The sequence below is a fragment of the Cupressus sempervirens genome, chromosome 3 (assembly GCF_028749045.1).
Source record: "Cupressus sempervirens isolate cs-2001-9-10 chromosome 3, ASM2874904v1, whole genome shotgun sequence".
Classification (NCBI taxonomy): Eukaryota; Viridiplantae; Streptophyta; class Pinopsida; order Cupressales; family Cupressaceae; genus Cupressus; species Cupressus sempervirens.
In genome coordinates this window covers 379,427,243-379,499,331 of record NC_143120.1, presented here as the reverse complement: position 1 = coordinate 379,499,331, position 72,089 = coordinate 379,427,243, and the positions used below count along the sequence as shown (strand labels likewise).

The following is a 72,089-nucleotide window of genomic DNA, read 5'->3' as shown; positions in this document are numbered from 1 at the left end:
GCTGACTCCTAGTCATTCTAGTTGCCTTTATATACAAGGCACTTCTGGTGTGTATTCATCTGGTATCCAATTATCTCATATCCAATCATCTAATACCCATTCTCATTTGATCACATATTGTCTCTCTTGTGCTATCTCTTGACCTTTTAGATCTTGGCATTTCATAATTGGCTTAGGCAAATTTTTACATGGTATTAGAGCTATACCAAATTCTTACATTAATTATTTCACAATCACATAACACTGTCGGATCACAAGTTATACAACTTTTCACACATGTGACTTCAAGACTTGCACACTTGCTGACATCATCATCAGACTGTACTCTGCCATTGTATAACTTTGCATACCCTGAATGTATCTTTGTTAGGAGATACAATCCAATCATCAAAAAATTCTTATCGGGTACTCTGTCTCTACGCTGCTCTATGTAAATCACATATATCTTTCATATTTCTTTGACTTATGTTACGCTCACTTAGCCTCATCATCAGGTCATAGTGTTCAACATGTCCTTAACCATGTGTCACTTAACCATCGAACCTATGTCTGCACAACCTCGTTCTCTATCTGCTACTCTTCCAATCTTCACAAAATTACTACTACATGTAAACATAAATGACAAACAAAGTCATGAATGCAACATGTCAATACTGCCACATGCTCTCCAATGCTTAGGATACTCCCCCAAAGGAATACCATCAACATTCATGCTAACAATCTTCCCCTTTGGCATTAATGGCAACATAGACGAAAAACATCTAGGTTCCAAGAATACCAAACAACGCTCTATTGCTGCTGTTGTTCTCATATTTTCAAATCCTCTAGAACACTACTTTGTTCTGCATCTTTTTAGGATTGGCATCAGTTGTTCACACACTAAACAATTCTCAGCTTCTCCCCCATACATCATAACCCTTCATGCTTACATGAATCTTTCTAAATTTCCTTAATAAAGTAGAAATATTGTCACACTTCTCTCCCCCATATTTCATACTTCTCTCCCACATATTCTAGGAAATGTTTTTCATTAATTTTCTCCCCCATTGACATCAATGACAAATGACTCATTATGCCAATCATTCGTTCCAAATCTTCAACCATCTCAAGTGTCCAAAGACATTTTTTAAGACCAATCACCAAGATTCCTTAATGACTCTGCTCATCACAGATACTCCCCCATATAGGAAGCATCAACATTCAGTCCAGTCAAGTAATAGTGCTATGTACCACTAGATTGATGAAACTTCTATATCATCTACTCTGAACTAGGCAAAGGCATAACCCCAAGCATACCTCTCAAGTATTCAAATGTATCTTTAGGCAAGGGCTTTCTAAAGATATCTCCAATCTGATCTTTAATATTGATATACTCCAACATCATCTCTTTCTCCACTACCTTCTCTCTCAAAACATGATACTTAATAGATATATGCTTAGTCTTAGAATGTAACATAGGATTCTTAGACATATTTATTATACTTGTGTTGTCACAATATATGACAATAGGTTTTGAAATTTCTATCCCAAAGTCCTTCAATAACTACTTCATCTGCATGACCTGATTACAATTATATTTTGCTACTACATACTCTACTTCAGTTGTACATTGTGAAATACAATCTTGTTTCTTTCTTAGCCAAGAAACCAATCTTCCTCCAAGAAAGAATGCTCCACCACTGGTGCTTTTTCTGTCATCCATATTGCCTGCCCAATCAACATCTGTATAGGCACATAAGGTGAAATCACTTGATCTGTCATACCATATCCCATAATCAGATTTTCCCTTCAAATATCTAACATCCTCTTTACTACTACATAATGATACTCCTTAGGATCAGCTTGAAATCTAGCTATAATTCCAACTGCATTTTCTATATCTGGTCTAGTGTAAGTCAGATATTACAAACCTCCAATCATAGATATGTACTTCTTCTGTTCAATTATAGGTGTCTCATCCATACACTTTGAAATCACAACTTGACCTTATACTTATATCTTCCACGTTGTCAAGTCGGCTCAAATACAAATTAGAATAATTAATATTCATCACCTTAGTCAGCTAGAATCAATAGATAAATCAATTAAGATTAATATGCCAAAATAAGAAAATCCTTCATTAGCCGACCCAACTCAGTAGAAACTAAATCATAAACGATTTCCTTTGTTAACCAACAAAAGCCTGGTTAACACTGCAAACTTGCAAAAATCCTTTGGTAACTGAGTGAGCTCGGTTAACACTGGTTCCATCCAATTTTCCTTCATTAACCGAGTGAGCTCAGTTAACACTCATCTTCTGCATATTTTCCTTTGACGCCCAAGTGAACTCGGTAGACACTGCCTTCTGAACTAGGCAAACACAAGAATGCTCAGTAGACACAGAAAATCGTCTTCACTACTCGAGTGAGCTCAACATTTACTGACTGATAATAATATGAAATTTCTATAACATCAAAGATAATACACAATTAATCAATTATATCCAACACAACTAAAGACATTGACAATAATATCTCACATTGTCACCACAATATCTAATTTCGCAATTGTAATCACCACTATCGTCACAATCTCCATTGAACAACTATAACAATTCTCATTGGAGTGTGTGGTCCTAGCGGGATTATTGGGTCATCCTTAAACATCACCAAATAAGGAAAAAATTAAGCTTACAAAAATAAGTCAACTTTGACTATTTAACATTCTAATCCTATAAATCTAGCTTTAGTGTGTGATGTTTAAGCCACCCGAAATTATTGTTACTTGATGAAAATTGTGATGATAATGATGATTGCCCACTGCCAATACGGTTTCATTATTGGCACTACAAAAAATAATTTCACTGCCTTTGTCATTTCTTTTCATATTCCTAGGAAAACCTCCATTCCAATTCAATTTATAAAATGTAATCGCTATCTATTTAGACCAACCATCCCACACTTTCATCCTTTTTGGGAGATTTAATCAAGACCAACTGCCCCAAACATTCCTCCTCCCTATATTTAATTTAAAACTAGTCTAGAAGAAGCTTGAATCCTCACCATCTTCACAAAGTCTAATAATCATTAATATTATACATTTTGAAACATTCCTCCTCTATAGATTTAATGAAGTAATTTGTCGTTTATGTGGAGAAATTAAAATACAAGACATGGGTCATTGAATGCTTGTCTAGTTGCACAAGGCTATAAACAATATTGTTGTTTACCATCTATCCCATCCTCAACACTTGCACTCTAGTAATTGAGATTTGAGTTAACCAGAGTATCAACTAAGAGCTAGTAGTCATCCTCTATCAAAAGTGCCCATCCTATTAGTCTTTGGTGCAGGGTATCCTCTCGACAAGTTGAATCAAAAGTCAAAATATTGAAGAAAAAAACTATTCCTCAGTTTTGTGAAAACTTAACGATTTTTTCATAGATTTCTTATTGAAAATTTCGTAAAAATCCATTTTGTTTTTATTTTATTTTAAATTCAAAGGTGCAATTTGTTGGAGGGATAACTGTGTCCCTAATCTTTTTAACTATCATCTATTTTCCCATCATTTTCATGTTCGTGTCCTCAAATTTAATTCATTCCCACATTCAATAATAGGACTCCAATATAGCTTGTGTTAGCAAGGTATTTTAGAAAAGTCACATCTTCATTGCATTTAAATCTCAATCAAGCATATCCCCTAAAAGTGATTGAGATTTATTGGTTGCAAACCAATTATTTTATTGTAAATTGGTTAGCATATAATGATACTCTTGTAATCATGAATGTATACAATTTTGTCTAGAAAATTGATTAGAACAAATATTCATTTAAAGAATGTAATAAAATGAGAGAAAATATATACTTTCTATAAGAACAAACTTTTGAATCTAGCTAAAACCTCCAAGCTTGTTCACTATTAAGATTATAAATAGTATTTTCTTTTAATTTTATTATAAATTAAAAACAAAATTAACATACATAGTTTTATTGTTTTATTTTAATTTAAAATTTTAATTTTATATTTTTAAAATTTTCATTGCTAAAACATATTTATTATCTAAGATTAAAAAATAATAATAAATTTTAAATTTTTAAATGTACATATGTATCTTTGTATAACTTATTTCTTTTATTTTATTGCTTGTGATTTTTGTTTCATTTTTTGGTCCTTGACATGAGGGCAGAAGACTAATATTTTTGGGTTGTTATATACAATTAATCCGACCTTTGAAAATTGTGCATTTTGAAAAATTTCTCATGATTATCCTATATAGATTAATATATTAAACAATATTTTGTGAATGTTCAACAATTTTTTGATTGGACATTTCTATTTTTCTCAATAGTATTCTTTAGTTTTAATAAAGAAATTTGATATAATTTTCAGCAATTCTTTCTAGCCAAGGTATTCTATATGTGTTACTACTTGAAAACTTTTGAAGATGGCAAATGTCATGAACAACTCTTTTTCAAATGTTATTTTTACTGATTAAAGCTTTGGTTTTCTTGAGTTTGCCACACTTCCACGAGACGAATGTTAAAATTATGTCTTCATATTCCATTTTCCTCTACTTATTGTGGTCAATCTTTTTCTTCCCAAATAAAATTAGGGTAATGATGAATAATACTATTTATTCCAAATTTATATGTTGCAGTCATTCCTAGATTTTTTTTTGTCCTAACAATTACCTTTCCTGAAATTAACAATGTAATGTGATTTCTTTTCTTTCGCCTTGCATTGGTTGAGCCTCAAAGCAATTTAGGGAAATATTATTTAAAAGTATTTTATGTCACTTCTATTTTTACTTCCTTTGTGTTTTCTTACAAAACGAGGGACAATTTTCTTATGTACAGAATATTTATTTTTGCAAGAGGGTTTTGTGAGGATGTCAGTGTTAGAGTAATTAGATATTTCCTAATTAACTCTAGTTTGCTTAAGCTAAACTTTAGGCATATAATAATTAATTCTTTTATTAATTATTATGATGCAACCTAGGTTAGACCTTTTTAGGGTTTCTGTCTCCTTTATAAGGATGATCTCTCTTTGTAATTATTAACACATTCACTTTTGATAATAACAATCTCTCTTTTTGCTCATCAAGAATGTCTCATCTATGGATCTAGGAATTTCAACCTCCATAACTTTTGCTTCTCTCTTTTTACGACAGGTGTTTGCATGCAGGTGATTCTTGGGAGCTATGGGGTTGAGCTTTCATAAACTTCAACATGGTATCAGAGCTCCATAACTTCATGCCCTTGTTCTGTTCTTGAGAGATTTGGTATCAGTTTTCAGATTTGTGGCTTTTAGAGGATTTTGTATTGGATTTGGGGAAGACCTATTTTTCAAAGCACCTTGAGCTCAAATTGACATCACTGTTGAGCTCAAAGCATTCAAAAACTCCCTATTTCCATATAAAATATGTCCAATTTGGATGTTGTTGAAATATAAGGCAAAAAAATATGTACGCGGGCTATTGAGTTGGGCACACAAATCGAGGCATCAATTATTTTATTTTCCAAAAAACATTTTGGAGGAATTTTTAATTGTTTTTGGTTTTTGTTTGTTCTTTTTACAAATAAAGTCTTGTGCATAAAGAGGAGATCCATGGGCAACAAGATCGAGAAATGCAGCAATGGCAGTGGTTCAAACAGCTCAGAGAGAGATGAGGAGCACACACATGCAATGCTAGTCCTAAGGAATGTGTGCCACAATGATGTTGCTACTTTGAAGAAGATGCTTGATCAGAACCCTAGTCTTGTTAGTATTTAATATTATGATGGCAGGTCCCCCCTACATGTGGTTGTCGTGATGTTGTTCAATGTTTCCTCACTCATGGCGCCAATGTTAATGCCCTAGATCATTGGGAGAATTCTCCACTTGCAAATGCAGAGGTCAATAATCATACTAATATAGTTGAACTTTTAAAATTGCATGGAGGTAAGTCATTGGGAAATCACAATAGTTGATTTGAAGCCAGAATACTTGCCCCTCCTCATCCACACAATTGTGCTTGGGAAAATTTTCCTTCAGATCTTATGCATTTTTCAGAGCAGGGTGATTGGTGCGTTGGAAAGTAAATTTGGATGCGAGCCCTCTAGTTTACCCAGTCACCTCCTACGACACCTATCCACACACGACACCCTCTGCCATGGTCAATAACATCTTCTTGTTGGATGCACATGATTTTATTTTCCCTCAGTGTTAATCCTCTTTTTGGGGACTCTGCCTCGTTTGGCATACTTGGGCATGTAGATTATACTTTAGAATCCATGTGGGCCTCCCACTTTGGGTTTTGAGCTACCATAACAACAATGCGTGTTGGAGTCTAATTCCTATGGAGCGAATTTTATTGCTTTGATTTTTAAGCCAACTGTAGCTCTCATGCATGTATTTCCTCCACAAAATGTGCCCCATGATCCTTGGTTAGTGCTAGAGTTTTAGTTGGCATGTTTGGCATGGGTGACATTTTTTCTTCTTTACATGTGCCTGGGTTATGATTTGGTCAAGCATGTTTTTGGGATCACTTTATTTATCACTCACTAGAGGCTATGTCAGCAACTTGGAGCGGATTTTTTGGCAGAGGAGCAATTATTTTTGGGGGATGCACTTTTTCAAGTGTAGGCCCCTCATGCTAATGCCAAGTACCTTGAGCCACATGGCTACAAGGCAATTTGGAGTTTATATAGCGAGACTTCTAATTTTTTTGGTTTTTTTTGCCATCGGTTATTTTTATCGACTCCAACATGTTTCCCAATGAAGTTGACTTCCATCCACCTATTTTGCCCATTGTTTTCTAGCAATAGTGATGCTTTATGGCCACCAATTTTTTTCTAGCACTGGTCCTTTGCCCGTCGAGTGTTTATGGTGGCATGATTATTTTTCCAGTAGGGGTCATTTTTTAACATTTTTTTGCCTCGATGATTATTTGACCTTCAAATTTATGCTCGTCACTTACTGACATCAGTGCCATGTCAGCATTGCATCAACATATCCTATCACCTCTTCAAGCTCTATCTGGACCTACCTTCACATTTTTGCTCATATCTCAGACATACAAACTCTGTCTTTTGCAAACAAGATATTGTCAAAAAGTTGGTTTTGAGCCCGTCACAGTGGTATAATTAGTTTTCAAATTTGATGCTTTTTTGATGGCTTTTTCTACTATCAAAGTCAAGAGTTCCTTTTTGCACTCTTGGAGACATATCTTGAGCATTTGATCTCCAATTTAGGAATTATTTATATCATTGGAAATCTCTTTCTAAGCTCTTTTTAGCGAGGTTGGTTATTTTTCCAGATTTTGCTCTAGGCACATTCTATTCATTTTTTTTGCATTTTTTCATTATGGTGGTTACCTTGGTTGTTTCATGTCCAAGGATTGATTTTGTTTCTTCAAATGATTCATCATGAATTATACTATCTATTATATTAGTCTTATGTCTCTTCTGGTCTATTTAAACATCATTTGTATGCATTCTTGCAAACACACTAAGATAAAGTGCCATACCACATCTGTATTTTTTTTATAGTTGTTTTTGCCTTGTTTTGCCTTCTGATTCAAGTATTGTCAGCTAAGGACACTCATACAAGTTATCGTATCTTGGGATTCATCGTATCTTGTGTCTTATTTTACATGCACTACTCTAATTAAAGTTCCATGGGGGGTTGATGTTTTGCCTTTGTTTTCTGTCTTCCTTTGTCTAATGAGCTTCCCTTCTATGACATTAGCCTCATGATGTGTCTAAGATTTATCACCTTAGTACGCACATATGTATTATTTTGTGCATCTTGATCGTGGTTTCTTGACATACAGTTCTTTTGGCCCACTTTTCCAGTTGCCTGTCACCTCACCCTTTTCTGCATTAAGGAGGGTTCTTCTGTCGTTTCTCATGCTTTCTTGGTTTGATGGAATGAGCTATGTATTCATTATTCTCTCCTATGTAATAGATAGATGTAGTGGATGGGTACTTATGCATTTCGATGAGATGGATTATTTACCATATAGACACTCTTTTTTTTTGTTCCTACTTTGGTTGTAACCTTCCATGTTTGATTGATCAACTCTTCAGGCTTTGGTATTTCATGTCATCTGTATCTTCAATTTCAATTGTTTGCCTTTGTGTGCCTCCTTATTCTATGCATATTATAGTCTTCTCTACCTAATCAGGTTCTATTTCAGTGAAGGTTTTGTTGCCTATTTTTGCGCCCCCACCAAAAATTTGAATTCAAATGCAAACCCCACCCAACGGCTAGTTCCCAGATTTAATATTATTTAAATGCCATGGAAATATTAAAAAATAAAACGATGAAACCTTATGTTTTGTTCTGTTGTCTTGCAACTTTTCGCACCGTCAAATCTTACCCAGATCCATGGTAGGCGCTTTCCCGCATTTTCCAAATGCACGATCTTTAAACATTGCAGGAAAGCCCCCTAGTGAAGCGTGGCAGGTGGGTCTGTGTTCTCTTGTGGGTCGCAGGGTGGACAAGGTGGCAGGATGAGCTGGCAATTCTATTAGCGCCCGCTTCCCCGCATTTTTTTTTGATAGACTTTCTGACAATGCGGGAAAGCACCTGGGCGACACATGTCCGGATGATGTCGTGGCTGATCTCACAGAAGTTTAGAAGACATAGATGTTGAGCACCATCAGATCTTCCAAGATCAACGGCTAGCATACGCTCGTAAGATGAAGTTGCAGCAAAATTAAACAATGCGGGCATGCCCCTTTGTGACACGTGTCCCATGGCATCATATGTTCTCAATCGCGCTTTCCACCGTTCGATGTGATCTGATCCATGACTGGCGCATGCCCGCAAGATGAAGATGCAATGATTTTAAGTAATGCGGGTATGCGCCCTTGCACCATGTGGAGGGAATGACGTCACGAGCCCGCCTTGTTCAAAGAATAATGCTTGAGGAACTTCCACCATTAGATCTACGAGGATCAAGGGCTGGCGCTTTCCTGCTTAATAGAAGTGGAAGGGTTTTAATTATTGCGGGTATGTGCCCTTACGTTGTGTGGCACGGTGTGACATCACAGGCCCACTTTTCTCAGAATGTAACAATAGCCCATCTTTCGTGGCGTCTGTCAGGTGAGTCAGAGTATAATGAGGGCATCTCATTGGCCCATCCAACTGACCAGGTATGTTATTCTGCAATGTCTTGATCGTCGTAGATTCAAACAAAATCAGGGGTTGGCGCTTCCCTGCAATATTAAGATGCAAGGACCTTAAGCAATGCAGGCAAGCACCTTGTTGCCGCATGTCGCTATGGGGCTAGGCTGGTTCCATGAGTCGTCAGATGTTGCCAGTTGAATGCCAGGTGGTGTCAGTTGTTGCCAGGGTCGTTGCTGAGTCGGATGCCAAGTGTCTCGTGGGCCCAAGAATTTTGAGGGGGCAAGCACAACTTTCAGAAGATCTTCTCGATCATTGATCTCGTAGAGATCAATGATCGGGGCTTTCTCGCAATATGGAAGTGTAAGGAAGTTAAACATTGCAGGGAAGCACCTAAACGACACGTGTCCCAGTGGGTTTGATGGAGGCAGTAACAGTTAGAGGCGCTGTTAGTTAATGTGACCGTTGCAGTTGAATTTGAGGAGGTGGCACAGTTAGGTAAAAGGCGTGGTCAAACTTGGGAAGACCCTGCTGAGTGGCAAAATGAAAAGAGATCATTGGTCCACGTGGCTCATCCCGGTGCCAGGGTTATGTTGACTTGCTGACCCTGCTGATTCACAGGCTAGAAACAGAGGGATTTGAGTTTTTTGCACGAATCTAATCTTATGATCAATTCCAACCACCTTCAAATGAATGCTGAACGTGGGAAAACACTCCACCATCTCTGATACGATCCATCTACCTGGTCAGAGTGATTTAATGGCATTGTTTCTGTCTTCTCAGGGCCTTGTTCCAACAAGGATAAGATATCATTGCATCTGGATTTGTACTCAGATCTAATTTTCTTCTGGATCCCCATGATTGTTCTCTATAGGACTTCGATGCAGTGGTTGGGGAGTAATTACAGTTAGAGGACATCCCAGTTATGCTTGAACTATAAAGGCAAATTTTGTAAATTTTGTAAAGGTCGGACCGTCTCTGATTTCTCTAATATTGCTCTACAATTTTCAGTGTAAATTCCCTTTGCCTTTGAACTGTATGACATTCTACCTTATCTCCTTCGGCCATTGACGTAAAGTGCAAGAACTATTTGCCTCTCATTGGTGTTTTGTGGATATCTGCAACCTGCATGACTGTATCTCTTCTAGCCTGTGAATGATGTATAAGTGAATCTTCTCTTTCCTTATGTCATTCATCTAGGTTTTTTGATCTGCATGTGGTTGTTAGATTAAAGCAAGTCTGAATGTGTATATCTTTTGGTGTCATGATGCTTCAATAGTGCATGTATGGGTAGAGATTGGTTTGAACACTCTATTTTGGTGCATCACCCCTTTAGACTAGAATAGGTAAATTTGCTTTTCATGCATTCCTTCTCCCTTTTCCTCTCCAAGAGTAGTTAGGTGCACCCTGATAGTAAGAGGAAGTCGGCCTTCTCCGGAGATTCAACCTCACAGTTCAAGTCCCACAACTTGGAGGTTGTTTCCATGTTTCACAAGGTTGTCCTTAGGTAAGACATTGGACAAGGGTGCAAACCTCTGTGACAACAGGTTCTTCAGATTAGCAATTACTTTTGATAGAGCTTTGCAACTTCTACATGCTTTAGTGGTGTTCTTCATGATCATCTTTTGTTCCTATATTCTGGGACATTCCCTAGTTTGGAGGCTTCTTCAATCCTTCACTAGTTCTTTTCAACATTATTTCCATCTCTTTTTGGAGTAGGGTTTTTTCCATGTGGTTTTCTCTATTTCTCCTCTTTTTAGAGATTTGGTTGTGCTTGAGTACCTCATCAAGCTTATTGTTGGGACCCAAATTCTACTTTCTGTAGTAGTTTCCATGTTTTTAGCTACTCCCTAAGTTTATCTTAAGGGGGGGTGTTAGAGTAATTAGATATTTCCTAATTAACTCTAGTTTGCTTAAGCTAAACTTTAGGCATATAATAAATTATTTTTATTAATTATGATGTAACCTAGGTTAAATTTTTTTAGGGTTTTGATCTCCTTTATAAGGATACTCTCTCTTTGTAATTATTAACACATTCACTTTTGATAATAGCAATCTCTCTTTTTGCTCATAAAGAATGTCTCATCTATGGATCTGGGAATTCCAACCTCCACAGCTTTTGTTTCTCGCTTTTTGTGATAGGTGTTTGCATGCAAGTGATTCTTAGGAGTTGTGGAGTTAATCTTTCATCAACTTCAATAGTTAGGTGCTTTAGTTGCTTGAGCTCTTTTCAGAAATATGAGAAAAAATGACAATTATTTAATTACCAACATATTTTCCATAGGGATTGTTTAATTTTACAATTTGTTGTAAATATATTTTCTTCTATAGTGGATTTAGATTATGTTGAAGTTGGTGAAAGATCAACCCCATAGCTCCCAAGAATCATCTGCATGCAAACACTTGTCACAGAAAAAGAGAAGCAAAAGCTATAGATGCTGGAATTCCTAGATCCATAGATGAGACATTCTTGATAAAAAAAGAGAGAATGTTATTATCAAGAGTGAATGAATAAATTACAAAGAGAGATCAATCCTTATAAAGGAGAGGAAAACCCTAATAGGTAACTAACCTAGGTTGCATAATAATAATTAATAAAAGAATTAATTATTATATGGCTCAAAGTTTAGCTTAAGTAAACTAGAGATAATAAGAGACTTAATAGTTAAATCAAAATGATTTAATTAATAAGAAAATATCTTATTATTCTAACACTCCACCTTAATATAAACTTAGAGAGTAGCTAAAAACCTAGAAAGTACTGTTGAAAGAAGAATTGGGTCCCGACAACAAGGCTTGATGAGGTACCCAAGCACAAATGAATCTATGAAAAGAGGAGAAATAGAGAAAACTACATGGGAAAAATTCTACTCCAAAAAGAAATGAAAACAATGCTAAAAAGAACTACTGAAATATTAAAGAAGCCTCCAAACTAGGGAATGTCCCAGAAGATAGGAACAAAAGATGATCATGAAGAACAACTCTGAAGCATGAAGCTGCAAACACCGCCAAACTATTGATCTAAAGAACCGCCACTATATAGAACATGATTAGGTAGAGAAAACTAAGTCTGAAGAGTTGATCAATCTAAGATGGAAGGTGTCTTCATGACCTCTGACAATAGGAATGAAAAAATGTCTATATGGCAAATGATCCATCTCACCAAAATGCATAGGTATCCAACCACTGCAATCGCCTAGTACATAGGATCAAATACTGAATACATAGCTCACTCCATCAAACCAAAAAAGCAATAAAACCAACACAACCCCCCTATAATGCTGAGAGGTAAGACATGAACACTGAAACTGAATGTAATATCTCTTGTAGAAAGAAGAATTAGGAACATCAAGAGTGCAAAAGAAGTACAAAGACTTATAGTGGCACATGTCATCAACACATCATGAGGCTAATATCATGGAAGGAACACTCACTTGACAAAGGAAGATGATGAATATGGCCAACATGAAACCCCCAAGGCACTTTATAATGTAGTGCGACTACAACAAAACACAAAGATGTGCAAGATCCCAAAATGCATTAGAGGTACACTTTATCTTATTGCATTTGTAAAAATACTACAAAAGGATGTTAACAAAGATCAAAAGAGACATAAGGCTGATACAAGAGATAGTAGAACCCATGAAAAATCATCGTAAGACACAAAATTGATCTTTGGACCTTAAACGACCAATATATCTAGCAAAATGCAAAACAAAAAAAAAAACTAAATGGGATGTGCTTGGAGTGGAATTTGGAAAATAAAATATCTCAAAATATGTCTCCCAGAGTGTCAAATAAAACTTATGACTTTGACTGCATAAACCAACAACAAAACAACATCAAAAGTCCAAATAAATTGCACCATCACGATGGGTTCTAATACTATGTTGAAGTTGATGAAAGATCAACCCCACAACTCCTAAGAATCACCTACATGCAAACACCTGTCACATAAATAGAGAAGAAAAAGCTATGGAGGCTGAAATTCCCACATCCATAGATGAGGCATTCTTGATGAGCAAAAAAGAGATTGTTATTATCAAAAGTGAATGAATAGATTACAAAGAGAGATCAATCCTTATAAAAGAGATCAAAATCGTAACAGGTAACTAACCTAGGTTTCATAATAATAATTAATAAAATAATTAATTATTATATGCATGAAGTTTAGGTTAAGCAAACTAGAGATAATAAGTGACTTAATAATTAAATCAAAATGATTTAATTTTTAAGGCAATATCTTATTACTATAACAGATTCTACCACTTTGTTGGATAAGTTATGTAGTTTCAATGAAGTCTCTTTTTGAAGGATCTCCTTAGCTAACCCAAGAAATTTATTGTTTCTTCTTCTGCAATAGAAGCTTGAGCAAGAAGAACATTAGCCACGTAGGGTATCATAAAGATTTTGTAGAGCTATATTATGGGATAGGTTTCCTCAAGACTTACAGGTTCACATTTCTTTGGCTTTGTGTCTAATTTTGACATTTTTTGCTATTGATAAGTAGGTTGTGATTTAAAAAAATAACCAACATTTAAATAATGTTTGTATTGTCTACTAATTAGTGTAATTTGAATTTGGGTTTTGTTACAAATTGTTAAACATGCTCGCCTTTGTCAAGATCTTGAAGAAGTTTGATAAGCTGGTATAAAACAAATTTTCATCAAATAAATTTTACTTGAAAATGCTTTCTTAAATTCCTCAAGGGAGAGAAATGACCAAAAAAGTTAGACCATTTGATCATAAAATATTGCTACTAATGCATATGAATGCTTGCCTCTAATCATTGGTATGTAATTTTGTGCATTATTTGTATTTATTGTTCAACTTCATGGACTTTGATGAGTATCCTATATGTTATCATGAGTCATGACCATTTGAATGTGATCTAATTGTAGAGGCAACATTTATTTTTATTGAGATCTTTGATCCTATTGTCTCTGGTACAAAATGTAGTCATACTTTTGTCATTTTTACTATGATCTACCAACCTTGATTTGTGGTCTTCGTTGATAGTCATAAAAGTTTCTATTAATATGTAGTGTCTAATAATTTTTTTTATTGTACTTGTCACCGCTATCATAGGACACATGCATTATTATTGCAAGGAGATCAAGTGATTCTTGCATAAACCAGTACTTGTATGTAGGTGACTAGAGTGCCCTAAATCCTTGTGTAGCTTCAACTTATGCATCCTAAACTTGGGCTAAATTAGCATGCATGGTTAGTATTAAAGTATGACATGTAACCATACTTAGGGTGTCACTACTATCCCACCTCTTTGTAAGTGACATAAATTGATTTATATATCCCCTCTGATAAACTCACCAAGCTCCTAACAACCAAATCCTTGACCAAGCCAATTATTCATTTAGATAATGTACCACATTCATATTATTGTATTACATTCTATGAGAATGGGATTACAATTGTCACTTTGAATAATTGTACAAGGTGTCACAAATACTAGAAAATTACACTTGATTCATAGGATATGCACTTTTATAGTTTTCTCTTTAACTAAATCAATATTATTACTTATTGGGATTGGCATTGCAACATTCAACATCAAATCATAAGCAATGAATGGTGCCCTCGAGCATTGTATTAGGACATATCAATATTCAAGTAAGAGGCGTGTGCTTATAACATTTCAAAAGAACATGTATTTCATTTGTTTTCATTCTAATGCATGAAATGAGTTTCATTGGCCTTGTTAGATCACATTGAAAACTTCTTGCATGAAACCTTTCCCATTATTGTTCAAGCTTATTTTAATGCTCCCCCCAACATCCTCATTAATGACTTGCATGTTGGATCATCTTATGACATAACACCTTAATGAAAATTTTAATTAAAAAATTACATTAATTTTTTAAAAATATTTTTATTAACAAAGTGATGAATCATCTCAATATGCATTTCAAAGTCTCTTATCTCCAACATAAGGAATTTGAAGACAATAGTTTCATACTCTAAATCTTTACTCCCAAGTAACAAATACGATGACTTGTAGTACTTTATACATTTGTTTGCAATGCATAATAAACACATGTTAATGACCTTACAAGTGCTAGTTGCACAGTTTAATGATTGGCAAACAAGGGTATATCCTATCAAATTGAGAAGATGAATAATTGGTTGCTAAGACATTTTGTGCACTTGGAATGCTCACTTCAAATAAACTATTTCAGTAGGCCTTGTCAATGGAGCATATGAGATATTTATTGCTATCGTCTATGAATGTCATAAGAAACAATTATACCTTCTATCAATTGTTATTGTCATATTTGAATATTATGTGGTTCCTCCTTGAGATATAGATGACCCATACTTTTGATCGATAATTTTGATTGCATGTGTTAGTTGTCACCAACTTCTACGTGAGATGCAATGAGATTTGAGAGATTATAAATACCAAAGTCTTACTTAAAGCTATTAGATTTCCTCAATCCATAGGAATGCTTGAAGTTTCCAGATTTGAATGTGTGAACAATTATTTCATCATCAACATTTCAAATCACACTTTTTAACCATGACATTACCTATAATCTTCGAACTATTCACTCAAATTAAAGTTATGATAAATTGGATGTTTTTGGAAGCAGATGATTGCACCAATTGTTCAAATCACACTTTGGCTTAAAACAATTTCCAAAAAAGGGTCAATACCTTTGAATCATTTTATTGAAGCGAACATTCCTTTTATATAAATAATCATGCCCTATTTTTGGAGTAACATTGGATCATTCATGAATGATATTTAGAGAAATAACACATAATGATAAATACTTATAATGGATGGCATGCTGAGATTATACATATATAATAAATAACTACTTATGATGATGAAATTTGTCTTGCTCACCTCGATGGATTGAGTCTTGATGACCTTGAAGAGTATGAATCCTTGTGTAGCTTCTACGTATGCATCCTAAACTTATTATTAAAGTTAGATGTATAACTATACTTAGGGTGTCACTACTATCCCACCTCCTTGTGAGTGACATAAATTGATTTATATATCCCCTCTGGTCAACATACCTAGCTCCTAACAACCAAAGCCTTGACCAAGCCAATGTATTATTTAGGGCCCGTTTGTTTGTCGACATTGGAATAGAAAATTAGAATGGAAAATTAGAATAGGAATAGAAATGTGGAATGAGAATGGAAAAAAACAATCCCATTCTTGTTTGGTTAACCTGGCATTTGATTGGGAATATGTTACTCCCTTGTTTGGTTGTACAAAAATGGAATAGGAATAAGGTGAAGTTTTGTATTTTTAAAAATAGATCTAATAAAAAAATGTTTTAATTTTTTTTTTAAATTTAAAAAATTAAATTAATTTTTTAATAAAAAAATTTAAGCCAAAAAAATAAAAATAAAAAATCAGATTGGGAATAGGAACGACCCATTCCAATAACAACTATTTTTTGGAATGAACGTATGCTCATTTTAGGAGAAAAATTGGAATATGTTTGCCTATTCCCTATTTCGATTTGGGGTACTAAACAGAGAATACATTTCCTATTCTTATTTTCCTATTCCTATTCCAGCAAACAAATATAACAAACCACATTCATAGTATTGTATTACATTTTATGAGAATGAGATTACAATCATCACTTTGAATAATTGTACAAGGTATCATAAATAATAGCAAATTACACTTGATTCATAGGATATGCACTTTTATAGTTTTGCTCATCTAACCAAATCAAGATTATTACTGAAGATAGGAGATTTTCACAATCCATGAAGTATGCTATTGTCTTTCTGGATCAAGATTGTGACGAAATTTTTAACCATCAATGTTTTAGATCATACTCCATGATTCATCATCAGAATGAAAGAATGTCATTCAACATCAAAACATAAACAATCGATGGTGCCCTTGACCATTGTATTAAAACATATAAATATAAATATTCAAGTGAGAGGCATGCACTTCTAACATTTGAAAAGAACACGAATTTCATTATCTTTCTTCTAATCTACGAAATGGGTTTCATTAGCGTTGTTAGATCACATTGAAAACTTCTTGTATGAAACCTTTCCTGTCAAGCTTATTTTTGCACTCCCTCCAACATCCTCACGGATAACATGTCCTCCAACATCCTCACGGATAACATGTAGTTGGATCATCCTATGACATAACGCCTTAATGAGCCTTTAAATTTTTTTTTTTTTACATTATTATATTGATCTTTTACCAACAAAGTGATGAATCATCTCATACACATTTCAAAACATTCTCTCCAACATAAGAAACTCAAAATCTTTCCTCGTGGAGTTGTAGTACTTAATACATTTGTTTGGAACTTTGGAGTACATAATAAATATATGTGAATGTCCTTATTGATGCTAATTGCTTAGTGTAATGCCGGACAAAGAAAGATGAACAACTGGTTGCTTGGACATTCGTATGCACTCGGAATGATGTTTTAGGAAGTCTTGTCAGTGGAACATCTGAAATATTTATTGCTATTGTCTTGTCTAGTTATAACTTATATTACTTGTTATTATTGTCATTTTTGAAAATTATGTTGTTGCTTCTTGAAATATAAATGTTCCACACCTTCTTCCCGGGACTATTAAGAACTCCACCCATTAATGCCATTAATCCATTCCCCATTACGCTATACTCCCGCATTAATGCCATTGCCCTTGAACTAACACCTGTCTCCACTGGCCCCATCGTATGAGTTTCAGCTCGACATCTGGAGTATGCATCGCTCATGTATTGTACGGGGTTTTACATGCGAGTAGAAGTAGCCTTTGTCTGCGCCGATCTTACACTACTTTCCTGAGGCATTGTTCTGGACGAGATTGAAGAGCGACCACTGCAGGAAACGCAAAATGTGAGAGATTTATTTGTATTTCTATGTTTCACCGTGCGCTATTTTAATTCGAACCCTTTCTTTACGATACAATTTCGCTGTTAACCCTCAATTGCCTTTTATCTGTTTCTCTGGGGAAATTTTGCTGTTAACCCTTTCTTTAATCCAAATTCTTTTCTTATGAAATGGGCGAATTTCCCTTTTAAGTGGACGTCGATTCACATGCTCTTTTAATTAGGGATTTTACTCATCTAACGGAGAAATTGTTTTGTGTTTAATCAGTATTTATTATTTGTCTCAGTTTTGAGATGCTCTTCGTTCAAAAATAAGTAGTAAATTTGTGTATAATTCTTCTTTCAAATTTAGGTTTTTTTTCAACATAGAAAGAGCCACAATTATAAACTTTTTTTTTTTGGGGCGTTGTTAGGGTTATGGTCGTGCTGCTTAGAATAGGAGCTCTGGAAGAGTACGGCTGGCGCAGCCCTCCTGAGTGGCAGGTAAGGATTTCTTGTGAATCCTTACTTAGGCTATGAAGTTTGACAGTATTTGAACAAATTGATCTCTTTTGCCATTCATAATTCGCATGATGCATTTATTCTATTTATTTTCTCAATATAGTTCATGACTCGAATCAGAGTAAATTCTATTAATGTACTTGATTTCAGAATAAGGGCGAAACAAACGAAATTTTCTTTTACCCAGGGGTCGTTAATTTCTAAAAGTTGTCAAAAATAAAATAGAATTGCTTAATATTGGAATATATATTTCATAATGTATAATATTACTGTTGCTTTTATCGTGCTGCCCAATACCATCCTCAATGGCAAGAAACCAGAAATGGCATCACTTTTTTTTAAAACAATCTTTTATCAGTAACTAAACACCTTGTTATATTTCTGACACCGGGGAAAACAACTTTCAGGAGTTAGCACAATTCTTAACCTCGTGCCTGGAGACAGATTCTAACTGACATCCAATATTTTCATTAAGGGGCTGCAAAAATCGTCTCTCGAGCTCAAGAATCTAGTAGCTCTAAAACCCCAATACTTTTAGATCTACTACTAATTTATTGTGAATAGATTTGAGGAGCAGCTATAGAGAGATTGGCTTTGGTTCATCTCATTTGAAAAAGAAATTCTGCTTTGGTAGGGTTATGTGATACTCCTAATTCTCCCCATTATTTTCTCATCGGCTTTGTTGATAGCATGCCACAGTTTGTGTAGAATCTTTAAGTAAGCCACTTCTCCATATGTTATCGGAGAGGTTAATTGTGGCGTTTGTAAATGTATGCAGGCCTGGAATTTGACGGCCGCCCTTGCCTGTCATAGGGTTTTTTAATGTCAGTTAATTTTTTTTCATCATCGCCAATTTTTTGTTGTAAAATAATTTAATAGATCATTTTAAATTTAAATATTTTGTAAATTAGAAAATAATAAATATTAATTATTTAGTAATATAAGCAAAATTTCTATTAAGTTGTGATTATAAATTAGTAATATATACAAAATTCTCAAATAAAATAAGCAAGCATGTATTTCCTTTTAGAGATTTTTAATTCTTGTAATACCTAATATTGTAAATTACTAAAAATAAGTTTTTAAAACTCATTATATTCTATATCAAAAAGATTCTAAATTAATATTATCATACAATCATTAAAATAGAAACATTACTAAACAGAAACAAGAAACAAAAAAAATAGAAACACATAATATAGAAAAATATATATTTATCATACATATTAGAAAATCACATTTGTGTATGTTATTAAATAAAATACTAAGTTTCCGATAACAAACAAATACTGACAGTTCTGAAAAACTTTAGCCTATCAATTCATATGGTGTTACAATTTTTCAGCCTGTCATATACAGTTCAGAAGTACAAAAGACCAATAATGGCCAATAATGGCCAATACGGCCATCAAATTTCAGGCCTATAAGTATATACATGTATGTATGTATGTAAGCATGTATGTGTGTGCATGTACGTAAGCATATGTGTGTGCATGTATGTAAGCATATATGTGTGCATGTGTTTGTGCATGCATATATGTGTGTACATGTGGGCATGTGTGCATGCATATATGTCTATGCATGTATAGATGGACGTGTGAATGCATATATGTATATATGGATGTGTGAATGCATATATGTATATGTATGTATGCATACATATGTACTTGTAATTATATGTATATCATGTTTAGCAAAATGCCTCAAAGAAATGGATATATATGGGCGAACATGCATTCACAACACACAGCTATGTGATTAATTACTATTTTGTTGAAATTAATTATTATTATTAATATTATTATTATGTTAAGTTCGATTAGACTCGAACCCTAGACCTTCCACCTGAGAGGCTCACAAGTTAACATGGTGTCATAGGCTCTTGCTTTTCTCATTTAAAAAAATAAAATTAGCAAATGATTTCAAAATAGCAAGTCAATTTATGTTTTCTTTTAGAAAATCCAAATTTGAGTTTAGTTTTCTTAAATTGATTGACTTTTAGTTTAGTTTTCATAATTTGTTTAGTTCTCTTACTTTATTTGTACTATATTTTTCATCTTATTTTCCTATTTTTTTAGATGATAATTTTTTTAGTCTATTTTTTTTTTTTTATTTAAATTGAAAATTACTTATAATTTAATTTATTATTAAACACCTATCGTTACAAGCACAAAAATGTTCAACTGCTAGTTTTCATAATTAATTATTACAATAAATGGTACATTTTGGGTGCTGTGTGGATGTGGCTGCATGCGAGTATAATAGACTGTCTCCTCTTTACACTACTTTTTCCCGATTCATTGTTTTGGGCGAGATTGTTGAGGCTGGTATTGATTGGGAGAGCAAGCACCACAGGAAACACAAACTGTGAGGGCTATATTTGTATTTTTATGTATCGCTGTTTCAGTGTTCAAACCCTTTCTTTGCAACACAATTTAGCTGTTAACCCAGGTTGATGAGGCAGGTAATGATAGGGAGAGCAAGCACCGCAGGAAACACAAACTGTGAGGGATATATTTGTATTTCCATGTATTGCTGTTTGAATGTTTGCTATTTTAATTTTTAATTCAAACCCTTCCTTTGCCACACAATTTAGCTGCTAACTCTCCATTGCCTTTTATAGGTTTCACTAAAGGAATTTTTTCTGTTAACCCTATCTTTAATGCAAACCCCTTCCTTATGACACGGAAATTTTGCCTGTTAAGTGGATTTTGGTTCACATGCTATATTCAACTAGGGGTTTTAGTTTTCAGTTATAATGCATGTGACAGAGACATTCGGAATTTGCATCATGCATTTATCCTATTTATTTTCTCAATACTGTATATGACTTCAATCTTAGTGAATTCTATTTATGCACTTGATTTCAGAATAAGTTGAAATGGTGAATCAAACTATAATTCTTCTAACCAGCAGACGTTAATATCTAAAATTAGTCAAATATAAATTGAAGTTGCTTGGTAAATTCAGGCAGCCACAACTTTCACATGTATACAGCTTATTAATATTTTTAAGTGTCATAGGATTACCGTTTTATAAAGGATAATGGATTTGCACATCCAATAAAGTATAATGGATTTTGTCAGACATAGTTGCAATTGCTATGGTAGAAATGCTCACAAAATGGACCCACAGACAAGGCATGTGTGATGTGAGCTGTCTGAGAGAGTGCTTGAAAGGAATGTGGTCATGGCATGTCATGGCATAACTGTGATGAACCTCCTTATAGCAATATCGTGAGAATGCTCGAAATAACAGAATACAAAGTGATAGCAGAACTCAGAATGAATCTACTGATCGCAGGCCACTTCGAGGGGGTAACCTCCTTTGAGCAAGCTCAATACAATAAATTCGTCCGTGCCCATCAAGGGCCTCAACCTATTCTTATATACTGAGTACGATCTAGAAAAGTAATACTACCTATGCATGTGGGATAATAAAATATACTCACGGGACGACTTACAAAGCATATGCGTCCAACAACACTACTCTAACAAAATAAACAGAAGGAACACACAGGTTCCTAACATCCCCTCTCCCTTAGAAAAAAGCTTTGTCCTCAAAGCTTAAGGTGTGGAAATTGTTGTTGAATCTGAAGAAGGGGTTCCCAGGTAGCATCCTCTGGTTGCATGCCATGCCACTGAATCAAGACCTCAGAGATGGAGCGAGAGCGAAGCTGGCGAGTGCGCTGGTCAATGATTGCCACCGGCTCCAGGATAATGGATCCTTCCGTATCCATTTCAGGGAGAGTAGTTTGTGCTCTGACAGTGGTACCCAGAACTTTCTTTAGACAAGAAACATGAAAGACTGGATGAATGTGTTGGAGATCGGCAGGAGTGCTAGAGACTGCTGATGGCTGCATCTGAATGGAATGGAGCTGAGCGATGACACCATGTGAATTCTTCTTAAGAAGTTTTTCCATACGGTGTGAACTGATGATGCTGAGAGACCCTGGTTGTAAGCCTTTCAAAGTGTGTTGGTGCCCCTCGGCTGAAAACTGCATCCAAAGTTCAGCAAAATCCCAGAGAATGGGGCCAAGAGTGCGTAACCATTGGGCACCCAAAACCACATCACAGCCACCTAAGGGTAAGGCAAACATGTCAGAGCGCATGTTATAATCTCCAATAGAGAGACGCACATTGCGACATTTCCCTTTACAAGGTAAAGTGCCCCCATTGGCAATCATGACTTCAAAGCTAGAGCAGGGATGGATAAAGCAATCAGCCTGTTTGGCTATTCGTGGATCAATGAAGTTATGAGTGCTACCAGAATCAATGAGTATAGTAAGAGGGATCTTCTTGAAGAAACCCTGGACCCGCATGGTTTGTGGAGTAGTGACTCCTGCCAAAGCATGGACAGATATCTCTGGTGGAGCTTCTGGTGAAGGAGGTTCAGGCTGGTGAGGCTCAACCTCATCATCCACTGTTTCCTGAGCATCTACATATTCTTCCAGTTCCGGTGGAGAATCCACATCCAAGAGATAGAGCTTTTGCTGAACACATCTATGGCCCCGAGACCATTTCTCATCACAATTATAACAAAGCCCTTTGTCTCGCCTGACTCGCATCTCTGTTTCAGACAAGTGCTCGATCGGAGTAGTTCTGGGAGCTGGTATGACTGGAGGGTTGTGAGAACCTGTATTTCTGAATGGAACAAAAGTAGATCTGGAGCGTTGTAGAGCACTAATCTTGTCTTCCGCTAACTTAGCCAACCCAAGGGCTTCCATCATTGTAGTAGGTCGAAACATTTTGACTTCTGAGCGAAGTGCATCCTTCAGACCACTGACAAAACAACTACGGAAGAATTCATCAGACAAGCCCTCTGTGTAATTAGCTAATTTTTCAAACTCTGTCTGGTATTCTCTTACAGTGCCTGTTTGACGTAGTTTAGTGAGTGCTCCTGTGAAATCATCAAAGGAACTAGGGCCAAAGCGCTCCAAAATGAGGGTGCACAATTCTCTCCACGTTGGGCCTACATTAGCCTTGATGTACCAACGGAACCATTGAAGAGCTTCATGTTCCAAATGAAAAGATGCAAGGGGGACTTTGTGGTTATCCAAAGTATTATGCAAGCTGAAATATTGCTCTGCCCTATAGATCCATCCAGTCGGATCAGAACCATCGAAGCGTGGAAAATCAAGCTTTGGTCCACGGAAATTGCCAGAAGAGGACCCAGTATCTCCTGAATGGTTTCGGCTCATGGCTGACTGCTGAAAGTTAAGACCGAGAATTTTGTCATCCAGATCTTGAAGTTTGGTTTTGAGGGATGCCATTTCTTCTTCCATGATTTTTGCTCCTGTACGCGTAACAACCATAAAGCAAGGTTTTTTTTTTTTTTAATTTTTAATTTTTTTATTTATTTATTTTTTTTTATTTGTTGGAATGGGTAGAAGATGAGAAACAAAAACTTTTTTAGTTACGGCAAACTTGGATTTGGGTAAAACTCAGATAGGAAATGGGTGTTCGACGGGTGGTGGGAGACTATCTAGGGACAAGGGAAACAGAAAAATGAGGGTTTCAAGGGTAGGGAGGCGAAATGAGGCGAACAGTCCAAGAGGGATAAGGGAGCAAAATGAGGAATTGAATCTTGTGGCTCAGTTTGGTGGCGATTGGATGAGAGGTGAAAAAGATAGGGCAAACCCTAAAATTAGATAAATGAGGGATTTAGGACTTTGATATGTAAAATTTGGGGTTGGGTCGCCAAGGAAGGAAGTATGCGAAATGATATTGCAGACGTTCTGCGGAAGTATGAGCAGAAACAGAAAGCAAACAAGGAAGCTACGACTAAAAAACAGAAAAAATTTTACTCTTTTTTTTTTTTTTTTTTTTGTTCTTTTTATTTGAACAGTCGACTTAGAAAAATTCACTCACAGACAGAACAACTGAAAAGAGTTATTGCAATAACAAGAGATATGAGAAGTGAGAGGAACCTGAAGGCCACGACAGAAAAAAAAATTTGATGTAATTTCCACCCAGCGAGCCCAAGAGAGTGCTCTGATACCAGATGTGATGAACCTCCTTATAGCAATATCGTGAGAATGCTCGAAATAACAGAATACAAAGTGATAGCAGAACTCAGAATGAATCTACTGATCGCAGGCCACTTCGAGGGGGTAACCTCCTTTGAGCAAGCTCAATACAATAAATTCGTTCGTGCCCATCAAGGGCCTCAACCTATTCTTATATACTGAGTACGATCTAGAAAAGTAATACTACCTATGCATGTGGGATAATAAAATATACTCACGGGACGACTTACAAAGCATATGCGTCCAACAACACTACTCTAACAAAATAAACAGAAGGAACACACAGGTTCCTAACAATAACCTATTCAACGAAGAGTACATTGAGCAATTGGGTGGACTCATCATCATCCTACACAAGCAACGAACATTGTTACTTAAGTCTGCTTGAGTTGTCTTGCTGTCCCATAGGCTATTTTTAGCCTCGTGGACGTTAAAATTTTATCTATCTATCTATCAATTAGATTTGTTGAGAGTATTTATATGTTTAAGTTGCAACTGCCCTGGTAGACATGTATGCAAAAGGTGTAATCATAGGCAAGGCATGTGAACTGTTCTACAGAAGGCAATGTCTATACAGGGATCAGGGTACATCACTAACCAATATTTTTAGTTAATCAAAATAGAATATAGAATATAGCAGTACTTTTATTTTTGAAACTCTCGTTTTACCAAGGATCAGAATTATTAATTGATTTAAAAATACAGAAAAATAAAAATAGTACTATTAAATATTATTTTTTAATTATTTAAAAAATTTGTGCAATGGTGTATCTTGATCTCTGCATAGTTGTTGCCTTTACAGATTGACTGAAAGAATGTGGTTTCATGACAAGTCATGACTGTAGGATACACAAACTAGATTTGTTGAAAATATAGGCACACAGAGACATGTATCGACACCTGTGCATGCACATATGCGTGTATCTATTTTTCAAGGTTGCACGTGGACGGTGTACTTGGGTACTTAGGGTATGGGTATGGCTATTTTTCAAAATAGGCGACGGGTTACTTTACTTGGGCATGTCTGACTTTTAAAAAAACATAATTTAATATTAATAGAAAATCTGAAAATATAAGTCATGACAAAAGTTTTTCAAAACAAGAACATTGATATAGTTTGCAAAAGTAATGTATTATTTTCAGTTTGAGATTTGCAATATGTTTGTAATTATAATATTAATATATGATAAATGTTTAGATGCATAACAAAGAAGGCAGACTTTAAACATGAACAAGAAGATCATAAATCATATAACAATGACATATATTAAATTTAGAAGAATTGTTTGTTAAACTAAATGAAAAGACACTGCCTTGGCCAACAAGCAAGAGCAAGAACAAGAATAAACTAATCTTAGATAGGGAGAAAGAATAAACTGGCTCCGCTTCATATGCTTGTTACTTTGGGATTGAGTGAGCAAATTTCATGTAATTTAATGCAGCTTAGATAGGTTGTATGACAATTTATTGTTGCTTTTAATTCTAGGAATTAAGTAATTGCTTCCATAAATTGATAGGGTTTCAAAGAATTTGAGAGGGATATCAGGCAATCATTACATATCGCAAATGTTAAACTTCTGACTTAAACAGTGATAAAGTTTACTGTTTATCAGTATCGTATTAAAGTTCCAAACTGATTACGTATTGACTTAAGCTTGATAAACAACACGCTGATTTGAAAAAAAAAACTGAAATAAAATCAGAAATATTAATCAAGGTTCTTAGCTATGATGCTCTCCACTTAGTACTTGGTACTTGGGGTATGTGTACTTGGTACTTGGGTACTCATACCCATGCAAACTAGATATATTTATATTGGAGAAAATTGTTAATTCTGTAACTTGTTAGCATATTGATCTGATCGATCTGATCTGATGTGGCATGATAAGTAAAGAAGTAAGTCTTTGCTTTGTTCCCTTTATAAGATCGGCGTTTATCCTTAGGGTTTTGGTTTAAGACTAAACTAAACTTCATTGTTTATGGTTGTGATTAAACTTAATTATTCTTAGAAAGTCGCCGACTTCTAGAGGTTAGGCAAATAACTTTGGAAGAGACATGTCCTTTCTAAGACCATGTCCCTTGATTCATATACTTATAGAGGGTAATGATGAAGTCTAAGAGTACACAAGAACAAAGACAAGTCTGCTCTCTAGTCATTACTGCCCACATACGAATTGCAGAATTATAAAAGACAGAATTCTGATTTACATTTCTAATTCAATTGAAAGCAATACTTTGAAGTTATTCTCAGCAAATCAGAAGGAGAAGAAGAAGATCGAATCTAGTCTATATTCAGTCATAGAAATTGCAGAAACTTTACAAAAATGAGTTGGGAGATCTAAATATTTCACAACCTTTGGCTGCATCTCTATATGTGCTAAAATGGGAGCTTCAGTTTGAGTATGGATGTCCCTCAAAGCATACACGAGTAAGGAAATCTTGATGGATGTTGCAGTTGCCATTTGCCTGGTGGACATGTATGCAAATTGTGGAAGAATACACATGGCATGTATGTGTGTGTGTGTATAAGCCATTTTTAATGGAATGCCTCAAAGAAATGTGGTTTAATAGCATGCCATAATTGTAGGATATGCACAAAATCGATATATATGTTGATGCATGCATGCCTTACACACACATGTATTTATTTAGATTTACATGGTTATGTGTGTTGCATCTATGCATACATATGTGCATGCATGCATACATACATACATAGATATATACATATATGTATGCAGACATATATAGAATGTGTGTTTATAAATTCCACAATCTCTGCCAGCAATCTCAATGCTGCAAGGCCACATATCTGTAAAGTTTCTGCTAAATCCTTATCTCTTAATCAGACTTTTACTCCAGTCTTATATGCTGAGAATGATCTTCGAAGTAGTATGAATATTGATGAAATTAGTGCTTATTATAATGCAGATACAATACTGAATATTTAACCTTTTATTGTGATAGAGAATCTCAGATATAAATTGTAGGATATAAAATGCTTATAGGAGCAGACTGCTGTAACTGTGTCTTCTATAATCTGCATTTACAACCTACTTATATATTCTAAAGGGTATGTCCCTCAAGGGACATACCCTTTAGAAAGGATATAGGGACATACCCTTCCTAACTTGGCATCTATAGGAGAGAGATATATATATATCATTAAATGCCAACATTAGAGAGATATATTACTATTAAGAGGAAGTACGGTCTGTACTGTCAGACCTGTAGGTTTATCTCGGTTAATATTCTTAACAATATCATCGACACTATCTGGGCAAGGATGTTTACTGCTTCAAGTTTATGTGATTTGAAAATAAAATTGTTTGAAACCACAAAAAATCTGTGCAAAAACACCATCAATTATGCCCTAAGAACACTGTAACCCTTGTTGCATTTGAGCAGCACAATTTGTTGCACCAATCTTTTTGGGATATTGACTTCCTGTCGGCATTAAGTTGCAGCCTAAACACAATCCCCTGGCCTAACTGTACAGCACTCTCATTCGCATGGCATTCCGTTTGGTTCCTGGAAGATGACAGGAATTGGCTTTTTCAATATCCGGATTTGAAATTTTTTGCGTTTGTTTCAAAATTGGCAAAGTGGAATTAGCATACTGGATTTCCAATTTGCTTCAAAACCAGGTTTTCCAACTTCCTACTAGCAAGTAGGAATTGAAAATCAAAACCTGGTTATGTTTTTTAACAAGTGTAAAAATAATAGATTGGACTACTTTTTGAAATTTGCCTTGAACTCCAAGCTTACGCATAAATATGTGTCTTCACGTGCATCTTCCGAGTGAAACAAACAGTTTAAGTAAAATCTCAAAAATCAGAATGAAGATTTGCAAAACCTTGATTTGGCTAAACCAAGGTTTGTAGAAATCCCGGTTTTTTAAATTCCACGAACCAAACGGACCCTAGGGCCTGTTTGGCAGCAGGAATATGAGTGGATCAGGCATATGTAAATTCTTAAAATTTCAAATTCTCTGTTTGGGTGCACCAAATCAGAATTGCAAATAGGAATACGTATTCCAATTTTTCCCCAAAAATGAGCATTTGCAATTCCACCTAAATAAGTGGAATTGGAATATGTATTCCTATTTCCATTTGGGTGCACCAAATCGGAATTGCGAATAGGAATATGTATTCCAATTTTGCCCCAAAAAATAGCATTTGCAATTCCACCTAAATCGGTGGAATTGGAATATGTATTCCTATTCTAGTTTTATTTAGTTTAGAAAACATAATTTTTTTGGGTCTGTGAATTCTCTATCAGATTCTGACTGAACCAAACAAGAAAAGAAATATGTATCCCCATTTTCTATTCCAGAATAGCAATTCCAATTCTCATATTTCTATTTCCGCAGCCAAACGGACCCTTATTAGTATACCCGCTGACACCGATTTTGGGTTTTTTTAAATTCTGGCTTGTGGGGTTTTGATATATAAAGCTCGGTGGGATTTGATGAGAAATAGCTGGAATTTATCCAAGGTGGGTAAGACAGTCATGTATGACCAAACGCTGAACAGTGCAGTTCCTTGCTGTACACGGATTTATGTGGTGTTCTGACCACAGGCGCTTCACTCTCTCCTCTTTACATACACCCAAATCAGTGATAAAGGAAACCAGTGGGCTACACAATGGAAGCTTTTGTTGAGTTGGGGGAATGGAAGGGAAACTAAGTCATTAAATTTTGATTGATTGTGCAATAACTTATGCCCCGCCTAGTTTTCCCATTCATTCATTCATTCATTCAGGATTCAGGAGCGAATATATTTTGTCTATTTCTGTGCCCTTGTGATCTATGTCTCTGTAGAGATCTTTTTAAATGGAGAAGGAAGAAAGGGAAAAGGAAAGGGAAGGGTCTTGTATACACAGTGTATTACAGGTTGGCTTACATACAACCACATTAGTGGCCAGCAGGAGCAGCAGGAAGCTAGATTGGTCAGTAGAGTGGTGGTGGTAGTAATAGTACTAACTATACCATACTATACTGTGCAGAGGCAGACTAACTATGATCCTTTATCAATCTTTGCTACAGGCCCACAAGCTCCTTTTTAGTTCCCCTGTGACCTAATTTTGCATTCACTTACTTTCTGCCATTACTGACAACACACATGTCACGTAGGCACACATTCTCTCTCTTAGACTTTTGAGATACATCATAGGAGGAGCTTTTAATAGCAACACCCCCCCCCCCCCCCAACAAAACCAAAACCTCCACTCTCCTTCCTTTAATGATATTAATATATACACATTCTCTTCCGACACTAAGCAAGCCTGTTTATGGTGATGCTTTTCTTACACATGTACACACCAGGCTGAGGGAATCCATTTCAGACTGGCAATAGGATTCATTCATATTCTTCTTTGATCTGTGCCTCTCCACACATCCCATCCCGTTCCGTTTCCCCCCCTCTCCCAACACCCATAGAAGAAGTCAACACAACATCTCTCCGCAACCCACATCAGATTTTGCAAAAGGCTAAGTGGGCATCTGGCAAATTGGGCAGGGCTGCCGTAGCCTATATTTTGGAGGACAGTTGAAACAATCCATTTGTTTTCTCTTGTTTTTGTGAGCAGATTGGCAAGAGAATTCAATAATGGAAGTTCTTAACTTTGGTTACAGTCTTGATAAGGGTGATGCACAACTGCCTCCTGGATTCAGGTTCCATCCCACTGGTGAAGAGCTCATAACACATTGTCTCATGAGAAAGGTTTTAGACAGCAGTTTCACAGGAGGGTCATTGCTGAAGTGGACCTCAAGAATTGTGAACCTAGGGACCTCCCTGGTATGCTCCATTCCCTTATTTATTGTTCACTGTGTGTATAATCACACACACCCATTTGATCTAGAATGATGATATGTGCATACTGAATGCTGAGTATCTGTACTGAGTACTCCAAAATCATCAATTTGTTACTTTCATCTGTACACATTGTCCTTCTAGTCTTTTTCTACTTACACACCCATTTCATTTCATACGATCTAAAAGGCTAATGTAAGCTTAAATGGATGTCCATACCATGTTGGAAAGCTCCCATATTGGCATAGGCAGGGGTGATGCTGGCAAAGGTTGTGAAATATTTAGACCTACCAACTCATTTTCTCCAATGTAAATATACAGAGCATATTGCATGGATGTGTGCTGTGTGTGTCTGTGTACAAATCTAGTATCATGACTTGACATGAGACTCTTTGAGGCATTCTGTATAACAGTTAACATGCATTACCTATCTCCACATTTTGCACGCATTTCTACTAGGGCAATTGCAACTCAATCATGTATATTCTCTCAACAAATCTTTTTTGTGCATATCAGGCTATCATTGCATATTGCAAATGTTAAACTTCTGACTTAAACAGTGATAAAGTTTACTGTTTATCAGTATTGTATCAAAGTTTCAAACTGGTTATGTATTGAAGTAAGCTTGATAAACAAGCAGCTGACGCAAAAATAAAAAATTGAAACAAAAACAGAAATCTTACTCAAGGTCCTTAGCTATGATGTTCTCGACTGAGTACCCCGTACTTGGGTATGCGTCCCAGGGCTGTGGGTATGCAAACCCATGCAACCTAGTTATATTTATATTGGAGAAAATGAGTTGGTAGGTCTAAATATTTCACAACCTTTGGCAGCATCCTCCCTATCTGCGCCAACATGGGAACTTTAGTTTGAGTATGGATGTCCCTCAAAGCACAAATGATAAAGATATGTTGTTCAATGTTGCAGTTACCATTAGCCTGGTGGACATGTATGCAAATTGTGGAAGAATACACATGACATGCATGTGTGTGTATATATATGTATGTACATATATAATATATATGTGTGTATATGGGTGTGGGTGTGTATGTGTATGCATGTATACCATTTTTAATGGAATGCCTTGAAGAAATGTGATTTTACAGCATGCCATGATTGTAGGATATGATCAAAATGGATATATATATATTTGGATACATGCATGCACTACACACACATGCATGAAAGTGGATTTATATGGGCATGTGTTGTAGCTATGTACATATGTGCATACATACATACATACATAGATATATACATATATGTATGCACGCATGTATAGCATTTGTGTGTTATTATTAATATATTAAAGCAAATGCAATCGGCAGATCTGAAACTAAGTTACACAATCTCTGCCAGCAGCCTTCCAACATGTGCTAAAATGAGAGCTTTGGGAAAAGGTATGGACATCCATCAAAGCGTAAAGGACTATGTTAGACGGTGTAGATGGTTTAGTTGCATTTGCCTTAACAAACATGCTTGCAAAATGGAGTATAGATAAGTCATGTGAACTCTTTGACAGAATGCATGAACGTAATGTTCTCATCAAATGTTGGTTGCTGAATATGCACAAAATAGATATATTGAGAGAATATATATGTTTAAGTTGCAATTGAAATGTTTTATTGACTGCCTCAATGAAATGTTGTCTTATGGAAAGCCAATGTTGTAGGATATGCACATTGAGTTGTTGAAAATATTTGCACACACACACACACACACGTATGCACATATGTGTGTGTATATTTATATCAGAGTAAATGAGTAAGCAGGTCTAAAGATTTCACAACCTTTGCCAACATCCTCCTGTCTGTGCGAAAATGGGACCTTTGGAACGGGGTACAGACATCCCTCAAAGCATAAATGATAGAGATATTGCTGGATGTTGTTGCTATTAGCTTGGTAGACATGCATGCAAGATGTGGAAGCATACACAACCTATGTACATATCTGTCTATGTATATCTAAATCCTAAACACCAAATCCTAATGTGTGATAATGTATGTACACATATATGTTTATGTATATATGCATACATGATTGTATACAATGTTTAATTTCATGGCATGCCATAATCATATGATATGCACAAAACTGATATGTATGCGCAAACAAGTATGCACAACAGACACATATTTATATATGTATATGGGAAACAAATATATACACACATATATTTACACACATAATGTATATGTATGTATGTATGTATATATGTATGTATGTATTTGTGCGTACATATATATGTGTGTGTGTGTGTGTGTGTGTGTGTATTTGTGTATACGTGTATATGTTTGTGTATATGTATATATATTTGTGTATATGTATGTATGTATATATATATATGTGTGTGTGTGTATATTTGTGTCGAAATTTGCATTTGCTTTGCCATTGCTTATAAAAGGGTTTCAGTGTTGGGAACCACTTCAACATCCTTTGCATGGTTTAGAGGTAATGTCATTGTGGCAGAGGCTTCTGCAAGGGAATGAGCCCCGTGATTATGGCATTTACACAGAAGCAGAACTTGCTTCTTCACTCCTTATCACTCAACTCTTTACTCAAGTTATTCTTCCAGCAGTGAGAATAGCTGCTTCGAATTCCTGGGAGCCAAGAGACCCTGAACCTATGCTACGTTTTCTGGAGACATGGGAGAAGTTACCACCGGCTTCAGTACTTCATAACATTTTGGATCATAAAGTAATGCCCACATTAACAGCAGCAGTAGATACTTGGGATCCTCGCAAGGAGACTGTGCCAATACATGCATGGTTACATCCTTGGCTTCCATTGTTGGGCCAGCATATGGAGCCTTTATATCCAACCATTCATTATTAATTGGGGAATGTGCTTCATGCCTGGCATGCAAGTGATGCATCTGCATATGCAATTTTATCACCTTGGAAAACTGTGTTTGATCCTGCTAGCTGGAAACAGCTGATTGTTCGTTTTATTGTACTACATTGTATAGAAACATACAAGTCCAACTGAGGTCAAAATGGAGATGATAATTTTCAGTCTTACAATTACACACGCATGCATTCATTTGAACATGTATGTGAATTTCTTTGTAAGGGAAAATAAAACACTTGCATAAAATAGAAATATCTATGCTAATGAAATAAGTGAGGAATAAAAAATTAATCTAGGGTAATAAAAATAAATGAAGCATTTAGAAAACAACTAACCTACATATATCAGAAAATTTTCAATGTGATAATTATTTTGTTGGAGCTTATCTCGTGTGGATTAGATTTGAAGTACATATTAGCTTTTTATTGCATCATGCTATCTGGTATTAGTTAGGCATGGCACTGATAGCCTACTGAGATCTGTTGAGATTCATGTTCTTGTATCATTGTTTTCTCAATTCTGTTGAAATGTTAGAATAAAATAGATGTCTATTGTTCTATTATCTATAGGACTATAACATATATGCCTCTTTTTCTGAAGAGTTGGTTTCTATGCAAGAAGGGACTGCGTCATTTGAATTCTGCATTGAACAGTTTCTCTAGAAGGAAGCTTTTGTTTGGACACTGTCAAAGTGAGTCTTAACACCTTAATCATATTTTTCAGGTTAACTCATGAAGAAACTTGGTCTCAGTGATGTAATGAGCTATTCACAGCATGGGATGAGTCATATTCTGTTGTATTTCACAGTTTCTTTTACCTTCTGAAAAAAATTGTCCAAGGTGCCTTTATCTATCAAAAGAAAGTGGTCCATCTGTTGCAGTGAAGTACATGATCTTTTTTTCCACATAAATTTACTGTATTCTATTGTACTCAGGACCACTGGACTGAATGCCCTTACTTCTCATGATATTATAGCTGCATTCTCCATCCTTAGTTGCAGTGTTGCTGTTACTAGGATTTTGATGTCTATACCTTTAAAGAGAAATGCTAAGCTTGATGTTTGTACTGGCTTGTTTTAGATTTAAGCTCTTTATGACCAGTTTGGGGCACGAGTTCGTATTTACATTGCATCTTTCCTCCTCCACTGTTTCATGCAAGATCAATTAGGCTGGTAATGACACGGAGAGCGAGCACTGCAGCAATGCAAAATGTGAGTGATATATTTGTAAATCATGTTTTGCTGTGTTTCATTTTGTGCTATTTTAACACAAGCCCTTTCTTTTTAAATAGCTGTTAACTGTCCGTTGCTTTTAGCAGTGTCATTGGAGGAATTTTGCATGTCCAAGTTAAACATTTCTTTAGGCTCATTGTTTTAGGATTTAAATATTAAAATATTATCGCAGAGACATTTTTTGTAAGTCATATCAGGGTTTATTTTCTGATCAATTTTGAGATTCCCTCACTAAAGCTAATGCTAAATTTCAAATTCGTATATAAGTTTTGTTTCAAATTTATGTTGATCTAGTTTTTTTTTACAACATAGAAAGAGCCACCATTTGAACATTTTTTTTTGGGTGTTGTTAGGGTTATGGTTGTGCTGCTTAGAAGAGGAACTCTAAAAGATACGGCTGGCTCAGTGCTTCTGAGTGGCAGGTAAGGATTTTTTTGTGAATCCTTACTTAGGCTATGAAGTCTGACAATATCTAAACAAATTCATCTTCTTTGCCATTCATAATTTGGCATGGTGCATTTATCCTATTTATTTTCTCAATATAGTTCATGATTTTCAGAGTGGACTCTATTTATGCACTTGATTTCAGAATAAGGTTAAAATGGCGAAACAAAAGAAATTTCTTGTACCTAGTGGACATTAATATCTATTTGTCAAATATGAATTTGCTTAATAGATTCAGGCAGCAACGACTTTCACTTTTCTTGGTAGCTTTCCATTCAAAAGTCACCTCCTTTTTCATTTTATGAATCCGAAGCATATTTTATGGGCTATTTTTTAAGTTTTCATATGATTAGCTTTATAATATTGGAATATATATTTCACAGTGTTTAATATTACCTTTACTCCTATTATGTTGCTTAATATCATCCTTCATGGCAAGAAACCAGAAATGGCATCACTTCTTTTTTTAATAATCTTTTAACAGTAAGTAACACCTTGTTATTTCTTACACTGGGGCAAACAACTTTCAGGCAGTTTGCAACAATTTTAATGTTATGTCTGAAGACAAATTTTAACTGACATCCAATATTTTAAATTAGAAGGCTGCAAAAATCATCTCTCGAGCTCAAGAATCTTGTTTTATAATGGTTGGTCATTTCAATGCCTTTTGTTATGCATACATAGAATAATCCTCCTAAAAATATTGATCTCATATTTCTAAACCTTTATTGAATGATGTCTTTATCAAAATACAATATAAATTGTATAGTATTACTTCCTTAGTGTTGGTAACGTTTCATCTAATCGTCCAAGAATTAAGAACTACACTCATTACCACCAACACATTACCCTTTACAGTCCAAGTCTCGTACAGGGCTTTGCATGTGAGAGCACTGTCCATGCAGCACCCAAAATGCCTCATGTATTGTAATAATTAATTTATTAAAAATGTTATATTCATTGTATTTCAATTTTCAATTAATTAATTAATAATTACAATAAATGGTACATTATGGGTGATCCATGGATGTGGCTGCATGCGAGTAGTAATATACTGTGTCTCTTGTTTACACTACTTTTTCCCTATTCATTGTTTTGGGCGAGATAGATGAGACTGGTAATGATAGGGGAGAGCAAGCACTGTTGGAAGCACAAACTGTGAGGGATATATTTTTATTTCTATGTATTGCTGTTTCGATGTTTTCTATTTTAAATCAAATTCTTTCTTTGCCACACAATTTAACTGTTAACCCTCCATTGCCTTTTATCGGTTCTACTAGAGGATTTTTTTCTGCTAACCCTTTCTTTAATGCAAACCCCTTATGACCCGGGGAAATTTTGCTTTTTAAGTTGATTTTGGTTGACATGCTATAGTCAACCAGGGATTTTATTTTTCAGTTATAATACATGTGACAGACATTCGGAATTTGCATCGTGCATTTATCCTATTTATTTTCTTGATACTGTATTTGACTTCAATCCGAGTGAATTCTATTTTGCACTTGATTTCAGAATAAGTTGAAATGGTGAATCAAACTATAATTCTTTTAACCAGCGGACGTTAATATCTAAAATTAGTCAAATATAAATTTAAGTTGCTTAGTAAATTCAGGCAGCCACAACTTTCCCATGTATACAGCTTATTAATAATTTAAAGCATCATATATATGGTTTACCATTTTATAAAGCATAATGGATTCTTGTCAGACACAGTTGCAATTGCCATGGTAGAAATGCTTGCAAAATGGACCCATAGACAAGGCATGTGAGCTGTCTGAGAGAGTGCTTGAAAGGAATGTGGTCATGGCATGCCATGATTGCTGGATATGCACAAATAGATTTGTTGAGAGTATGTATATGTTTAAGTTGCAACTGACCTGGGAGACATGTATGCAAAATGTGGAATCATAGGCAAGGCATGTGAACTGTTTTACAGAGGCAATGTCTATACAGGGATCAGGGTACATCACTAACCAATATTTTTAGTTAATCAAAACAAAATATAGTAGTATTTTCATTTTTGAAACTTCTGTTTTACCAAGGATCAGAGCTATTAATTGATTTAAAAATACAGAAAAATAAAAATAGTACTATTATTTTTAATTATTTAAAAAATTTGTGCAACGGTGCATCTTGATCTCCACATATTTGTTACCATTACAGATTGTCTGAAAGAAATGTGGTTTCATGACAAGTCATGACTGCAGGATACATAGTTGTTACCTTTACAGATTGCCTTAAAGAAATGTGGTTTCATGACAAGACATGACTGCAAGATACACACAAACTAGATTTGTTGAAAATACACACACACACAGACACATGTATTGACACCTGTGTATGCACATATGCGTGTATATTTTTCAAGGTTGCATGGGGACGGGGTACTTAGGGTATGGGTACGGCTATTTTTCAAAATAGGGAATGGGGCACTTGGGCATTTCCACTTTTTTTTTAAAAATATAATTTATATTAAAAAAAAATCTGAAAATATAAGTCTTGACAAAAGTTTTTCAAAACAAGACCATTGATATAGTTTGCTATTTTCAGTTTCAGATTTGCAATATGTTTGTAAGTATAATATATGATAAATGTTTAGATGCATAACAGAGAAGGCAGACTATAAACATGAACAAGAAGATCATAAATCATATAACAATGACATATTGCAAATGATAAATTTCTGATTTGAACAGTGATAAAGGTTACTCTTAATCAGTATTGTATCAAAGTTTCAAAGTGATTATGTATTGACTTAAGCTTGATAAACAACAAGCTGATGCGAAAACAAAAAACTGAAACAAAATCAGAAATCTTAATCAAGGTCCTTAGCTATGATGCTCTCCACTTAGTACTTGGTCCTTGGTGTATGTATACCCAGTACTTGGGTACGCGTACCCATACATACTATGTATATTTATATTGGAGAAAATGAGTTGGGAGGTCTTAAATATTTCACAACCTTTGGCAGCATCCTCTCTATGTGCGTCAAAATGGGAGCTTTAGTTTGAGTATGGATGTCCCTCAAAGCATACATGGTAAGGAAATTTTATTGGATGTTGCAGTTGCCATTAGCCTGGTGGACATTTATGCAAATTGTGGACGAATGCTCATGGCATGTATGTGTGTGTGTGTGTGTGTATGTATGCATGTTTTTTATGTATGTACATAGATAATATGTATATGTATGTATATGGGTGTGTGTGTGTATATGCATACATATATATGTATATGCATGTATACCATTTTTAATGGAATGCCTTAAAGAAATGTGGTTTTATAGCATGCCATAATTGTGGGATATGCACAAAATGGATATATATGTTGATGCATGCATGCACTCCACACAAATGTATGTATTTAGATTTATATGGGCATGTGTGTTGCATCTATGTATACATATGTGCACACACATACACATATATATGTATGCAGACATATATAGAATTTGTGTATTCATAATTATATTCAAGCAAATGCAATTGGCAGATGTGAAGCTAAATACCACAATCTTTGCCAGCAATCTCAATGCTGCAAGGCCACATATCATTGACACAATCTGGGTAAGGACGTGTACTGCTTCAAGTTTATGTGATTTGAAAATGAAATTGTTTGAAACCGCCAAAAATCTGTGCAAAAACACCATCTATTATGTCCTAAGAACACTGTAACTCTTGTTGCATTTGAGCAGCACAATATGTTGCACCAATCTTTTCGGGATATTGACTTCCTGTCGGCATTAAGTTGCACCACAAACACAATCCCCTGGCCTAACTGTACAACACGCACATCCCCATGGCATTCATATATTCATTTAGTATATCTGCTGACCCCGATTGTGGGGTTTTTAAATTCTAACTTGTGGGGTTTTGATATATAAAGCTAGGTGAGATTTGATGAGAAATAGCTGGAATTTATCCAAGGTGGGTAAGAATATAAACAGTCGTGTATGACCAGACACTGAACAGTGCAGTGCCTTGCTGTACATGGATTTGACGTGGTGTTCTGACCACAGGCTCTTCACTCTCTCCTCTTTACATACACCCAAATCAGTGATAAAGAGAAACCAGGGGGCTACAAAATGAAAGCTTATGTTGAGTTGAGGGAATGGAAGGGAAACTAGAAGTCATTAAATTATGATTGTGTTATAACTTATACCCCGCCTAGTTTTTCCATTCATTTATTTATTTAGGATTCAGGAGTGAATATATATTGTCTCTTGCTGTGCCCTTGTGATCTATGTCTCTGCAGAGATTGTTTTCGGTGGAGGAGGAGGAAAGGGAAAAGGAAATGGAAGGGTCTTGTATACACAGTGTGGCCAGCAGGAGCAGCAGGAAGCTAGGTCAGTCAGTAGTAGTGGTGGTAGTAGTAATAGTACTAACTATACCATACTATACTGTGCAGATGCAGACTATACTATGATCATAAATAATAACTAGGCCTAGGCCTGTTCATGACCATCATATGATCATACAGAAGGCAATCCAAATAATCCTTTATTGATCTTTGCTACAGCTCCACAAACTCCTTTCTGTTCCCCTGTGAGCTAATTTTGCATTAACTTAATTTCTGCCATTACTGACAAAAGCACATATTCTGTATTCACTCTTTTAGACTTCTGAGATATATCATAGGGGGAGCTTTTAATAACCCCCCCCCCCCCCCCAAAACCAAAACCTCCCCTCCCCCCCCCTTCCTTTAATGATAATGATATATACGCATACTCTTCCGACACCAGGCAAGCCTGTCTACAGTGATGCTTATCTTTCACATGTACACACCAGGCTGAGGGAATCCATTTCAGACTGGCAATAGGATTCATCCATAATTCTTCTTTGATCTGTGCCTCTCCACACATCCCATCCCGTTCCGTTTCCCCCCCTCTCCCAACACCCATATAAGAAGTCAACACAACATCTCTTCGCAACCCACATATCAGATTTTGCAAAAGGCTAAGTGGGCATCTGGCAAATTGGGCAGGGCTGCCTCAGCCTATACTTTGGAGGACAGTTGAAACAATCCATTTGTTTTCTTGTGTTTTTGTGAGCAGATTGGGAAGAGAATTCAATAATGGAGGTTCTTAAATTTGGTTACAGTCTTGATAAGGATGATGCACAACTGCTTCCTGGATTCAGGTTCCATCCAACTGATGAAGATTTCATAATACATTGTCTCATGAGAAAGGTTTTAAACATCAGTTTCACAGGAGGGCCATTGCTGAAGTGGACCTCAAGAAGTGTGAGCCTTGGGACCTCCCTGGTAAGCTCAATTCCCTCCTTTATTGTTCACTGTGTGTATAATCCCACACACCCATTTTATCTAGAATGATGATATGTGCATACTTAATGCCGAGTGTCTGTACTGATTACTCCAAAATCATCCATTTCAAACCTTCATCTGTACACAATGTTCTCCTAGTTTCTTTCTACTCACACACCCATTTCATTTCATATGATCTAAAAGGCTAATGTAAGCTTAAGTGGATGTCCATACCATGTTGGAAAGCTCCCATATTGGCACAGGCAGGGGTGATGCTGGCAAAGGTTGTGAAATATTTAGATCTACCAACTCATTTTTTCCAATGTAAATATACAGAGCATATTGCATGCATGTGTGCTGTGTTTCTGTGTACAAATCTGGTATCATGACTTGACATGAGACTCTTTAAGGTGTTCTGTATAACATTTCACATGCCTTGCCTAATCCACATTTTGCATACGTCTACCAGGGCAATAGCAACTCAAACATGTATATTCTCTCAATAATTTTTTTTTTGTGCATATCAGGCAATCATGGCATTTTGCAAATGTTAAACTTCTGACTTGAACAGTGATAAAGTTTACTGTTTATCAGTATCGTATCAAAGTTTCAAACTTGTTACATATTGAAGTAAGCTTGATAAACAATAAGCTGATGCGAAAACAAAAAATTGAAACAAAATCAGAAATCTTTCTCAAGGTCCTTAGCTATGATGCTCTCCACCGAGTATCCGGTACTTGGGTACGCATCCCAAGGGTTTGGGTATGCATGCCCATGCAGCCTAGGTATATTTATATTGGAAAAAATGAGTTGGGAGGTCTAAATATTTCACAACCTTTGGCAGCATGCTTCCTATCTGTGCCAAAATGGGAGCTTTAGTTTGAGTATGGACGTCCCTCAAAGCATAAATGATAAATAAATGTTGTTTGATGTTGCAGTTGCCATTAGTCTGGTGGACATGTATGCAAATTGTGGAAGAATACACGACATGCATTTGTGTGTGTATATATGTATGTGTGTGCGCGCATGTATACCAATTTTAATGGAATGCCTTGAATAAATGTGGTTCTATAGCATGCCATGATTGTAGAATATGAACAAAATGGATATATATTTGGATACATGCACACACTACACACACATGCATGGATGTGGATTTGTATGGGCATGTGTGTTGCATCTATGAACATATACATACATACAGATATGTATGGGCATGTGTGTTGCATCTATTAACATATACATACATACAGATATGTATGTACACATGTATAGCATTTGTGTGTTTATAATTATATTCAAGCAAATGCAATCGGCATATCTGAAGCGAAATTCAACAATCTCTGCCAGTATCCTTCCAGCCCGTGCTAAAATGAGAGATTGGGGATAAGGTATGGACATCCGTCAAAGGATAAAGGATTTGTTAGACCGTGTCAATAGTTTAGTTGCATTTGCCTTTAGAGACATGCTTGCAAAATGGAAGCATAGATAAGTCATGTGAACTGTTTGACAGAATGCATGAACGTAATGTGGTCATCAAATGTTAGGGTTGCTGGATATGTACAAAATAGACATATTGAGAGAATATGTATGTTTAAGTTGCAGTTGAACTGTTTTATTGACTCCCTCAATGAAATGTTGTCTTATGGCAAGCCAATGTTGCAGGATATGCATATTGATTTGTTGAAAATATCTGCACACACACACACATGTATGCACATGTGTGTGTATATTTATTTCAGAGTAAATGAGTTAGCAGGTCTAAAGATTTCACAACCTTTGCCAACATCCTCCTGTCTGTGCGAAAATGGAACCTTTGGAATGGGGTACAGACATCCCTCAAAGCATAAATGATAGAGATATTGTTGGATGTTGTTGCTATTAGCTTGGTAGACATGCATGTAAAATGTGGAAGCATACACAATGCATGTACATATCTGTCTATGTATATCTAAACCCTAAATACTAATGTGTAATAATGTATGTACACATGTTTGTGTATATTTATGCGTGCATGCATACAATGTTTAATTTCATGGCATGCCATAATCATATGATATGCACAAAACAAATATATATGTGCAAACAGGTATGCACAACAGACATATTTATATATGTGCATACATACATACATATGTACATATATTTATACACATGCTGTGTGTGCGTGCGTGCGTGCATGCGTGTTAAAGGCAGTTGGCGGTGTAAAGCTAAATTCCACAATCTATGTCAGCATTCTCTCTGCCTGTGCCAATATGAGAGCTGGGGAATTAAATATTGACATCCATAAAACCATAAAAAAAAGGGCTCGTTTGGTTGCTGGAATAGGAATAGGAAATTAGGAATATGTTTTCTATTTTCTGTTTGATGCACCAATTGGAATAGGGAATAGGAATACATATTCCCATTTTGCCTCATAAAATAGCTTATTACCATTACAAATTATAGCTGTTATCGGAATAGCCGTTTCTATTCTCAATATGCATTCCTATTCTCATCTGATGTTTTAGTTTCTATTGCCATGGTTGACATGCTTGCATAATGGTAGCACAGACAAGGCATGTGTACTGTTCGGCAAAATGCCTGAAAGAAATATGGTAATGGCATGCCATGATTGTCGGATATGTACAAACAAATTTCTTCTTGTTTAGATATAATTTCTGAATGATGGAATATTCCCTGTGTTTTAAAGTTTAAAAAAATAATTTAATAGACTCAATTATTTAACAATTCGAATTTTAACCATGAAACTAAATTTACAATATACAATTCAAATGGGAGCTCAAGTAAGTAGAGTTAGTGTTAGGACTCAGTGTGAGATTACTATACTAGGATAAAGCTTGTGGTAAGTGTTGCAGTTGAATTAGAATTGTGGTTAATATTATGGTTACTGGGGGTTATATCAGGATTAAAATGTAATTAAAGTTAAAAGCTATCAGATTTCCACAATCCATATGAATGTTACAAAGATTGTGGATTTGATTGTATCAAGAATATTTTATTGCCAACGTTTTGGATCGCACTACATGATCCATCAGCAGAATGAAAGAGAGCACAAGTAGAAAAAAAAAAATTAAATTTATTTATCTTAGTTTCAGCACAACCATTCCACCTCTTTTAAGTGCATAGGTATCTGTAAGCATGCACAAATGTATACCATGCTTATGTATATATGTATATATGTACGTATATATGTGCATTCATGCTTACATACATAGTATGCACATATGTCTAGCATTTGCGTGTATGTATATGTATGGGTAAGCAATGTATATTTTTGTGCATATTCATACAGGTGTGTGTGCACTTTCATTCCAGCAAACACAGTTGGCAGGTGTAAAACTAGATTCTACAACATTTTCCCAGCATCATAACTGCCTGTGCCAAAATGGAAGCTTTGGAATAGGGTATGGACATTTTCCCAGCATTACAACTGCCTCTGCCAAGATGGGAGCTTTGGAATAGGGTATGGACATTGATTAAATCATAAAAGAAATTATGTCAGATGTTGTAGATTGCAATGTCCTGGTAGTCATGCTTACAAAATTGAATCATAGACGAGACATGTTAACTATTTGACAGAATTGTGATATTGCTATTAGGATTCAACTTTGTAGTTTTTGAGTCAAACTCATTGACCCATGTTTCATTAGTAGTGGTTCACATGAACTCATCTCTCATGAGAATGAATGGAACACTTAGTACTCATTGGATCCAAGTGATGCTCATAGGGGTGAAGCACTGGGACTTCCCATGAGGTCACCCATCCCACCAGTACTCCAGCTTGAGCGTGCTTAATTATAAAGTTTCCTCTATTGTTAAACCTTTGCGGCTTGTAACCCCATTTGCAAAACCTTCACAAGTTGTGCTTTATGAACCATTCATTAGAAAGTCCCTCAACTTATAAATTGATAAGTAGGAGATATTTTCCGCAGCAATTTAAAATTGTGATATAGCTATCAGGATTTAACTGTGTACTTTTTGAATCAAACTCATTGACTCGAATGCATGAAAGAAATGTGGTAATGGCATGCCATGATCACATGATTTGCACAAAATTGATTTGTTGAGGGAAAATATGTTTTAGATGTTTTATTTGCAATTTGTCTGGTAAACATTCATGCAAAGTGTGGAATCATAGACAAGGCATGTAATCTATTTTATAGAATGCCTGAAAAAAATGTTTGTCTCATGGCAAGCCATGATTGAAGGATATGCACAACATGGATTTGTTGAAAATACAGACAGATGCATATGCATATGCATGCGTACTTTCATAATTGAGAAAATGGAGCTGGTGGGTGTAAAGATTTCAGAACCCTTGCCAGCATTCTCCTTGCCTGAACCAAAACAGGAGTTCTGGAACAGCGCATGGACATCTCTCGAACCTCACACATACAAGGATTTTGGATTATGTATAAAATAGATTTGACAAAATGCCTCTAGACACATCCAGAGCCAAATTCCACCCACAACCTTTACCTGCATATTGCATGCATGTGCTGAAGTGGGAGCGTTGGAGCAGTTTATAGACATATCCATTAAAATACAACGGATAAATGAATTTTGTAGTTGCAACTTCTCTGATAGACAATAATGCAAGCTGTGGAAGCATAGACAAAGCATGCGAAGTATTTGAGGCACATACTCACATATGCAGAGATAGACAATCAAATTAAGGCCAAAATGGAGATGCAGAAGTAATTAATTTTCATCCTTACAAATTCATTTGGACATATATGTGAATCTCTTTGTAAGGGAAAATAAAACACTTCCATAAAATAGAAATATCTAGGCTAATGAAGTAAGTAAAGCATAAAGAAAAATATTCAGGGTAGTAAAAACAAATAGAGCATTTAATAGTATAGATATTTTAAATAAATCTATCTAAAGAAATGCTGATAGATATCCACTAAAAATAATTATAATTTAATTTACTACATGTAAAATTATTTATATTTCCTTTATCTCCATTTATTTAGTTTTTACTGACTTAAATTTTTTAATTCCTTTAAAAATGGATGATTTATATCTCCAAATATTATAATTTAAATAGATATTTTATTTGGTATTTATTAAATTATTTTTAAAAGTATATTCAATTTATAATAAAATTTAAATTTTTGCCGTGTAGATGGTTGTCAAATTTAACATAGAAAAATAAAAGTTTAACATTTATCCCACTCCTCCATTCTGCCATTGTAGAATGCCTATCGACATTAATAAACAACTAGCCTCGATATACCAGAGGTTTTTTGATGTGATAATTTTGTTGATTGTAGCTTATCTTGTTTGGATTAGATTTGAAGTGATTATTAGCTTTTTATTGCATCATGCTATGTGATATTTTTTAAGCATGACACTGCTAGCCTACTGAGATCTACTGAGATTCATGTTCTTGTGATATGTCAAAATAAAAATAGATGTCTATTGTTCTAAAATATATATGCCTCTTCTTTTGAAGAATTGGTTTCTCTGCAAGAAGTGATTGCCTCATTTGAATTCTGCATTGAATGGTTTCTGTAGAAGGAAGCTTTTGTTTGGACATTGTCGAAGTGAGCCTTAACACCTTAATCATATTTTGCAGGTTACCTTGTGAAGAAACTTGGTCTCGGTGATGTAATGAGCTGTTCACATTCTGGGACGAGTCATACTCTGATGTATTTCACAGTTTCTTTTACCTTCTAAAGAAAATTGTCCCTGTTGCCTTTATCTATCAAAAGAAATTGGTCCATTTGTCGCATTGGATTACATTGATCTTGTTTTTTTTTCACATAAATTTACTGTATTCTTCTGTGCCCTGGACCACTGGATTGAATGCCCTTACGTTTCATGATGTTATAGCTAGCTTCATTCTCCACCCTTAGTTCCAGTATTGCTCTTACTAGGATTTTGATGTCTACACCTTTAAAGAGAAATGCAAAGCTTGATCTCTTTTTATTGCGTTGTTTTAGATTTAAGCTCTATATGACCACAGTTTGGGGCATGGGTTCATATTTACATTGAATTTTTCCTTATTAGCTGTTTCACGCGAGATCAACGAGGCTGGTCATGACAAGGAGAGCGAGTAGTGCAGCAATGCAAAATGTGAGGGATATTTTTGTATTGTATACCTTGTTTTGCTGTGTTTCATTGTGCACTACTGTATTAACGCAAGTTCTCTTTTTTAAATAGTTGTTAACCGTTCATTGCTTTTAGCAGCGTTAAAAAATTAATGCAGCCACTTTTACGGGAGGTCTTGTCAGGGCTTATTTTCTGTATCAATTTTGAGATCAAACTAATGCTAAATTTCAAGTATGTATATAATTTTATTTTCATATTTAGGTTTTTGTTTTGTTTTTGGGCAACATTGAAACGGCCACAATTATAATTACTATTGTCTTTTTGGGTGTTGTTAGTGTTATTGTAGTGCTGGGAAGAACGGGAACTCTGAAAGAGCAAGGTTGATACAGCGCACCTGAGGCATTTTAAGGACTTTTTACGAGATTTCTTGTACTGAATGAATTTTGACAGTTTCTAAACATATTTTTCTACTTTGTCATTCATTATTCACATCATGCATATATCCTATATCATTTTCTCAATATATCTCAGGGCTTTAATTGAGATTTATATTTAGCCCGTAATAGTGTATCAACCAGTGGGCGTTAATATCTATAGTTTAGGCAAATGTAAATTAAATTTGGTAAAAAACTTCAAGGCCATGTCCTGGATGTTTACCCATTCACAAGTCAACTCCCTTTTCGTTCTGCGATATCTGGGATTCTGGAGTAGGTGCCATTTAGCTATCTACACAATAAGGAAATGAATGTGAAATTTCTGTATGGATTATGTGGTCAGATTATCTTCAAAATAACGATGTCTTTTAGAAAGGCAAAAGAAAACCAAGACACAAAATTCGTCAAAGAGAGATATGATGAGTAGAGAAGAAGAATTTGCATGACAATAGGATAATGGGGTGCAATGCAAGCTGCATCACTACGTGGCTTCAGAAAAATAGAAGATTAGTGTGCATTTCTAGATAATTAATCAATTGCGAGAGTAGTTTTACAAGAGTTTTTAAATTTAATTTGTAATTAATAGTTGATTATGATTATAGCTTTTGTAAATGAGATTTTTATAATCTATAAAAAATAGTTTATTTGTGAAGGTTTAATGCACTTGTGCATTATTGTTGAGTTATACAATTTATGTGCTATGTGACAAAGATGTTCGAAGTCCATTGATAGCAACAAGAGTTAAAATCCAAATATACAAACACTATTCACAAACAAAAGAATCATACAATAATATCCTATTTTATATTTTATTTTGGAGGGAACATCGTTCTAAATCCACACTATTCACAAACGGAAAAATCATACAATAATATTTTACTTTGGAGGGAACATCGTTCTAAATCCACTCGCTGTAGAAAGACTAAAACATAAAATAGAAAAAAAGTCAGTCTCTTTATTATTGTACTTTGGAGGGAACATCGTTCTAAATCCACTCGCTGTAGTAAGACTTTAATACAAAATAGGAAAAAGTAGGTCTCTTTATTATTTCTTACATATTAATGTAAAAACTTAAATCATTAATTTTCTAAAAGCAATAAATATGTAACAGCCTTAATCATTATTAGAGTTAAACTAAATTACATATGTGACTACCTTCATCATTATTAGAATTAAACTAAATAACAAGGAAAGACAAATTGGAAATGAAGTCACATCAAATGGTTGTGATGGAGTAATATTTTATTCATATTTTCTAGCCTAATGTCTCTTTGATGAAATAAATGATGATAAGTTGTAGAAAAAAGATATTCACCTCGAGTGTAGAATCTTGGACCTTGCCAGATTTTGGATGAACCATTTGATTCTTTCTTCTTCATTGACATTGAAATTTTGAAACGAAGTGACTAGTTGTAGAAAAAAGATTTCACCTTGAGTGTAGAATCTTGGACCTTGCCAAATTTTGGATGAACCATTTGATTCTTTCTTCTTCATTGACATTGAAATTTTGAAACTTGCAAGAACTTGGGGGAAACATTTGATTCTTTCTTCTTCAGTGACATTCAAAGGAAGTTTATCTAAGCTTACAATTGAGGATGATTGGATCACTTAAGCTTATCTAGGATTATAGTGGATAAGTGGATACCTTAGATAGCAGTATTCAACTTGATGCACTTTCAATGGAGCTCCTTTTGTTATGAATCTCACAACAATTCTTTTGTTTCCTTATTCCTCCTTCAATTTTTTCTTGTTGCTTTTTAGCTTTTGAAACTTTACAAGAGGAAGTAATTACTTTTTCCCTTTCTTTTGTTTCCTTATTCCTCCTTCAATTTCTTCTTGTTGCTTTTTAGCTTTTGAAACTTTACAAGAGGAAGTAATCTTCTTGTTGCTTTTTAGCTTTTGAAACTTTACAAGAGGAAGTAATTACTTTTTCCCTAGCTGTTCTTGTTGCTTTTTGCTTTTGAAGCTTTTGTAGGTGAAGTAATTACTTTTTCCCTAATGCTTCTTCAGTCTTCAATCTGTGCTTGTTGCTTTTTTGGCTTTTGAAACTTTTGTAGAGGAAGTAATTATTGTGGTTTTGTGTGATTCTACTATGTCAAATTTATCGATCATGTTGCTAGCGAACTTCCTTATAATCCATTCTTATAATTTATTATCCCATGTGCCCAAACCCCTCAATCTAATCACGCTTCCATATGATAAATTGAAACACAATTTTCCTGAGCATTCTAGAGATTTCTACTTAAGAGGTTTGAACATATGAACGCTATTCTTAAATCATCCACGTTACAAATTTGTGTGGATGTTCATAATGGTGAACATTAGTAGAAGGAAGTGCACATGCTTACACATTAGCACACAATTCAATAAGCATATTAACAAGCATTGCTTGAGAAGAGGATTGACTCGAGGACCTCTTGATGAAAGACTAGAAAATAGGGATGGCCCAAAGTCAACTCCCCCAATTCCACTACCAAGTATTGTCGGAGAAGAGGATTGATCCGAGGGCCTCTTGATGAAAGACCAGAAAAGAAGGATGGCCCTAAGTCAATTCCCCCAATTCCACTACCAAGCATTGCCTGAAAAGAGGATTGACTTGAGGACCTCTTGATGAAAGACTAGAAAACAGGGATGACCCCAAGTCAACTCCACCAAATCCACTACCAAGCATCGCTTGAGAAGAGGATTGATTCGAGGACTTCTTGATGAAAGACCAAAAAATAGGGATGGTCTTAAGTCAACTCCCCCAATTCCACTACGAATAATCACATCTACCTATAATCAGCGAATTTGCTAGAGGGCTTCCTAGAACACTGCAATAATTATATTAGCTAGGTGGTCCTTCACATAGAAACATTGTCAAATGCTTCTAAGATGGAAAGACCAAGCATACAAATTTTTTAATGAAAAACAATAAATCTAATTGTTTAGTTTCTTAACATAAAAAATATTGAAATAAATATATAAAAACCCTTATACCATCTTAGTGTACCATGGAATTATTTCAATTGAACACAAAAAATCATAGGAGGAGAAAGTTAGTTGGCTATATCTTAAGTTGTATAGCACTTATCTTCCTCAAACTAAATGATTTTTCATGGCTCAATTACTAAACATTTAAAACCATAAAATAATGAATGTATATTTAGCTATTTCTTTTGCCATCTGGTGCCTGATTTATAATTTTTCTTCTACATCTCTGTGAGCCGTCTGTCGGTTGAGTCTAATCTGTTCGTGTGCCGTGAGCCGCCTGTCGTCTGGTGCCTGATTTGTTCGTGTGTCGTGGGTTTGTGCAGTGAGCCGTGGGTTTGACAAGAGGGTTTGATTCTCATGATCGTGAGCATCTGGTCGGTGGGCCGTGGGGTTGACTACATTGTTTGATTTTCATTCGACAATCCCTCTGATCGTGAGCCGTGGGTTTGAGCAGTGAGCTTTGGGTTTCCAGTGCGTCTGTTCCCTAATCTGTTCGAGACCTGTGACCCTATGGCACTCTGTGCGTTTGCAAGGGCTTTCTTGTGTGTGCAGTGTTCTTGGTGTTTTGGCACAGGGCTTTCCTCATTGTTTCTTCTTCTTTGAGTCGTGAGATGAGGGCTTTCCCGCGTGAACAGTGAGCCGTGGGTTTTCTAGAGATTGCATTGTTGATTTCTTACAGGTGTTAGGTGTTTGGCAGGTGTTTGATTGAATGCTTTGCTAACTGGAAGTCTACACGGATTTTATCTTCTACACACGAGCCCTTGTGTCTTATCTTGCTGCACAGGAAGTGTTTGACAGAATGTCAAACCTTTATAGTTATCTGTATTGATCTCAGGTAGATCTATATTGCAGCGTCGTGGTGGGTTTACTGTTTGACAGAATGGCAGAGCCCCAACCCGACCCATTCACAGTCCAACAGCTACTTGACCGTATGAAGATAATAGAGAGTGACAATACAACCCTAAAGGATATTGCTGTGGATGCATCCTCGCTCTCTCTAAAACTTTGTGACAGAGTGGTCAAGTTAGAAGCCGATAACATCTTATTGAAAGATTAGATTGGGAATCTGACGGCAGAACTCACTAATCTCAAACTGTCTACTGAATCGAATATCCAACATTTCTCAGACACTTTCATCTCCGGAACAGCAATGCTGAAATCCAATAGTGAGGTAGTTATATAACAGCTTGTTGGATTGGATAAAATCAAGGATCGGCATACCGAAATGGTTGCGAAAACAGAATAGAAAGTCAAGACATGGGCCTCTCTTTGTAGTAATTCGGATTCTCAACCTCTAGCCAGTATTGATAAAATTGTACAAGGTAAGATTGTTGATGAGAGAGTGCGACGGTCCCGCGAGCTCAACCTGCGGATTCGAGGACTTCCCTCTACCCATGATCCTCTCGTCGCGGGCCACTCTTTCCTTGGTGATCAGCTTGGTCTTTTCGAGATTAAGCTTGATAGGTGCTGGTTTGGACACGAAGATGTCCTTTTTATCAGATTCTTTTCACTTGCAGATAGGCTTCAAGCTCTCTGTGCTAAGAGGAAGCTGTTCTCTCTTCCTTCAAAGATCTTCCTAGATGAAGATCTCACGAAGACACAGGTTGTAGAGCTTAAACATGCTCATGGTATTGTCGCTAAAGCGAGACTTGATGGAAAATGGGCAGTTATCAAAAATTTGAGCGCTGTGATTAGAGATTCAGCCCCAAGTAGTTGGGAAGACAGGCGGGCCCCCAAGGCCAAATGACGATCTCACCAGCAGTCGAACAAGAGGGAGGCCCCCACTTGCTCCCTTCTTGTTAACTGCTGGAATGGTAATGGATCCTTGTGGTCCTTACCTGGTCTTCTTCTTGATGCTTTGGGTTCCGTCGATATTCTGGTCATATCTGAAACTCATGAGAGTCCAGTGCGTCCTTTGCCAGGTATCACATGATATCAGTGGTTATCGGTTTTTAAGGATGAGGTTCATACTTCGGGGGGTGTGCGGGGTTCAGGGGGTGTGGCCTGTTTGATTAAGGATGATATTTTTGGTAGCACTTCTATTGTACACTCTGGTTCATTTGCCAGATTTATGTGGGTCCATATTGATCGTAAGGGTTACCATCAGAGGGATATCTACTTGGCTACATGCTACTTTCTGCTAGCTGTGTCTCACTATGCTATTCATGGTATCGAAGACGGTGATCCTTTTTTCGATCTTTGCGAGACTTTCTCTCAGTTCATTGCATTAGGGGACATCATTATTCTTGTGGTCCTTACCTGGTCTTCTTCTTGATGCTTTGGGTTCCGCCGATATTCTGGTCATATCTGAAACTCATGAGAGTCCAGTGCGTCCTTTGCCAGGTATCACATGATATCAGTGGTTATCGGTTTTTAAGGATGAGGTTCATACTTCGGGGGGTGTGCGGGGTTCAGGGGGTGTGGCCTGTTTGATTAAGGATGATATTTTTGGTAGCACTTCTATTGTACACTCTGGTTCATTTGCCAGATTTATGTGGGTCCATATTGATCGTAAGGGTTACCATCAGAGGGATATCTACTTGGCTACATGCTACTTTCTGCTAGCTGTGTCTCACTATGCTATTCATGGTATCGAAGACGGTGATCCTTTTTTCGATCTTTGCGAGACTTTCTCTCAGTTCATTGCATTAGGGGACATCATTATTCTTGGGGATTTCAATGCAAGAACCAAAGAGCTGCAAACTCCACTTTTTGATCGTCGCTCAGAGTCCATTTGCTCCACCGAGATTGATCCTACTTCTTTAGAGCTTCATAGACTTTCTGAGGATGCTCTTGGGCCGTTATCTATGTATGGAAGACATTTGTTGCGGCTATGTGAGTCCTCTGATTTGGTCATCCTGAACGGCCTCTCCTGCTTCCCTAGTTCCGAGCTTTTCACATGTTGGCCTCATGGTGGTGGTGCTAGTGTCGTGGATTATATTCTTGCCCATCCTTCCTTCATCTCTTGTATTCACAGTTTCACTATCCGGCGCTTTCCCCTTGCGGATCACTCTCTTCTCAGCATGCATTGTAGCCTCTCCCCTCTCTCTGCGCCCTCACTCATGTCGCCTCTTCATTCCTCGATGACCGCTCTTTTGCCCATTCGCTTCCATTTTTTTGAGGGTGATTGCAAGCTCTTCTCTGCTCACCTTTCCAGACTCCTTAGCCCTTCAGATTTCTCTGACTCATCTGAGACCACCTCCATGTTTGACTTGCGCACTTCGGCGATCTTTGACTCGGCCACCCTTTCCATCCCTCACCGCCCTCCATTGCTCCTTTGCAGTAAATGACGTAATATTTGCCCCATGAACCAGTGGTCTGATTCAGATTGCAAATCCCTTCGTGTAATGCGCTCTGCTTTTGAGGCTCACTCCACTGACTTTGCTAGCATTCGCTCGTCTTATCTGCGCTTTCTTCGGAAGAAGCATAATTTTACTACCTCTAAGTGTAAGTCTCCTTGCTCCACTCTGATTCACAATCCCCAACTCTTTTGGCGTACTCTTTTCCCCCATCATCCCCCTCCGCCTTCCACCCTTGACTTTCACTCCCTTGCATCACATACCATGACTCTTTATGATATTCCTGGGCAGCCCTCCATTCACCCCCCCTCACCTCCTTTCATCCGCCTTTTCACCGTTTCCCATGTGTCTGAGGCTATCAGATCTATGAAGTGTAGTAGAGCTACTGACGAGGAAGGTTTTCAGGCTGAGCTTTTCAAGTTTGGTTCCTCTGTTTTGGGTCCCTATCTCTCTATTCTTTTTAATAGAGTGATCCATACTGGGTTTCCGGTTTCCTGGTCTAGGCACTTGATTCATCCCATTCATAAGATCGGGCCTGTTTCTAATCCGGGGAACTACAGAACTATCATGATCGGGCATACTTTTGCCAAACTTTATGCTACTGCTCTGAATAATATGTTATTTGCGGAACTTGACAGGATTGGTTGTAGGGCTAGAGGACAGGCAGGCTTTCAGACAGATTACCAAACTATAGATCATATCTTCACTTTACGGGCTATTATTGAGGAGGCTAGAGACAAATCGGAAAAAGTTTATTGCTGCTTTGTTGATTTTCGTAAAGCCTTTGATTCTGTTCTTAGGGTGGCTCTGTTTGAGAGACTTAGGGAGATCGGTATTTTTGAGATGCTACGTATTGCTATTATGAGATTGTATGAGACTGTGGTTGGCAGATTTCGGACTCCTAATGGCTTTTCAAATCCTATCCACAGTACTATTGGGGTTAAGCAGGGTTGTCTTCTCTCCGACTTTATTTGGTTTATATATTGATGAGCTTGAGGACTTCCTCTTGAAGTTTTCGCTCCTGGGTGATGGTTGTTATCTTTATCAGGTTCTGATCTCAATCCTCCTCTTTGCAGATGATATTGTTCTCCTTGCATCCTCTCCTGATGGGTTACAGAGACTTCTTGATAGATTGGCTTTATTTTGTGATCAGAGACAGTTGGTCGTTAATTTGGGTAAGACTCGGGTCATGGCTTTTAATTGTTTAAAGACTTCTCATCTCCGCTTCATATTTCAGGGCCAATAGATTGAGATTACTACCTCCTATTTATATTTGGGTGTTTTTTTTGTTGGACTGCGGTTCAGTATGAGACTTGCTATTCAGCCCAAAGTTAATAAGGGTATGGGTTCTCTTGCTTTGCTTGAGAAACAGTGCTTCAAACATCACTTCCAGGATACCCCGTCTAAGCTCTCTCTCCTTGATGCCCTTGTTCGACCGACTGTTCTTTATGGCTCTGTGATTTGGGGCCCTTCTCTCCTTAGCTCAGATTGGGCATCGATTGAGCGGGTTCAGACTTTATTTTTACGGCGCATCATCAGATGTCATAGATCTACTCCCCACAGTATCATTCTTGCTGAGTTTGGAGCTCGTCCATTCAGACTCGCAGCCATCTTTGACTTAGTATGGTCTCTTCATCGCCTTCGTGGGTTCATTGATATGGCAAGTGATTGTGATCGTTACTCCTATTTAGCTTATTGCTCTTCGATTTCCACAGCGGCTGCTGAGTCTGGTGCTCGGGCACGGTGTTGGTATGCGCAGGTTTCTTCTTTGCTGAGTTCTATTGGGATTGATATTGATTGTCTCCCTCCTTTTCAGTTCTCTTTGGATGCCCTTGCTCATCTTCTCCCTTCTCGGCAGGAGTTGAATGAGCATGTTTGTTTTGATATTTATTGATGTTATATTACTGCTACCTGGGTTAACCCTCTTGGGGGGTTACGCCCATGAATGTCGTTTTATGCGACACTTTTTGGAGATCTCAGATGGTATTATTACCCGGCCCAGCTATCTCTCACGGCGTTGGTCTCATGCCTTGTGGATTTCTTTAGGTTCTTTTAGAATTGGTTCTCACCATCTTCGAGCTCAGTCGGATCATCAGATTGCCAGAGAGGAGCGGACTTGTGTGTTCTGTACTTCGGGGGAGGTGGAAAATAAAGCTCACTTTTTTTTCCGATGCCCTATTTACTATGAGATCAGAGGGAGGTTCTTTCGTTTGTTTAGAGAATGTTTCTCTCTCTCTATGATTTCTTCAGCTACTATGGTCAGAGATGCCTTGCATTGTATCTTCGTGAGGCTACTATGCTCCGAGATAGTATGATTCGAACTCCGCTTCTACACCCACCCTCATCTACTCAGCTCATTACTGCCTTTTTTACACCTTTATCCCCCTTGCGTGGTGTGAAAAGGCCCTCTAGCTCTATTCGGCTTGATGAGCCTTCTAGACATGTCAGATCCCGTTCTGCTTATATGCACCAGCGACATTTTTCTAGGAATGGTCCAGGACAGTATAATATTTCTATGCATCGGCACATGTTTCATGTTGCGACTGATTTTTTTTTACCCATGAAAGCATCATAGTGCTTTTAGTTGCTTTTTGTTGCTTCTCTTCGGACACCTTTGTGTGCTCCTGCTGGTTTCTGTCCTACTTTGCTGTAATCTTTCAGCCCCATAGACCTCTTTCTGGTCTTTTGTTGGACATTAATATTTTTATCTTATCTTATCTTATCTGCTATTGTCGTTACTTGCACTTGGAATATCTGAACATACCCTTCTCAGTTTTGCTTTCAGATTTTTGTTTCAATACCTAGGCATTTGAAGAGTAAATCAAATCCACAATTATTGCTCGCTTGCAATTTTGATCATATTCTTGGGAGTTGCAAAATTTATAAGAAAAAACAGACATCGAAAGGATGCAATGCCTCACCTTATGGATGTGATGGTCATATACACAAGATTATTCCAAAGATACTATATGCTGCATATCAAAAGGGTTCTGGAGGAGCCACAAAAACATTCACTTCGCTGGCCTTCAATCTTGTTAAAAGCTCTCATATCTGCCAAAAAAAAAAAAAAAAAAGTTTTAAAAATTTTATGTGAGCAACAAAATCCTTGCACTAGTTCTTTATAATATCACATTTGGAAAGTTGTGAATGAGAAACAAAATTCTAGCAACCTGAATCCTTAAAGCATCTGCAAATAACAATGACAAAATAAGTTGTGGTCGAGTCGTATTAAGAAGACACAACACTCAATCTAAGGCATTATCAAAGAGTAAGGTTAAAAGTACACCTATTTTGGTGGCCTTCAAATTGGAATTTATCAGTACCTTCCAAGCCTCAATTCTTCGTTGGGATAGAATGCTCACCAGAAATAATCGTTGCAAGGTGAACCACCATCATCTTGTGGTGATATTAATGAGCGTCAACATTAGAAGGATGAAATTCACAGTGGCGGTAGTTCTGGAAGCGGCAACAATCACATGCGAGCACCTTTGTGTCCCAAACACGTTAGGACAAATCGAACCCTAACGTGTCTACCATTTTGAGCGGAGCAACCAAATGTTCTTGTGGCCACTTGGGTGGACAGATTAATTGTTTGTGACGAGCCTGCAATCAATGTAAAACTTTCTTCAAAATTCACTACTCTATCTGCTATCACCGTTAGAAGATTGATCGAGAGTTTTTCCCTTTAAAATTTTGCATAAGACAATTTACAACATGTGACAATTTGGCAGTGTCACAGTTATCCATTAGTAGGTGATGCCTGTAGTGAAAAGTCTATTGGCATAAAAATGTAGTAGAGGGTCAACCAATTGGAGAGATGTCAAAATGAATATATAAAGCGGGGGAAAGGGAGAAGGAAACCAAATTAGAATTATGAGTATATTAAAGGTTGTGAATACAAAACATTAAGGGCATGATATGGTTGAGGGAGGGAGTCGTAGTCACCTACTAGTCGAGATTTACACGATGTATCATTCTTCGTCATTGTTTGTTTCACTTAGATATATATGCACATGGCATGCTCGTACTCTATACAGATTTGTACGTATTAGGGATTGACTTCCTTAAATTTGTTAGGATGAGCGTGCTCTATCACAATAACTCAAAGGTAGGATTGAGGAGATAATGTTGTATGACTTTACACCTTTTTAAAACTCATGAGTTTATCTTTGTCCGTGTTTACTTTTGAGTTTTGGTAATGTTTTTTTTTTTTTGGATTTGACTATGTGATTTATTTGGTAAATGATTTAATTATAATATTTGAGTTAACATATAATATTGAGAATTATTAAATATTATTTGATTAAAAAATATTAAAATATGAGAATATTTAATTAATTAAAAATTAATTAAATATTCACTTTAATTTAAAACACTTAATTTAGAAATCTAACTTAGAAAATTGAATAAAGAGAAATTAGAACGTGATGTTTAATTAATTAGAAATTAATTAAATATGTGCTTTAGTTTAAAAGATTTAATTTAAAAGTCCAATTTAAGAAGTTGGATAAAAAAAGAATTAAAATGCTAAAAGATTAAAGATTTTATATTGCTTTATTATAAATATTTAATTAATAATAATTAAATTAGAGTTGTATTTAAATAATGAGCTTTAATTATCATTAATTTAGATAATAAACTACGTTTTAAATAATGCTTGCACTGATTAATAGAGTGAAGGAAAAAAAAGAGAATATTTTAATTTAAAAGTTTTTTAGTGTGCATGAATGAATTAAATAATAAAAGTTTATTTTAAAGAGATGCTTTTGCATATTGGAAAAGTAGAAACCCTAGGTAGAGTTAACTCTTTATTAAGAGATTTGAGCTCATTTCTACACTCACAGGGTTTGGGGAGCAAAATTCAGAATTGGATCAAAAGTATTATTGAAAGTTTTGGAAGGTTTGGATTTGCATGCATTTACGGATTGTCTCAGATTTTAGTTGTGGTTTTGAGGTAGGGTGTAAATACTAATTATAGAATTTCATTGAAAGATTTATTTACTTCATGTCTTCTTAGGTACTTGCATAATGCTTCTTAATTTATTGTATTGATTTTTGGATAAAAATTATGTTGTAAATCTTGAAAAACTAAAATTTATTAATCAAGAAAACTTCAATGAGGAAAATTGTACAAAAATCTAGAATATTATTATGATTGTATTATTTTAAAATCATTTATAATATAAAGAAAATTTGATTATAGAAAATTGGAAGAAAACAAAAACTTGAAAGACTAAGGTTTCAACTTTAAATTTGTAATTAAAATAATGTGATTATCATGAGTTTTCTAAATAAAGATAAATATTTTTCTTATATTTAAAATAATTTTCTTGCGAAATTTGTTGGAAAAACAAAAAATTAATTAAGAGGAAAGCATGTGGTAACTAAACTTATGTATGCATGTGAAACAAATATACTAAAGATAAAAACTTAGTATGGTTGCATGATTTGATAGATCAAAGACATGTGAAAATACTAAATGTATGTTTTTATTTTATTTAATAGAAATATAATATAGTTTTCAGATTTATTTATTAATTTCAAAAATTTAAAAATAAAAAATATTAAATTAAAATACTATTTATTTATTCTGAAAAATTAAAGAAAAAAATATTATTTGTTTTCTTACAAGTGAGTTTTTAATATAAATTACTTTTAAAACTCTTAGTGGGATATAACTTATTATATATTTATTAATGTAAGTAGAGTTACAAATTAATAAATATAGAATTGTGATTTAGTTATATTTTAAGAGTAGCTATATTGGAGTTTACTATATAATCAACTAGTTATGAATATTTAATTAAAATTAAAATTAAAATTTCAAATTTGAATTATCTCTAGTTGCATCATGAATTAAAGGAAAATTAAATATTAATATTGGACTTAAATAGAAGTCAAATTAATATTTTAGAAATGAAATTAAAATTAATATTTAATCTAATCATATATATTTATGTTATTATGATTTAAGATTATTTAAATTAATAACATGATAATATTACACGATATTTTATTTGCAGAAAAAGATTTGACATTCAAATACTTATTGATTTAAATAAGTATATTAGCATAACAATTTATATTAACATGTATATTTTTACTTTATTTTTAAACACATTTTTATGACTCAAACTAAATTCTTAAATATTCTATTTATAGTCTTGTGATGTTTATTTCCGTAATGGTTTATCTTTGTGAGTTGCTTAGTTGGCCAAATTAGGATGTGCACCATAGGCATTTCTAAGATTTCTTTTATAATTATTTGACTGGATGTCATGATGTATTTTATGATTTAAATTGAGATTTCTTTTGACGAACATTTATGAGAATTTGAGTTTTGAGAACCAATGTTATTTTTGGGTTCCTTGTTAAGGAACCAAATTTGATCAATATTACTTTTGTGGTATGAGACACAATTGTGGTTTGTGAGTTTTGGGAAGATACTCTAGGTGCATATCTATGGGAGTGGCTTACAATGGGGGTTGGGGTCCAAAGTGGTTGCCATGATAACTTATTTAAAGTTGTATAAAAAGTGATAACATAGTAATTCAAATATTTTCTTTTCACATGTCTAGAGAGAAATTAAAAAGATAAGTTAGAGATTTTTCCTCATCCATGCCTTGAGTGCTTGTATAGACAAAAGATGAGAATGGGATGATACCTTGAGAGATATGACTAGTTTCCTCATCTTCACGAAAGGGTATTTTGGTTCTGCATAGAGTCATTAGGGGGTCAAAGTTCTGAGAGACTACTAGGGTAACTTTAGAGTTGGCTCATGTGATGACACTTTATAGTATGTAGCCTAAGTCTCCTTCATGTTTTCTTTATATTTGCCTCTGGTGGTGTACTTGTTGAATATTACTTTTGATGGTGTATATATTGGTAGTGTACTAATTAGATATTACTTTTGATAGTGTATTTATTGTGAGTTATTATTTTATTGATTGGATGCCAATTATCTTTGAGAGTTAACTTTTATTAATGAATGCCGATTATTCATTGGTGATGTTTTTATTGTTGGAGTTAGTGATTGGTGGTTTAATTTTATTGATGATGGTTGTTATCTGTTGGTTATTGTGCTTGTGACACTGGACATTGATTTGGAGGTGGTTGTATATTTTTGGTTTTGATCTTTGATTTGTACTTGGTATCCATTGTTGATTTTGGTATGTGATGTTGGTTTGGATGAGTGTCTTTTTGACTTTGGTTATTTTATTATTTATGAGTAGTTTGTGTTACCTTTGAGGTAGACTTGGCTATCAGCATTCCTTACCTAGGATTATTTTATGATTTGATTATCTGTGTGTGGATCATACATTATCTCTCATGCACGATGATGTAATGCTAGAGTAGTTTGCTTCTTTAGTCCTTGCTTTCTCAAGGACTTCCTTAGGCTTTCTCTTAGCCTATTAGGGTTAATTTGACACCCTAATCTCTAGATGATTTCTACCCTATCCACTAACTACTCACTGCCTAGTTACACCAATGGTTTTAGTTCATTCCTTTTCCAATTGTCTCTTCAAGATAACTTGTTGACTTCCTTCCTTAGTCTGTTTTGACCATTTTTCTCAACCTTGTAGTGTGAGGGGCTCTTACAAGTGATGTCAAACTTCTCCTAGACTTTTGAACACAAATTTCACAAGTTACCTTCAAGTTCTTTACTCCTACTCCAAAACTGCTAAAAACATGGCTACTAGAATTAGCCCTCCAACTTGAGTTTTTGGAATTTAACCCTTAATTTATTTGAATAAGGTGGAAAAAAAATCATAATTCTGAGTACCCTTTTGGAAAACTTAAATTATTTTGTGGGTCTCAGGTTTCCAAACTGTTCGTGCACCCGAAAGAAACTTTTATGCCTATATTTAGGGGTTTCATAACATGTATGGTAGGGATGACTAGGGTCTAATAATTCCCTCAACAAAACTTGTCATGAAACCATCTCCTTTGGCATATAGTGACATGAATCACCCCTCCTTCAACACTTGGTTTGAAGTATTTCTCACTTTCAAACCTCAAATCCTTCGTTTCTCTGTTGTGATCGCCTAACCAAGTATCAAAGACTTTCCTAGGGCATCACATTTAAATTTCTTAATACACTTTCTAGGGCCCCAAAAACTATGTACATAGGCTCAACTCTCGTTTCCCCTAAAGACATGTAGAACTCACGGTAGGAACTCATGGGGGAGCCATTATTGCACAGAGTCAAAACTGAACCAACACATGAGAAATTTACAAATGAATTTCAAAACCTGCTTCAATGAATACCTAAAAACTTGCAACCTGAATGGAAAGTGTTATAACAACATGAAAAACAAAGATTCAACACTAGAATGAAATCTCCAATCCATTATTCTGTATAGGCAATCAAAAACCTCAAAATCTGTTAGAACTGAACTGGAAATCATGGATCTATTGCACAAAATTGTTGATTGGGATTTATTTAGTTCATGGTTTTATAAGCTCCCAAAGAGGTTTTAGGCAGTTGGACTAACCACCAACCTCTTTCTTGTGTTTTGCAACTTTTTGCCCAAAACGTTGTCAAACAACTTTTCCAAAAATTACACAACTTTTACAATTTTTGGCATCTTTGAGTAGTTTTTCTTTTCCTTACTTGGGAACTTCCATACCTATCTACTTTGATCCCTTAATGATGTCTAGGCATGATTTAGCCTCCAGGACATCAATTTGCATTATTTTTTCCTTGTTTTCCTTATTGATAACTTTTGCACAATTATAGCACAATTGACATCTTTTTGATATCTTCTCCCTTTCTTACTCAACATGACATGTTCGGAGATCCAATCCATGCAAAAAGATATAAAAACATCATGAAGGACAAGATTTTTTACAAACCATACCCTCCTCATGCTTTCATGGTCCTATACCCAGGACCCTTACCACAAGCTGCACTCACAAACACACTAAAACCACTTAGGAGGGAAACTTCACCTAGGAACAACTCAAAAGAAGAGATGACCTTGAAAAGGTCCAAACTCACTCACACTCCTGACTTGGTTAGAGTCAATACAAGCCAAAAATCCAACTAGAAACCAAAATGAGAGGCTTAGACTAGGTGCCCCTGCACCATACTCCCCAAAACATAAAAGAAGTCAATCCATCCTTGGATTGAGAAAGTTAAAGTCAATTCCTAACTGTTTGAAACATGTCTCTCTAATCCAAGTAGCATCAACATCATCCTTGCCAAGCCATTTGACAAGTTCGTCTAAGTAGTCCTTCTTCCTAATATGTTTGTAGACTCTTGAATCTAGTATCCTATCTGCTTGTAGGGGTGGAGGAGGAATTAGGTGGAGGTTTGGTATATCTTGTGTCACCTCTTGGAGACACTTATCAACATCTTGGGTAGGGCCTTTCTAGGAAATCAAATTTGCAATATTGAACACTGGTGACAAACCTAGGTCTACAGGAAACTCAACTTTATAGGCTTTGTTCCCATATTTGGAAAGTATTTTGCAAGGACCCAACCTTATCATTTAGAGCTTGTGTGGTATCCCTTTGGGAAATTTTCTTTTGTTCAGGTGCACTATCACAAGATCCCCTATCTAAAACTGTAACTCCTTCTTTGAGGCATCCACCTTTTGTTTCAATTTATCAACATTTTCAGTTAGTGTATTCTTGACACTTTCATGGATCTCCCTCATGGATTGGGAAATTCCTCACCATAGCCACTACTTGGGACCCCATACTTCAATTCTCTCAACTCAAAAATCCCTCTAAGATGCAAACCATAAACTATTTCAAATAGACTCTTACCTGTGGCTCTATTTATTATATCATTGTAAGCATATTCAGCTTGCCCAATAAGTTGGTCCCCTGTCTACCCATACTCCTTTGCGAGACACCTAAGTAGGTTACAAAGACTCCTATTAGTCACCTTTGTTTGGCCATCTGTTTGTGGGTGATAGGCAGATCCAAAAGACAAGTTACCACTAAGCCTTCTCCACAATGTCTTCCAAAGATGGCTAATGAATTTGGTCTCCCTGTCTGAAACAATGCTCATAGGTAGACCATGAATCCTAACCACCTCTTTGAAGAAAAGAGAGCAATATGAAAAGCATCATGTATGGTCTTGCAAGGTACAAAATGTGTCACTTTACTAAACCTATCAACAATCACATAAATGTTATCATATCTCTACGTTGTCCTTGGTAGACTAACTACAAAATCCATACTTATACACTCCCATGGCCTTTTAGGGATTGTAAGTGGTTGGTAAAGACCAACATTGATGATGTCCGCTTGAATTTTTGGCACACTATGCAACCCTCAACGTACTGTCTAATAGCTCTAGTCATCCTAGGCCAAAAATAGAACCTAGTGACTAACTCTTGAGTCTTGTTGACTCCAAAATGACTATTGAGTGCCCCATTATGCTTCTCTTGGGTCAAATTTTCCCTCATTGACCCTCTAGGGACACAAATTTGACTTCCCTTAAGCAATAGGTCATTCTGTAATGTATAATAAAAAAATTGTTGTCATAAAAGCTTGCACCCTTGCCTAAAGTTTTTTACCTAAAGACAACCTTGTGAAATATGGAAACAATCTCCAAGTTGTGGGACTTGAACTGTGAGATTGAGTCTTCGGAGAAGGTTGGCTTCCTTACTATCAGGGTGCACCTAACTACTCTTTGAGAGGAGAACGGAGAAGGAACATATGAAAGCAAACTACCTATTCTAATCTAAAGGGGGCAATACACCAAAATAGTTTGTTCAACCTTATTTCTGCCTAACAATGCACTATTTATCAACATATTCTCATGATACACAGAGTCAACCTTTGTTTCGATCCAACAACCACAAACAAATCAAAAACCAAATGAAATGTTGCAAGGAAGGAACTTCACTCTATAACATTTGAGACCAAACAGATAGTAATATGCAAATTGAATAATAGAAGACAAAACATCAACAAAAGGCAAGGAAGTTCTGCATTTATATTAATGGGAGAATGAGATAGGACAAAGAATACATTCATGCATAGACAAAAGGAAAATTATATTAGCATAGCATAAAATTCAATACTAATGAATCAAAAAAAGGTTGACCCTAAGAAGAAAAAGGTCGACCCTAAGAAGGGTTACAAAATTTGTTTTTCTAGTGCAAACATAACGTAGATGGCTTCTGCCATAAGGAAAAGCACAACAATTGCATTTAAGTTTGCAGAGAATAGTCACTGCAAATATGAAGAAAGATCTAACCTTAGTACACATTTAGATGTAGGAAAATCATATATTTCACCAAAATAGCCTTGAGAAGACAAAAATGATGACCATTAATGCCTTAATTGAGTAGATGGATAACTAGACAATGATGGAGTGTCCCTTTTCATTTATCAGGTATGGGGAACATTGAAGGTAGCTAGAAGATGACCGAGAAGATCAGATCTACCATTAAAAAAAAAAGTTTTTTCTTCACTATTAGCACACCAAGTCAAAAAATCAGTAGTCAATTGGAGTCAATCCTCAGGTTTCGCCACGTGGACCAATCATACTTTATCCTTTCGCCACCCTGCCACTCTTCCATCCTTATGTTTGACCTTTGACCTCCCATGATCGCATCTTTGCAACTCTTTATCTTCATTAGTTTTTTTCTCTTGCGAAATCGTGACACCATCAAATTAATTGTTTATCGCGATTTCACAGCTTATCTTCAACATTGTCCACTTACTTCTGTGATAAGATGACAATGTGAAATCGAAGTCTTGCATCATCACTGCAATTAGTGGCTTAACATCTGTTTTATCTATGATACTGTGAAGCTAGGCTCCCCTTACTATCGCACCACTACAACTTAATTTATCAGCTAGCATTAAATACTGTGACCACGTGAAACTGTGATCCAAATTATCACCTCTCAGTCACCACCTTAGCCTGGGATTATCTTTAACTCACTGTGAGCATGTAAACATGAAGAGACAAATGATCACAACACTAACTGTGGTTCAAACCATAACTCCAGTGAAGCTACGAAAACCATCTGGTCTTCTCTTCTCATGTTATCGCTGCTTCACAACTTGATTCTTTAACCCGTCACTAACCCCAATGACCACGCGACAAGGTCTTCACGGCTTCATAGCCTGAACCATGGTTAAACCTTAATACCTAGCAATGATGTGAAGACATAAATCTAACTACAACATTAAACCCATTGCAACTTACAACTTGCCTCCTAACGACCATTCAAAACCGTGCGATAATGTGAATGAAGCCTACCTGGGGTCATTGGGAGAACACGTGTCAGCTAAGCATATTCCCACATGATTTAAAGGCCTTGCAGCTTAGAAATGTGGGATTATGCCAGCCCTTGATCTCAAATGATTTGATAGTCACCATACAAACTAGATAATCCCTCTGCCATATCACAGTCACGACTTCTAACCCTAGTTCTACATTTTAACTTGTGACCATGCAAGGACAAAGGATTTCTAGTGTCGCACCATTAACCCCAATTCCATCTTGACTCCTCACGAACATGCAAAATTGACTAGGCACGTTGACCGTCGCAACATTGTAACTTGAAATACTAAACACTATTGATTGATTGTCATCAATTAATAGGACCAACCTTCATTCGATGCAGTATCTAGATCTTTGTGATGATGTAACTAAGATTCCCTCATAATCTTGCAACTCTAACCCAGGGAAATATTTAACCCTTTGCGTTGATGTGAAAACAATGGAAAAGACTACAAGATTAACCCTACATGGTCACAACTTATCCTGAGGTTAAAGTCCATCGATAGATTACATTGATTGAAATGGTTTCTACTCACTCGATAAAAAAATTTGAAGCTTGCATCGATACAAGAAGGAACTTCTCATGAATCTGGCCCATCATGACACATGGTTGAAGCTCGTATTCTCACAATAGTTAAAGTTGGCGCATCTTGGAAATGCGAGAATATGCCAGATGTCAATCTAACAAAATCTGACGATCATAATAAAACTGAAACCCCTTATATAATTTAACACACTCAACCAATCAGATCAAGCTATCATGTCAACCTCCTTACACATTCCTCAACTTGCGGCTCACATCTTGAATTTGGTCCCACCTATCCACATGTCCAAAGCTAGTATTATCGCTTTGACTAAATGGTGTGTAACTTTAGGAAGTCTTGGAAGATCAGATGATGGAGATCAATACTAGAACTTCCTTCATCTTAGTGTCACAACTTAAAAACCTGAAGCTTTGTCAAATGAATGAAGTTTGAACAAGTTTGCTTCATCTGATGATATTAGACCCCTATGATGATGCAACCAGTAGAAGCCTCTGAACCTAGCTCACATAGACACATGGTAGACTATTGTATCCTCGCATTGGCTAAAGATCTTGCATGTTGAGAATGCAGGAAAATGCCAACCCTTGATCAACACCCAATCGACAGCTGCAGGAGAACTGGAAGACCTTTGATAAAAACATTACAACCAACCAATAGAACACATCCACCTAGTAAAGATTATGATAAATTCCTCAAATTTGTGGCCACACCATGGAACTAGACTTTTCACCTTCATGTGGCAGCTAGGCATTTTCCCTCATTCACTAAAGTTCACCCATCTTCACAAAGTGGGATTACACGGATCGTTGATTTACCTTCAACGAATGGTCACGAAAGTTGACTGAAGATGCCTTTGATCCATCGCAACCTCACGACATGTGGTCAGATACAAACATAAAAAGTTGTGAAGCTGTGATAACCACAGTCTTTAAATGTCTCACACCTTCATGATTCATTTGATGTTTAAGTGCTAACAACTTGCGATCCTGTGATGAAAGGAAATCGCATGGTTGTGACTTGAAACATTCATCAAGATATATCATGAAAGGGCTAAAACTTAGGGATAAAAGGATAAGCTAAGATTTTTTATGTATCCCTATAAAATTTGAATAATTGAAAATATGACCGTTGGACATGCCTGGCAGACCTAAAATTCAAATTTTGGTAGGAGGGCAAAACAACTAACAATTCTGGCGACTCAGAGGGGATACTAGCTACTAAGTATATGACTAGTGACCTTAAGCATCCATTGGGCTATGGAGTCATAAAAAATGGACCATGTGCATTGTGAAACCATAACTCTACCCCTACCTTCTCTGCAACTGCAAAAATAAAAAAATTGGCTATCTTCAAAGAAATAGCTTATGCTCGACACTTCTTGGAAAGTTGGGAACTAAAATAATATATACAAAAAACCCTAACCCTCTCTAGAATAAGGGCTTAAGGTAATTTCCATTCACTGGAATCAGCAAGATATCACCATTGGGCCTGGATAGTTGAAAATCATTACCTCTTTACAATTGGTGATAACATAAGGCCCACTCCAGATAGTATCAAATTTGGAGTGCTTTCCTAGTTTGGCTCTATCTACATCCCACTTGAGAACAAGGTCTCCTTCTCTAAAAACCCTAGCTTTGGCCTTCTTGTCAAAGCTCCTTTTTACCCATTGTTGATGTATCTCAACAAGTTGCATAGCCTGTTGTCTCCTTTCTTCTAGCTCCATTAGCTCTACCATTCTGACAATCATTGCATCATCCTCAATTAGCTCCAATCAATGAGCTAATTCTAGCGAGGGGAACTCTAGGGAAATAGGGAACCTTGCTTCTATTCCATAAACTAACATGAAGGGAGAGTTCCCAATAGCCCTCTTAGGTGTAATTCTGTCAGCTCAAAGGGATGTATTCAATTTGGCTTGCCAAATCCTCTGGTTTTCCTTAATAGTCCTCTTCATGATTCTAATCAGGTTCTTATTAGAGGACTCAGTCAAGCCATTGCCTTGGGGATAGTAATTTGAGGAAGTGCTCAAATAGATTCCATAATCGACTACCCAAGAACAAATATGGGTTCCAACAAAAGGCCTAGCATTATTAGATATGATTGTTGAAGGAACACCAAACTTGGTAACAATTCCATAAAGGAATTCTATCATTGAAGTCTCTATGGCATCTTTCAAAGCCATTGCTTCTGTCCACCTTGTAAAATATTTTTTTCTAGCCAAGATCCACTTGTGACTAGAGCTAGAAGGTAGATTTATTGGGTCAATAAAATATAGCCACCATTGAGAAAATGATTGATCAACCTGAATGAGATGAAGAGGAAGAGATGCTAACTTTTGTTTTCCTAAGAAGAAAGCACACTTCTCACATTTCCTCACATGCCTACGGAAATCATGGAATAGAGTTGGCCAGTAATAACCATCTCTCATGACCTTCATAGCTATTGTTCTAGCTGAGAAATGGCCACCATCAGGACCATCATGAAATTACTTGATCATCCTATTAGTTTGATCAATGTTGATACACCTCAATACAACTCCATTAAAATCTTTTTTGAAAAGAATTCCATCCATTAGGACAAAGGGAATGGATTGCAATTTGAATTTTCTTTTGGCTCTATTGAATCCTTGTGGAGACCCACCTCCTAACAATAAAGTTGTCATGTCATGCATGCAACCATTTAGATTTCCATCCCCTGCCGGTTCTGCATCTCCTATGACTAGAGAAACTTCCTTAGTTGGCTTCTAGGATGAAATCATCTATTCACACAATCCTTTACCTCTGACCAACTTGGTGATCTTGATATCAATGTCATACTCCATGACCTTAGTGACCCATCCGACCCTTTTCTCATTGACATATTTATTGAAAAGGAAGTCTTTCACACTTGCATGAGGGACTAGGAGGTTGATCTTGTTGTGTGACAGTAGCTATCTAAATTTATTTAGAGCTCTTATGACTGCAAGAGCTTTCTTCTCCACATAGCTATACCTATCTTCATAATCCTTTAGCCCTTCGCTGAAAAAGGCTATAGGTTGTTCTTCATTTGTATAATTTAATTGTGTTAAGATAGCTAAGATGCTTGACTCACCTCCTAGGGTATAGAGAATGAAGTCCTTATCAAAATTGGGGTTGATAAGGGTAGGGGTTGATGCTATTGTTTCTTTGATCTCTTCAAATCTAGATCTCCCTTCCTTTGTCCTGATAAACACCAGATTCTTCTTCAATATGGCTGTAAGAGGCTTAACCATGGTAGCAAGATTAGGGATAAATCTCCTTACAAAGTTGATTCTACCAAGGAACCTTTGCAACCCTTTCTTATGAGAAGGAAGTGGGAGAGCCATAATTGCCTTCGTTCTCTCTGGGTCAAATAGTCAAACCGTCTTTAGACACAATATGTCCAAGAAATTTTCCTTGGCTAGTAGCAAACATACACTTTCTTTGGTTTAGGGATATACTATATTCTCTACATTTGATGAATACCTTCTTCAGATGGCCAAAGTGATCTGCCACATCCTTGGAGTAGACTGTTATGTCATCAAGGTAGACTGGCATGAATTTTTCAATCATGTTCTTCAAAGCCATCTCCATTGCTTTTTGAAAGGTAGAACCTATATTGGTTAGTCCAAAAGACATCTTGCTATAGGCATAAGTGCCCCATTTAGTAGTGAAAGTAGTCTTGTATCTATCAGACTCTTGGATTAGCACTTGGTTGTAACCTGAAAACCCATCCAAGAAAGAAAATCTTCCTGAACCACTGACTTTAGACAAGATCTATTCCATGGAAGGAAGGGGATGATGACCTTTAAGAGAAGCCCTACTAAGCTCCCTAAAATCTACACATAGTCTGATTTATCCATTCTTTTTCCTAATATGAACCAGATTGGCTACCGAAGAAGAATGCTTGATAGGAAAAATAATATTAGCTTCTATAAGTTTGGATAGCTCCTTTCTCATCATAGGCTCAATCTTAGGGTTGAATGGTCTTTGCTTTTTTCTAATAGGTTTGACATTATCATTCAAATCTATGGTATGCTGAAATAAACTTGGGTCAAGGCCCTTTAAATCATCATATGTCTAGACAAATACATCATTAAACTCTTGACATGGATGGACAAAATTTTCTTGTTCAATTTTAGAACATACCTTTCCCAAGTTGAGAGTTTTCCCATCAGCAACAACAACTGGTATGTGATCATCTTTATTAGCAGCTAAGTTTATACTTCTATCCCTTGCTTGATCATCAGGATTGAAGACACTCTCTAAGGTGCTTAGACCTTTGGGAAACTTATGGGAACTAAGGTTGATGATTTAATCACCATATTGTCCTTGCAATTTGGACTGGTTTCTCTTAGAGAATTCTGCCTTATTTTGTAGAAAATTGGCAATCTATATATCAGAGTCAAAAACCTGCCAATTGGTATTGTTGTCTGGGATTGTAGGTCTGACAGCCACTCTGATTTGTTGCTGATTTTTTAGCATGTTTATTTTCTCTTCTAGTGATGCTTTGGATGTTAAATGCTTGAAAGCCCTCAACCAAATCCCATACCCTATGCTTGTAAGACTGGAGAAGGTTGTTCTTGGTGATATTTTGGATCCTTACTTGATGAACAACCAACTCACTATCCCCAAATACCCTTAGGGTCCTGATTCCTCTCTTTTGTACAAACTTGAGAGCTTGAATCAGAGCTTTATACTCTGCTACATTATTGGTGTAGCTGAATTGGAGCCTATAAGAAAAATAGTATTTCTCCAACTTAGGAGAAATAAGAATAACACCAGCCCCTACGTCATTCTTATTTCTTGAGCCATCAAATAACATGCTCCATAGACCATCAATGTCCTCTTGTGTCTTTATGAGACTAGCAATAGGAGTGCCTTTCTCCAATATGAAATATGTGCTAAGGCCTATCTCGAGAGCTTCTTCTTTTGGATCAAATTGATAAGCAGTGACCCACTCATCCAAAAAATAGTTAGGAACCTCTGCCAAGAAAGTAGCAGGCTCATGAGATGTGTACCCTTCACCCTTCTCCCTAATTGTACAATTCATGTTTATAGGGCTTGGAGTATAAGTTTCTATGTGGTTAAGGGCTAGAGGCTCTACTCTTAAAGAATCTCTTGCCCCATATCTTGTCCTAAAAAACATATAGGACCAATCTGCTGCAATGTAACCTCCTATTTGTGCAATGAAGTCTCTAGAAAGGCAGATGGAAAAATAAGGTTCTACCTCAGCTACGGATATATCTTGGGTTACAGTACAACCAGGGAAAGCATGAAATGCCATCTCCACATTTTTTAGGATCCCTACAGTCTTGAAAAAACTACCATCTAACTGAAGGACATACCTAACTGTAGGCTCATACTTGATGCCAAGGAGATCAGCTCCACTTTTAGGCATTACAGAACTACTAGCCCCTGAGTTTATCTACTATGATCAAGGAAACATAAAAGGGAGGAGGCCTGATTTTCTTACTTTATTCCTTCTTTTATTAGCTGCACTAAACTTGTTGCATTCTCCTCTCTAGGTGGTTTCTCCTTTACTTGTATGCTATCTAATTCTTGTTGCAATAGTTTCCTCTATGATGGCATGGCAATAGAAACATCCCATATGGAGAGATTGATAGAAGTCCTCTTTATTTGATCTAGAATGTTAAAAGGGGAACTTACTACTTTGGTTGACACTTTAGGAGATGCATGGATTGGTGGCTGAAGTTGAGTAGCCTGAGGTTCAAAAAAAATCCTTGTTGCTCATGTTCTGCTTCTACTGAGGAGCAACATTAGATTGAGCATTCATTAATGGCACATGAGGAGCAACATCTGAGGTTGAAGCTTGATTAGGTGAGGGAGATGTAGCATCTTCAAGATCTCTCCTTTTTCTTCTAGTGTTGTGGGATATAACATCATGATTGGCATGAGCATGACAATGCTCCTCTGATTGATGGTTCATGAAAGAACAATCACTATGTTGTTGTATATGAGAACCAGTAGGTTGACTAACATTATATTGTTGTCCTACTAATTTCACTTGTGTATTCAATGCTAAGTAAGACTCTACCTTTTGGAACATACAATAACCATAGGAATAGTTGCAAAAAAGGCAGAAATCTTGATCTTGAGCAAGATTATTTTGAGGGATTAAGGCCTTGTTTGGGTTTGTATTTGTAGTAGGGGTATTACTAATGGGTCTATTTTGACTATAGGGAACATGATTCTAATTTTGATTTGGGGGTCTACTATGCATAGGAGCTTGATACTGAAGTTGGGGAGTCTTGTTGCTTTGAGCTTGTCGCCTCTCTAAGGTCACCAACTTGTTGCTCACTTTTTGTATCACTGAGAAGCTATCCTCTAACTTCTTGTCTTGAATCTATAATTTATTATCTATGTTTTGCATCAAAATCTTCAACTCTCTTAGCTCACTAGTAGATATAGAAGCTTGAGGAGCTATAGCAAGA

The 72,089-nt window shown here is 36.0% G+C and overlaps 1 long non-coding RNA gene across 20 annotated transcripts; it reads left to right on the top strand.

Annotated features, from left to right (window-relative positions):
* The first annotated feature begins 17,453 nt into the window (after positions 1 to 17,453).
* LOC149566588 (uncharacterized) lies at positions 17,454 to 46,657 on the top strand. 20 transcript variants are annotated; one of them, XR_016362241.1, is made up of 9 exons: positions 17,454 to 17,952; positions 18,359 to 18,428; positions 33,738 to 33,828; positions 34,217 to 34,347; positions 34,722 to 34,790; positions 45,659 to 45,731; positions 46,093 to 46,158; positions 46,273 to 46,365; positions 46,470 to 46,657. It is a non-coding gene; the product is annotated as an uncharacterized LOC149566588 (long non-coding RNA). The 20 variants fall into 20 exon arrangements; XR_016362243.1 differs by having other exon boundaries at positions 46,270 to 46,365; XR_016362240.1 differs by having other exon boundaries at positions 46,026 to 46,158.
* The last annotated feature ends 25,432 nt before the right edge of the window (positions 46,658 to 72,089 follow it).